Below are 72,089 nucleotides of genomic sequence, written 5' to 3'. Positions count from 1 at the left end.
CGGACTCCAGACCTGGAGAGGGGCCCTCTGCACTGAACTTCTGCAGACTTCACCAGCATGTTCATGGCGAGTGCAAAGAGGATGACTGAGATTGTACAGCCAGTGATGATCCCCCTTTCAAGCCTGTGCCAGTCGGAGGTTGTTTTTCCGGAGGAGACTCTCAGATGGAAGTTGGCATAGTAGTCCAGAATGAGGTCTCTGAACTTCTTTGGGATGTGATGCCGGTTCAGTGCCTCTTCGACCAGCTTGTGGGGTATGGATCCATAGGCATTTGTGAGGTCCAGCCACAGAACAGCCAAGTCCCCCTTGTTCTCCCTGGCTTCCCTGATGAGCTGAGTTACCACGCCTGTATGCTCCAGACATCCAGATACCTCTGGGATCCCTCCTTTCTGGACTGATGTATCAATGTATGAGTTCTTTAGGAGGTAGTCTGTCAGTCGCCTGGCAATGAGGCTGAAGAAGATCTTCCCTTCAACACTCAGCAACGAGATGGTTCGGAACTGGTTGATGTTCTGAGACTTTTCCTCCTTTGGGATCCACACACCCTCTGCCTGTCTCCACTGGTCTGCTACCTTGCCCCTCCTCCAGATCACCTTCAGGATTTTCCAGAGTCTGCAGAGTAGTCTTGGACAGTTCTTATAGACCTTGTAAGGTACTCCACTGGGCCCTGGAGCAGAGCTCGTCCTTGCCCTTCGGACCACCTCCTGGATCTCCTTCCAGACCGGCTCTTTCCCATCGAAGTCTAGTGTTGGTGTTGGTGGATTGATCAAGGACCTGCAGGGGCCTAGGTCTTGCTCTCTACATCCATCGCTGTAGGTTTGCTTGAGGTGGTGGTCGACCTCAGCTTTGGAGCAGGCCAGTTTACCGCTTCGCTTCTGTCCTAGCAGCTGTTTTGTGACTCCAAATGGATTTGCCAGAAAGGCAGCTCTCCTCCTGGACCTTTCCTTCCTCCTCCTCCTCCTATGCCACTCTGCTCTCCTCAAGGTCATCAGCTTCTTGCGGATTATACAACGTAGCTCCGCAAGAGGCCCCCTATCCTCTTCACTTGCAACCTTGAACTGCCGCCTTAAACTCTTCAGTTCCTGCCTGAGCTGCTGGATTTTACTCGCTCTATTGTTCATGATGTAGGGGGGCTTTGCTGCCCGCTTCTCCTCAAGTCCAAACCTCTCTGCAGCGAGGCTGATGATGATTGTGGTCATCGTCTTGAGGCGTCGATCAGCTTCCCCTTTGGCTGTTGTATCCAAGATAGTATCAGCATCTTCATCAAACTGGAGCCACTCTTTCTCCTTGCTAGCTTGGGGCCACTTTACCCGACAATGTTCTGATGTCCTGTGTGCATCTGGTGGTTGCATCACCTGGAGGCTCCGGGCACTGTGGGGTGACTCCGGGCCTGGCTCCTCCTGCGTCTCACCAGGCGTAGTTCCTGTGCGCTGTGATTCTACCACCGTCTGCATACACTTCATCCTGGCCTGGTGGATCCGCAGGCCATGTCGGTTCTTACATACCTTCCCACATATGCATTCCATAGTCGTCGTCGTGTTTCCATTGCCATGTGTCGTTATCCTTTGATCCGTCCAGTGGGATTCTCTTCCGCCCCCCCTCTCGGGAATCCCTGGGGGTATATTTCCTGTAGGTCGATTCGTAGCTTGTTGTGGGTTCCTTCCTCGCAGAAGGTGCAGCTCGGGATGCTAACCCTCACTGCCCCGGTGCCGTCTTTCCGGGCTGTCTACTGTCTCTCCAGCTGTCACCAATCTGTACTTGGTGGTCAACCAGACTGTTCCTGGTAGTCACTGGTTGTCCCAGAAAAGCAACTTTTTAAATACACCAATGGTGCAACTGGACACATCCTCAGTGATGTAACCTAGGATCACAGGGGGTTTCGGGTCTTTCAACAATCAGACCCCCTCCCCTAGGCGACCCAGCTAGGGTTGATCAGGCCCCAGCCTGTGTCCAGGTAGCGCTACTGCCCTACATGCCACGCCTCTCCCCTCCTGATCCACAGCCACCTTGATGCCACTTCTGCTGCATCTGTGGCTAACTTCATGGCCCTTCGCTGGCTGGCCCCTGTGATGCCAAGCATTCTGTAGGCCCTGCAGAGGGATTTGCCCACAAACCCTCGACATCCCACTTACATGCTGCCGCTAGGTGACATCATACGCAAATACGGTGTTAGCTTTCACTGTTATGCGGATGACACCCAACTCCACATGCCCCTAAAGTTGACCAACACGCCGGAGTGTAGTCAGCTGGAGGCGTGTCTTAATGAAATTAAACAATGGAGGTCCGCTAACTTTTTGCAACTCAACGCTAAGAAAACGGAAATGCTGATTATCGGTCCTGCTCAACACCGACATCTATTTAATAATACCACCTTAACATTTGACAACCAAACAATTAAACAAGGCGACTCGGTAAAGAATCTGGGTATTATCTTTGACCCAACTCTCTCGTTTGAGTCACACATTAAGAGTGTTACTAAAACGGCCTTCTTTCATCTCCGTAATATCGCTCAAATTCGCTCCATTTTGTCCACAAGCGATGCTGAGATCATTATCCATGCGTTTGTTACATCTCGTCTCGATTACTGTAACGTTTTATTTTCGGGCCTCCCTATGTCTAGCATTAAAAGATTACAGATGGTACAAAATGCGGCTGCTAGACTTTTGACAAAAACAAGAAAGTTTGATCATATTACGCCTATACTGGCTCACTTGCACTGGCTTCCTGTGCACCTAAGATGCGACTTTAAGGTTTTACTACTTACGTATAAAATACTACACGGTCAAGCTCCTGCCTATCTTGCCGATTGTATTGTACCATATGTCCCGGCAAGAAATCTGCGTTCAAAGAACTCCGGCTTATTAGTGATTCCCAGAGCCCAAAAAAAGTCTGCGGGCTTTAGAGCGTTTTCTATTCGGGCTCCAATATTATGGAATGCCCTCCCGGTAAAAGTTAGAGATGCTACCTCAGTAGAAGCATTTAAGTCTCATCTTAAAACTCATTTGTATACTCTAGCCTTTAAATAGACTCCCTTTTTAGACCAGTTGATCTGCCGTTTCTTTTCTTTTCTTTTCTACTCTGCTCCGGGGTGGACCGCTAGCCTGTTCATCGGATGGGGACATCTCTACGCTGCTGACCCGTCTCCGCTCGGGATGGTTCCTGCTGGCCCCACCATGGACTGGACTTTCGCTGATGTGTTGGACTTTCACAATATTATGTCAGACCCACTCGACATCCATTGCTTTCGGTCTCCCCTAGAGGGTGGATGGGGGGGTTTACCCACATATGCGGTCCTCTCCAAGGTTTCTCATAGTCATTCACATTGACGTCCCACTGGGGTGAGTTTTCCTTGCCCGTATGTGGGCTCTGTACCGAGGATGTCGTTGTGGCTTGTACAGCCCTTTGAGACACTTGTGATTTAGGGCTATATAAATAAACATTGATTGATTGATTGATTGATTGATTGATCCCACTTCAATATATAGTACAGGTAGAGTAGATTCAGTGGAAAATTCTTGTCGCAGGTAAAAAAAAAAAAAAAATCTTATTTTGTAAAGAATACAAAATAGTGACTCAATACCAACATTTTAAATAAATAACACAGAGTAATGACTTAACAGCAACATTCAAAATAAAATCTTGTTTTAGGTAATTTTCCCCTTATAATAGAGTAGTGACTTAAAATAAACAATAAAATAAAATCATATTTGAGGTACTTTTTCCCTTATAACACAGAGTAGTGACTTAATATTAAAAAAAATCTAAATTAAATCCTGTTTCAGGTACCTTTTCTCTAATTTTACAGAAAACACTAAGTTGTGACTGAATACAAAACATCTAAATACAATTCTGTTTAGGGTACCTTTTATCCTAATTCACGCACAATAAAATCCTGTTCCAAGTACTTTTTTTATTATTTTGTATAAAATACAGAATGTTGAATACACTGTCTTTGCAGGCACATGTATTCCCGATTTAAAAACAAAGTAGTGACTCAATAACAAACATTTTACATAAATGTTGCTTAATAATGCTGCTACTGTAATTACATCAATTACATACAGTTTGGTATTGTCACGATCACACATTGCAGTGGTTGTTGTGAACCTGAGATGCAGGAGGCAGCAGGGCGAGGTGCAGGTAAGACAAGTATTTCATTGTTAAACACAAGGAGTTCAGCAACTCACATAGTGACATTGTCCGTAACTAAGGCAATCGTCCAGCCCTGGCTGCAGGGCAGGCTGGCCTGATTGGCAACCACAAATAGATGTGCTCAGAATACCAATCAAGGGCAGGTGTGGGAAACAGCACTCAGGCCTGAGTGGTGAAACCAGAAAGGAAGTGAACAGAAATAAGAAAACCTAAAGCGAAAATTATTTTTACAAGGTCTTATAAGAGATTTGATGAAGAATGTTTTATTGATGAAATATCCTGTTTAAATTGGAACGAGGTGTGCAGTGAGGAAGACCCTGAGGCTGCACTGGACTTATTTATGTTAATGTACATGAGTGTTGTGGACAAGCATGCCCCTTTGAAGAAGTTTTCTGTCAAAACTAAGTCTGCCCCATGGATTGATAATGGACTTAGAAGTTTAATGACAGAAAGAGACATGGCTAAAAAAGCCTCTGTCAACTCAGGTTTAATTGATGACAGGCGTAAGTACTGTTCCTTAAGAAACCAGGTCACAAAGTTAAACAAACTGAAAAAAAGGGAATGTTACAAACAGAGGTTATATGATGTGAGATATGATAGCAAAAACTTATGGAATGTTTTGAATGAAATCATGGGTAGAAAGAACAATGTCTGTACACCTTTTGGGGAATCAAATGGGTTGGTAGTCACTAAGCCATGTGACATTGCCAATCATTTTAATAACTATTATGTTGACAAGGTATCTCAATTAAGGCATGGTATGCATATATCCAATAACAACAAATCAGCTGACCTCATTAGGAATATTATAATGGATAATAAGGACTGTGAATTCAATTTCCATCAGGTTGAAGTCAGTGAGGTTGAGAGGTTACTACACTCTCTTCCGGACAACAAAGTAGCTGGTGTAGACAACCTGGATAGTACATTACTGAAAATGACTGCTGGTATCATATCAGTGCCTGTTTGTCATATTTTTAATAAATGTTTACAAGTGGGCCTGTGTCCAAAGATATGGAAGGTGGCTAAGGTTACTCCTCTACATAAGGATACCAAATTGGCTTTCAATGAGGGCAATTCTAGACCAATAAGCATCCTATCTGGGTTATGTAAAATACTGGAGAAATGTGTGTATGCACAAATTCAAGCTTACTTTCAATCAAATGGGCTAGCAACTGATTCTCAACATGCATATAGAACGGGCCACTCTACGTCCACGGCTCTTGTACAAATGACGGACGATTGGCTTAATGCTATAGATAATTCTATGTTGGTTGGAGCTGTGCTGTTAGATTTTAGTGCTGCATTTGACGTGATTGACCACTCTCTTTTAATTGAGAAACTGAAATGTTATGGTTTTAATACTTCAAGTTTAATGTGGATACAGAGTTATTTGTCCTCAAGATCACAACAGGTGTATCTTAATGGCAGCTTGTCTAATAGCAGAAGTTTGGATTGTGGTGTTCCACAGGGAAGTTGCCTAGGACCTTTACTTTTTTCTATATTCACCAATGATTTACCTTGGGCTACCGGGCGTGCAAGATTGGTTCTTTATGCTGATGATGCAACCTTATATCATGCTGCACCATCATGCAGTGTACTTAATGTAGTATTGAGTGAGGAACTAAAAGCTGTGCATGACTGGACAGTATGTAACAGACTTGTCCTTAACACCTCAAAAACAAAAAGTATTATATTGGGGACTAGGCAAGGGTTATCTTGTGACCCAAAGTTGGATTTGAGGCTAGGTATTTCAACAGTTCAACAGGTCAGAAGTGCCAAGCTCCTTGGAGTGATGCTGGACTGCACTCTATCCTGGTCAAATCATATCAGTGATATAGTTACAAAGATGGGAAGGGCTGTTGGTATTTCCAGGAAATGTGCTGGTTTTGCTGATCCACCTCTTCTTTGTCAAATTGTTAAGAGTTTAGTCTTGTGTCATATTGACTATTGTTCTACAGTCTGGGTGTCTGCTGCAAGTGGTGAGATCAGTAAGCTCCAGATTGTCCAGAATAGGGCAGCAAGGCTGGTTCTTGGTTGTTCACTAAGAACCAATGTGAACCAAATGCATGCTTCTCTTTCCTGGCTAAGAGTGCAGAACAGGTTGTTGGCTAATACTCTTATATTGTTCAAATCAGTAACCGGTAGTAAAACTCCTGCTTTTCTCATGACCCAAATAGTTCACAGTAGCACTATACATAATCACAATACCAGGGCATCCAGTGAGGGGCATTTTGTACTCCCTCGTCCCAGGAAGAATGCTTTGCGGAAATCTTTTATTTATAGATCTTTATCGCTCTGGAATAACCTGCCTCGAATTCTCACCAGCATTGAAAGTAAACAGGTTTTTAAAAAGAGAGTAATATTTTATCTGAGTTTTTAAATTAGTTTGCTCATTGATGATTTGTTTGGTTTTATATTGTGTAGTTATATTTATATGGTAATTATTATTCTGTGACTGTAAATTGTTTGCTTGTTTTTTATTGATGCTTTTATTTTTTTTCTGTATTGTGTAGTTATAATTATATGCTTTTACTTGTAATTGTCTGGAATTGTGGACCCCAGGAAGATTAGTGGGTTGTTGAGGCAACCAGCTAATGGGGATCCTTAATAAAAAATCAAATCAAATCAAGAGCGCTGGACAGGAAACAAATACAGAAAATGAGGAAACCCCAAGAATAGGTCAGTCCTGTAAGAACAGGTCGTTACTGGTATTATCAGCCAATTGAAAGTAGATATGCAGCTGAGTTTGGAATTAAATGGAACTTTATTGTCATAGTTGCAGAGCAATACAAAGCGGTTCAGTAAACACTTTCTTTTTAGGTTTTTGTTTTTAAATAAATAGTATCATGGTTTCACATGGATGTGCAGCTAATTGAATGTCTAGAGTAAAGCTTTCACAGAAAAGCGGTTATGCAGTTAGAGGAAACATTGTATTTTTTTGTCTTTGTTGGGGGTAACTTTTTTTAATATTGTACGGTTTGTGTCAGTGCACTCAGGTACCGTATGCGTCATGTTGAGTCGGATGAGCTCCTTCACAGGCACCTCACTTATAAACCCCATGTCCTTGCCATCCAGTACATGTGCTCTCTCATTTATTCTTCAACACATGCAAATGCATCCACACTTCATCGCTGCGTGTCATTACATCACACATTGATTCATTTTGAATTTACTGGAAGTTAATTATATGCGGGTTGGGAAGGAGGTTAGCATGCTAAAAGTGCGAGTGATTATGATTGAGTAAATATTAACCCTCAAACATCCAGAACCTAGATTAGCTTGTTCATGCCTGCTGTAAATGCGTAGATGTGTGTTTGTATGTGTGTGCATGTGTGTGTGTGTGTGTGTGTGTGTGTTGTGTATGTGTGTGTGTGTGTGTGTCAATTAGAGCTTGATTCCCTTATAGATACAGTATCTCACCAAAGTAAGTACACTTAACATTTTTGCCACTCAGGCAAATCATATAGTTCAGGGGTGTCCAAAGTGCAGCCCGGGGGCCATTTGCGGACCGCAGGTAATTGCTTACCGGCCTGCCGCACATTCTGGAAATGTTATTGCAAAAATAAAAATAAAACATTTAAGAAAGTGGAATGCAGTTGACACAAAGCTGCCATGCAGGATGTTTTTTTTCTTTTGTCTTTCTTCATTTCACTTTTTTTTGCCATTAATCCAAAAAAAAATTACCAAAAAATCAATGTTATAATGAAGTATTTTTAATTCTCCAATTACTTCAAAAATGTCACTTTAAAACGTTTTGTGTGGAAAAAATATTGCGTATATTGTGTGGTTGCCACATAAAAACATCAAACAAAGCATGGGGACGGCGTGGCGAAGTTGGTAGAGTGGCCGTGCCAGCAATCGGAGGGTTGCTGGTTACTGGGGTTCAATCCCCACCTTCTACCATCCTAGTCACGTCCGTTGTGTCCTTGGGCAAGACACTTCACCCTTGCTCCTGATGGGTGCTGGTAGCGCCTTGCATGGCAGCTCCCGCCATCAGTGTGTGAATGTGTGTGTGAATGGGTGAATGTGGAAATACTGTCAAAGCGCTTTGAGTACCTTGAAGGTAGAAAAGCGCTATACAAGTATAACCCGTTTATCATTATTATCATTTATAAAACAAACCAAAATAATAGTTTAAACGTAAAATTAACAGATATATCTGAAGTTGGAGCTCCCTCCATCAGTGTGTGAATGTGTGTGTGAATGGGTGAATGTGGAAATACTGTCAAAGCGCTTTGAGTACCTAGAAAAGCGCTATACAAGTACAACCCATTTATCATTATTTATTTATTTATCTTGTGTTGAAAGTAAAAAATAAATAAATTAACTAATCACTTTATGAGTGGGGCACCTTTTGGATCCCAAAGATATTTAGGGGGATTTTATTTATCTTTACAGGGGACGGCGTGGCGAAGTTGGTAGAGTGGCCGTGCCAGCAATCGGACGGTTGCTGGTTACTGGGGTTCAATCCCCACCTTCTACCATCCTAGTCACGTCCGTTGTGTCCTTGGACAAGACACTTCACCCTTGCTCCTGATGGGTGCTGGTTAGCGCCTTGCATGGCAGCTCCCGCCATCAGTGTGTGAATGTGTGTGTGATTGGGTGAATGTGGAAATAGTGTCAAAGCGCTTTGAGTACCTTGAAGGTAGAAAAGCGCTATACAAGTATTACCCATTTAACATTTATTACTCAAAAATAATAATGAATCGATGGTGTCCTGCATTATTGATTATGGCTCTAATTACTAAATACTGCATATTTCAGCTTTACTATAAAAAACTGAAATGTTGTCTTTGTCTTCATATCAACCTGAAGTTGATATAGAGATTTACTGTAAGCGTTAAAACAAATCAAAAAAATAATAATTTGACTTAATTTTAACATTTTAATGACTGAGACCCTTTATGGTCCCCGGGAACCTTAAAGGTAAAAAAAATCAAAATAAATCCATATATTTTGCCATGGTTCGAAAATGGAAAATATCAAAATGGCCCCCGCATGCTTAAATTTTTCCATGTGCGGCCCTCAGTGGAAAAAGTTTGGACACCCATGATATAGTTGATGTAGACACCCATTTTCTGTTGTACATAATTGCTTTACAAAAGAGAAGTTTGGGATAGTTCTCTTGCTGACTTATTAGTGTTTGACTTTATTAAATTGGTTTATTTAATGTTTGGCGCAGCCCGACCGGAGCAGGAGGGGGATAGAAAGAAGAAAAAAAGAAGACAGAGGGGGAAATTGCAGGGACAAGAGGGGGATAAAACACCCCAGAAATCCAGAAAGCCAAACCCAAAACAGCAGGTGCGCTGCCCAAAGAACAAGGCACTACCGGCCCCACGCAGGCAGGCCAGCCAGCGACAGGACCCCCCCGAACCTGGTGCAACGTGCTGTCGAGCAGGCTGCAGACAGAGGCGCCTGGCCGAAGACAAGGTACGGGAGAAGCAGGAGACAACCAGCCCCAAAGCCAGTGAGAGACCACACCCCACGCGGGCAGAAAGTCCAGAAGCCCCGCCCAGAGGGGCTCAGAGAACACCCCTCCCCACAAGCAACCAGACACGCCGACACACACTACTCCAACAACACAAGGAGCACACCTGTAAATGTTTGGCAATCACTATGTTTACATGCACTAAATTAGTCTGATTTCTCAAATAGCTTATTTAAATGTATTGCTTTTCCGGTTGACCTATGACTTCACACCAAAACAAGGCATCTGCAGCTCCCTACAAGTCAACAGCCCAGTTCTTGTTGCACCTGATGTCCGCTGCAATATTGGCACACATACAAATATTACGTCTCTAATGGCTATGTTGATGTTAAATAGCAGACTGCATCAGGAAATGATCTTAGATTGTGCTATGAACATGACAGCGAGAAGAATGTCTCGGAGCGGATGTGGATCTTTAGACCGGTGGGAGAGAGTTGTTTTGAAGGAATGTTTGGACGGAGAATGGAAAATAAACTTTTGAATGTCTCAATGTTCATTCAGTTAACTCTGTGGATTGATGGAAAGAGTTTTAAGTACGAAGCAAAAGACCGTCCGTGCCCCAATACTGCTCCCGATGAGGATTGGTATTGTTGTGTGGAAGCTTGCCAGTTGTGTGGAATACAGGTTTATTGTTAATCAGTTTGGAGTGCACAAATGCAGCGTGAAGAGTTTTGTGTACGCTTTCTTCTTTGCATACAACATACAGTACCTGCTTCATTTGCTTCTATTTCACTCAAATTTGGTTCTGAAGTGTGAATGAAGCCGGCATTCTCCATTTTCTTGCCTATCTTCTTAAAAAAAAAAGGGTCTTTTTCTCCCATTGAAGCACTTCAAAATGTTATGTTCTTTTAATTCCAGCCATTCTAGTTGTTGCCTATTAAATGGGTTCATTTCCCGCGTGTTGAGACTGGCGCTTGCGTGATACAAAGTGTCCACCCATTTGAGAGATGCGGTTTTCAATCGCATAATCTAGGTGTGTTAGTCCAATTTTGGTATATTTTTATTTATTTATCTTTTGTCATAAAAAAATACAATCATGCGTGCTTACGGACTGTATCCCTGCTGACTGTATTGATCTATATTGATATATAATGTAGGAACCAGAAATATTAATAACAGAAAGAAACATTCCTTTTGTGCGAATGAGTGTAAATGGGGGAGGGAGATTTTCTGGGTTGGTGCACTAATTGTAAGTGTATCTTGTGTTTTTTATGTTGATTTAATAAAAAATTAAAAAATTATTTATCTTAAAAAAATTTTTTTATTTTTTTTATTTCTTGTGCGGCCCGGTACCAATCGATACACGGACCGGTACCGGGCCGCGGCCCTGTGGTGGGGGACCACTGCCTTAAAGGACTCCTCTAATGCTGAAAATGTTGGCACTTATTTCTGGACCTAAAAATGATATTCACAAATAAAATTACCCCCAAAATAGACACAGTCGTGAATTTAGACATGTTTTCTTACGATTTTTAATTCCTAAATTTGGGTAAGCCTGCGTCAGCTTGGTGACGTCACCCACAGAAGATGGTGTATTGCTAGCATCTTTATGCGAAATCATGTTATTTTATTTTCATACAGAATTTGAAGGAATTACCAAATATGTCTGTTAGGTTCAAACTCGGTTTGACATCTATAAACAAGACAAGAAGGCAAGAAATTAAACAGAGACAGAAACAAATTTGGACTCAATTGAGGAGATGCCATGTTGACCCTGCAACCTCTACAGTGTCACCCACCCTCTCCCGAAGGAAGCTCTCGTCTCCTCTTTTATTTTAGACATTCAATGTTCACGCACCAACACGTGTCACAGCAGGTATAGGAAGTATGCAAAACAGTCACTGTTCTTGGTCACATTGAAGACAAAGAAGATGAGGATGTCTCGGGCCTGGGCTCATCCTGGGTCCGGCTGAATAATACCTCCCGTCTCCTGACCACAGCTACTTCAAAAGGGCAGCGGGTCGTAAATAGCGTTGCCCTCGGTTACCAAATAGTTCAAAGACAGTTCCTCAGGAAGTTTGGGAAAATCTTGCCATCTGTCCGCTTTGAAGTCTTCGGGCCAGAACAACCCCCTTCTGTTGATTAACATACATGAGAGAAAACACAGGAACACCATCTTGCTTCTCCCTTACACAGTGGAGTTTTATGAGCCTTACTCTTGGTGGGTTTTAAAAGACAGCCTTTTATCTTCATATTAGGAGTACAAAGTATTTTTGTGATAACTTACAAACAATTATTCCAACAATGTCTGCCAGATGCATGGTTGCAGGTTGCAGCAATACAAATAAAGAAGGGGTCAGCCTGCATACATTTCCAAATGAGGGCAATATGAGGAAAGTATGGACCTCTTCAGTCAAACTGACTGGAGCAAAATGGGAGAAAAACAAAGAAAGAAGAGCAGACCCACTCAAAAACAAAACAGTAAGTAGCTGTTCTATTTTGCGTCCTCTTCTACCGATGTATTCCTCAAGATGCTTGAAGAAATGCTGAAAGCGCGTGATGAAACAAAGGCTATGGTGTCTATGGAAGAGAAAATGGCGATTATTTTATATACCTTTTGTTCATAATGCTAACCATATCAGTTTTGAAGTAATCATGGACCAGGGTGACCAAACATACAATTAAGTGATCAAATACTGTTTTTACATGTCTATATCCACACTGGCTGTGCGGGGAAATGGGCTACAGTTCTGTCGATGACGTCACACCAAGTCTGGCAATGGGAAGGCGGTGTCATGACCCCATGTCCGGCGTCATGACCCCATGTCCGGCGTCATGTCTATTGTTTTGTGTTTTGGTTATTTATTCCCAGGTTAATGTTCTGTTTTACTACTCTGGCTGCCTTTGGCACAGAACGGACACACATGTTTTCAGTTTATGATCAGTGGTTCCACTTGTTTTCTCAGTCCCTTCATATTCTTTGGTCATCTCAACGCTCCACTCCGCGACAGATGCGTTTTGTTTTGCCACCCTCTGATTCCTACATGTAAGTTTATTTTTGTAGCTACTGTCTTCTACCCTCATGCTCGTTCTTCGTTAAGCTTTGCCGTAGCTTCCAGTGCCAGCGGAACGTTTATATTTTGTATTTTTGCCTTTGTCATTGGAAGAAATACTCATCTGACTTGCATGATGCTTCTGCCGCTTCCTGCTTGTCCCGACACATCTGTGAGAACACAACCCTCGCAGCTATGCGACCTCACAATCCAAGTAGGGTTAGTTACCTACCCATTACTGAAAAACTAATTGATACTATGGGAAGTGAGTTCCAGATTCATTTTCAGGAGCAAAAAATACTTGAGGAGAATTTATCATCTGGAGACTAAGGGACAGACTGTGTGACAGCGTAAAAACTAAAAATAAACATCCTTCACTTTATGTTTATACAGTACATCCTATTTTTCAGACAGGAATTGTTGAGTGAGCCCTAACAGGTGGGGCATGTTTGCTCATCATGATGTCACTTCCTGACCTTCAACCAGCGCTGTATCGATCACATCTTCGGCTCAGATCAATCTCATTTTTGATTTTTCTTCCTACGTCAGTAAGGATAAATCAGAGTTGGCGCATCGATTTCCATTAAGCGGCCATTCGCAAGGTTGCCTCGTTCATCACATTTTCATCCCCGTGCGAGCACGGCTTGTTCATTATTATTATCGGGCCTAAAAGGAAGATCATTTCATTAGTCGCTATTGTTCCTTGGATATTTGCCTCGCTGCCTCTCGGCTCATTCATAAAGATGAAAGTGGAGTTGGCGTGTCCCTCTGGAGTCTGCTCCTCTTGCAGCTTCTTAATGTCTTGTGCCATTATTTTGTGTCAGTCTCCATTTTGCTCTGGTTCCGTGATATACCTCTACTTGGCACACGCTCTCTGTCCTTCCTTTCCCTCTCTCTTTCTCCATCTGCTCCTTTCCTCCACCTGACTCGCTGTCACCTTGCCTGTCCTTTCTCACATGGACCTTTTCTTGCTTTACCACCTGAGTAACATTAAAACACCATGACTCCATCCATCAATACATCATGTACACCACTTAGGGTCACAGCAGGTTGGAGACATCCCTTTTGTGTCTCATTTCTCTTTCTTTAAATCCGTCAAACCTTCCATTCGAGTCATACCAAAGACTATAAAAATGGGACCCGTTTCCTCCCTGCTTGGCACTCAGCATCAAGGGTTGGAGTTGGGGGTTGAATCACCAAAATGATTCCCGGGCGCGGCGCCGCTGCTGCCCACTGCTCCCCAAGGGGATGGGTCAAATGCAGAGGACAAATTTCACCACATCTAGTGTGTGTGTGACAATCATTGGTACTTTAATCTTTAATCTTAATTTATTTTCTTATCTGCACACCTTTCTTATGCTTCAGTATTCCATATTCGAAAGCCATGTTTTCATGGTTGCCCCACTAAACCCTAAACATGGTGTGTACTGCAGGTTATATGTGTGTCAGTGTGTCAGTGTGTGTGTGTATGTATGTGTGTGTGTGTATGTATCCACACAGGGTGTGTGTGACGCGTCTAGTGCAGTAGAAGTAGAGAGATGTCTGTAGATAGTGCATGTTGCTTTCTGCTTGCTACTCTCTGCTTACAGCTACCGCCGCCAGCTAGCCCCCTTCGGGGGGTGAAAAGAGGAGCCGAGTGTGTAAGTCTCCTCCTGCTGGTACAAAGCCTCTCCACCACCAAGACTCCTTCAGTGCCTCCTCGTGGCCACACACGGATAAGGGTCTTTGCAGACCCCGAACTAAACTGAAGGGGATCTCGGCGCAGCAGTGGGCCCCAGAGACGTGGCGTATAGGCCCACCTTTGTGTGGAACACGCCCTGACGCCCGTCAACCCTGCCCCAACTATGGGTAAATAGCCCCATTGCCTTGTGGGTCAGCTTATTTAGGCAAAGGCTAAGGGAGCACACCCTGACAGAAAAGCAATGTGCTGAAGGCACCCCACAGCCATGTGGGTAAAACCGGGAGGCAGTATGGCTACGGGAGTAAACCCCAAATGAAAAATCTGTGCTCCGGGGACACACACATGGGCAGGTTTCCAGCAGACCGGATCTCTGGCAGTCCCCTGCAACTGCACTCACCTGAAGGTCGTCTCAAGTTTTTCTCGTACCACTGGAATATGGTGGGTGTGGCCAAGATTGTGGGGGAAGGAACTGCGCGCACCATCCCTCACACAAATACACTCTTTGCGCAGGCTTCAGCTTCTTCCGAAAAGTCCTCTGGCGACAGGATAAAGCGACGGGGGCAGGTCAAGGATGTGACTGGGAGCTCCTAGCTTGAATCCTGCACAGAGGCGGCATGGGTGTGATGGTCGTTGTGAAGATTGGGATCAGGAACATGATCTTCCTTCGGCAGCTGCCCATGTGACTGAGCAGCCCTATTTAGGGTCCGCACTGCTCACCCCAAATTGGGGAAGGGTCTGGAAAAGGTGACCCAAAAATTGTCTGTTCCTCACACCTGGGTGGCAAACCGCAGCCACCAAGGCATCCCCTACTGCGGTCGAAAACATAACAAAGGAAAGCATATGACTATACACCTGGCTACCTGGAATGTCCGCACCCTCCTCGACACGCAGGATGGGACGGAGAGACCTCATAAACGGACGGCGCTCATTGCACATGAGCTCAAGAGATACAATGTCGACATCGCAGCACTCAGCGAAACTCGGTTGTCGGGTGAAGACTCCCTGACAGAAGTCGGTGAAGGCTACACCTTCTTCTGGAAGGGTCTCCCGGAAGGCAAACGTAGGCTCCATGGAGTTGGCTTTGCTGTAAAAAGCAAATTACTCAATAACATCCCAGAGTCCCCCCAAGGCATCAGTGAGCGGCTCATGACCTGGCGTATCCCCCTGGTGAAAGGCCGGTTTGCTACGCTACTCAGTGCGTATGCCCCTACCCTGGATGCTGATAGTAACATCAAAGATGCCTTCTACGAGTCTCTTGCGGCTGCCCTATCCAGAGTCCCTAAGTCCGATAAGCTTGTCCTCATGGGTGACTTCAATGCCCGAGTTGGCACAGATGCCCAGCTCTGGACTAAAATAATCGGGCCTCATGGATCTGGGAAAATAAACAACAACGGCATTCGACTCCTCTCTCTGTGCTCTGAGCACCAACTTCTCATCACTAACACAATTTTTCAGTTAAAAAAGAAATACATAACATCTTGGATGCACCCACGGTCCAAACATTGGCACCTGCTGGACTATATAATTACACGACAACAAGATCGACAAGACGTCTGCGTAACCAGGGCCTTACGTGGGGCTGAATGCTGGACTGACCACCGGCTGATCAGATCCAAGCTGAGGATGAAAATCCGACCCCCGCACAAGAAACAGCAGCCAAGAAAGCGACTGAACTGCAGGGCCCTGGATTCTCCAGAGTGTACATCTCACTACCGCAGCAAGCTAGCTGCGGGGCTTTCCACCTTGGAGGATTACGGTACCACCTGTGACATGGACAGTGAGTGGGCAAAACTGAGGTCAACATTACATCAAGCTGCCTCTGAAACCATCGGCTTTACTCAGAAGCACCATCAAGACTGGTTCGACAACAGCTCGGTAGAAATACAGGAGCTGCTGGACGCCAAGCGCAAAGCCCATGCTGCCCTGCTCTCCAACCCTCACTCTCCATCACTCCTCCACCATTATAAAACAACCAGAGCTGAGACACAGAAACAACTGCGGTTCATGGAAAATGAGTGGTGGCTCAAAAAAGCCCAGGAGATCCAGGGATATGCAGATGCTAATAATACCTACGCATTCTACGCTGCTGCAAAATCCATCTATGGCCCACAAAAGCGAAGCATCGCTCCAGTAAGATCCGCAGACGGACACGTGTTATTCAAGGATAAACAACAAATTCTTGAGCGTTGGGCTGAGCACTTCGACTCACTGCTCAATAAAATAAACCCCTCTGATCCATCAGTGCTCAATGCACTCCCAGATCTCCCGCCTTCTCCCTTCCTTGATGATCCCCCCATGTTCAGTGAGGTCCTTACTGCAATCAGGAGCCTCAAAAACAACAAGAGCCCTGGCCCTGACGGAATTCCGGCTGAGATACTGAAGAAGGGAGGCTATCTACTGAAGCGGAAGCTGTTTCATTTCATACTAGCCATCTGGCACAGGGAGGCCCTGCCTCAAGAATGGAAAGACAGCAACATTGTCACCATCTACAAGAAGAAAGGAGATAAATCATCTTGTGGAAACAGTCGTGGCATCTCCCTTCTCTCAGTGGCTGGCAAGGTACTTGCGAAAATTATGCTTTCTCGCCTTTCATTTCTAACAGAGGGTATCCTCCCAGAGACACAGTGTGGCTTCAGAAAGAACCGAAGTACACTAGACATGATCTTCGCTGCCCGTCAAATCCAGGAGAAATGCAGGGAACAAACAAGGACCTCTACATTACCTTTATTGACCTCACCAAGGCCTTTGACACAGTTGACCGTGATTTGCTCTGGAGCATCCTCAGGAAGTTTGGTGTGCCCCCCAAGTTTCTCAGCATCCTAAAACAGTTTCAAGATGGTATGCAGGCCTGTGTACTTGTAGGCAGTGAACAGTCCCCCTCTTTCCCAGTGAAAGTAGGGGTGAAGCAGGGGTGTGTACTGGCCCCAGCGATCTTCAATGTTTTCCTGGCAGCAGCCACACTCCTATTCCGCCAGTCCATCACAAAGGATAGTGGTGTCTCCATCGAGTTTCGCCTGGATGGGAGCCTATTCAACATCCGGCGCCTACAGGCAAAGACGAAGATGTCAGGCACCAACATCCAGGAGCTGCAATATGCAGACGACTGCGCACTCCTCGCCCACACTCCTGATGCCATGCAGCATGCACTAGACACCATGTCATCAGTCTACCGCTCACTAGGTCTGGTGATCAACATCCAGAAAACAGAGGTTCTCATCCAGGAGAGGTCCCCATCCCCTACACCCCCTGTCTTTACCATCAGCGGCACACCCCTCAAACTCGTTGAGCAATTTTGCTACCTCGGCAGTACTCTGACCCCAATATGCCAGATCGATGATGACATCCAGGCTCGTATCAACTCAGCCTCCTCTGCCTTTGGAAGACTGCGCTCCCGGGTGTTTGAAAACAACCACCTTCAAACCTCAACGAAAGTGTCTGTCTACAGGGCGGTGTGTGTTTCAACTCTGCTGTATGGGTCAGAAGCCTGGACAATACACCGCAGACACATCCGCTGCCTTGATGCATTTAACATCAGATGTCTCCAACGCATTCTTGGCATCACATGGCAGGATCGAGTTCCTCATACGGACATCTTACAGCGCACTGAGTCCATGAGCATAGAGGCCACCCTGGCACAGCGACAACTCCGGTGGGTTGGTCACACCATCCGGATGCCAGGACACCGTTTGCCTCGTCAGATGCTTTATGGTCAGCTCCTTTCAGCCAGCAGAAAGCCCGGAGGACAAAAGCTGCGGTACAAAGACCAACTGAAAGGGATATTGAAGAGGTGCAACATCAAACCCTACGAACTTGAGACAGCTGCAGCCAATCGATCGCTGTGGCGCTCGCTATGCCATGACGGGGTCATGTATCTGGAGGAGTGTCGGAACCAACACCGGAGGGATCAGCGGAGGCGAAGACACCACCATGCAGTTCCATAACCTTCCCAGCCCCCTGATCCAGGCCTGACATGTCCCCGCTGTGGCAGGACGTGTGGTTCCAGGATCGGACTTCATAGTCATATGGAGTGGCATCGTCGTCAGCAACGATAGCCACCGACCAGAGCAACAAAATGGAAGCTACGTCATCTTCGACTACAATGGACCGCCTAAGCAAGCAAGCATGTGTGTCAGCTACATAATAGCACCACGTCCTACCTAGCGAGACAAAGCGTGTAACCTGCCAATGGAGTCATCGATGAAGAGGGATCACATGACAGTGACTACGTTTACACAGCAGGCCAAAGTGTCACGGCGCAAGCGCATGCCGCTGCGCATTCCTCATTGAGCTCCGCGGAGCGCGCCTCGGGAAACGCCAACGGGCACTCATCTCCTGCTGCAACCAGCGGCTGCAATCAATCAGCAATCTGCACACCTGAAGCTGATGATCAGACCTGCCTTCATAAGCCTGCACAACCTGCTATCCCGTGCCAGAACGTAGTGACCTGTCCTGTACAGTAAGCTGAACCTAGCAAGCTCTATGCAAGTCTTTCTCTCTGTGTTTTCTCACCCGTCGTGCTCAGTTGGCTCATGTCCTCCTTGTCACCCCTTCCAGCAGTGTGACCTTCGTTCCCGCGTGATGAGCTGTGTGTCTCGTCTCCCGTTGTTCCCTCTGCTTCCCTGACTGCCGCTTGGATCTCGACCTCCCGCCTGGACCTCGACCTCCCGTCTGGACACAAACCTCTGACGCCCGACTATCTGCTTATCTCACGGACCTTCGAGCTTGTCTTTTCCCCTCTGGGACTTCCGTCTCTCGCTCAACTCTTAGTTAATTTCCACACATAGTCGCGCACCATACACACTCTTGGATTTAGTCACACACCATTTCCCTTGTTTTTTTAATATTACTATTTGTTATTTTTATATAGTATATATATCCAAATATAAATAAAACAAAGAGCCAATACTACGCCCCTGTTATCTGTGCCGTCTCCTTCCACCTGTACATAACACAAAGATCACTTCTTTTTTTTATCTAACTGTTTACGCTGCAAGTAAAATGTGATTTTTTTCAGACTCCATTCCCAATGTGGCCCTAATGTGGCCTCGACGTCACTTGCATGCGCACGTTGATAAAGTGAAAACAGAGGAAGTTGACAGAGAGGAAGTCGCTACTACTACAAAATAAAATTAGAGTCGCAACACCTCAAAAAAATGGTGTTTGATATTGTCATTATTGTCATTACTGTCACAAGTGGTGAAAAAATGTATTACAACTGAATACTGCAGTGGTCCTCTAGGGGGCGCTCAAATTGCTAAACATTTTTCTTTCACATAGGAGATATATTATCATAATACATTTCCGACTTGGGAAAAACAAACACCATTACAAAAACACAAGAAGGCACCAATTCAATTATATTTGTTTTAATAAACCCCTTAAAGGGGAACTTTTATTTTGCCTATCGTTCACAATTATTATGAGGGACAAGAAGAAAGCAAGTTGTTGTTTTTTATGTGCTTTCTAACATATAAAAATCGGCTCGTTCTAGGTGGCTAGCAATGCAGCTAATTTGGGAGCAATCAATTCTACCTCTAAATCACTTTAAAAATGCATTAAAAAACCGTCAGCAATACTTAATTTACGTTCCGTAACCTGTACAATCAAACTGTAATAACATTGTTATTGTAAGAGCGAACACTGAGGAACTCAAAAGAAAGGCTAGCTTCCACGTCAACACAAAACTCGTTTGAGTTTGTAATGCACAACACAATGCGTTAACACACCAATTTGTATTGACTGAAAAACATGAACAATCATATTACAGTAACTGTAAAGTATTAGCCCACATTTCATGTTTTGTTTGTACACACCTGAGCTCGCCAAACAGCATATGTACTGTAGTGCTAACAATGGGCCACAGCCCTATGGTAAAGAAACACGGATGTGAACGATACCCTACCTAACAGGGACATGTGGTCAGGGTAGGTTATGATGAAAAACCAAATAAATATTCACATTTGTCCATTAAACTGTGTTGTAAATGTATCGTCTGTATAATTAAAATCAATTTAAACATTTACTTGGGTAACAATCACTATATTTGAACAATAACCTAACATGAGGTTTATTGTCCTACTGGCTGGTCTGATTGTCACAATGACGTCAAATAAAATGTTTGCAGAGACTATTTTTTTTACACCATGCTATTTCTAGTTTGCACATTGTATAATCTACAGCCTGTTAAATGTTTTTTCAAGTACATTTGTATAGCGGTGGGAATCTTTGTGCACCTCACAATTCAAGGGCTATGACTCCATTATTAATTGATTATTTATCTATAATTATTATATCGTATTTTATTATCATATTGTATATTCATCTATCCATTTTCTACCGCTTGTCCCTCTCGAGGTCGCAGGGGGACTGGAGTCTATCCCAGCTGCACTCGGGCGGAAGGCGGGGTACACCCTGGACAAGTCGCCACCTCATCACAGGGCCAACACAGATAGACAGACAACATTCACACACACATTCACACACTAGGGCCAATTTAGTGTTGCCAATCAGCCTATCCCCAGGTGCATGTCTTTGGAGGTGGGAGGAAGCCGGAGTACGATATTGTTAATATATTTTATGTTATTGTTATTATATAATATTCTAAATGTATTACGTATAATTATTAATACTATCAATAGTATGTCGACAAGGCTCCTCCTTTGGCTACTGACATATGCAGTATTGTGTCACTTCCGATTTTTGGATGTAGTGCGCACAGCATAGATGTATGGAAGAATAGACACGTGAGCACTGTAGGAGTCAGCTCAGTGATTAAAATAAATCAACGTCCCTACTTGGCAAACAGGCAAGCTTGAGTTACTCAAACCACAGAATGTTAAGACACTTTGGCTCCAGTCGCCACAAACCTGCGGCTCACACATGTGTTTAGTCAATCTGCTTCATCATAAGAATTTGAGAAAAGCTATCGCATTCACACACTGATGGCAGGAGCTGCCATGCAAGGCACTAACCACGACCCATCAGGAGCAAGGGTAAAGTGTCTTGCTCAAGGACACAACGGACGTGACTAGGTTTGTAGAAGCTGGGGATAGAACGAGGAACCATGGCCACTCTCCCCTGCCTACAGTATACGCTACATCATATACTGGTACAGCAAAAAAAAGCCCCCCCCCCCCCGAGATGTTTTATATGCTTTTAACATGTCAGACTTGAACACAAGCAGAGCTGTTGTAAAGTCTATTCTCTGAGCAACAGGAAGCAAATGCAGTGACCTAAGCACTGGGCTAAAATGGTCATATTTCCTGGCTCTAGTCAGGACTCGAGTAGCAGCCTTCTGAAAGTACTGCAGCTGTTTTACAGCTTGTATAGAGAGCCTAGTGAGAAAGTAATCGCACATGTCGCAGGCATTGTCAGTATGACTTGATGAATGATCAGCAACAATGAGCGTGTTTACAAACTAAGCCTACAACAATGGCCACTGGAAATGCATTGTGGGAAATGTAGAAAAACCCTATATGCATAAATTGGTTCCCTGACATGATTTTTTTAGATATCAGTGCTGTAATTTTGGTGTAACCCTACTAAAAGTATCTGTTTTATTTGCTGTTTTATCGTGAAAAGATAATGACAAGGACAAAGTTTGCTTTTTTCCACAGTACTGAATGTTTCAAAGGGACACAAAAAAATTATTTTCCTCCCACACAGCAAGAATATCTTTCAGGGCTTAAATAGTGTGTGAACACGGACACATGAGCACACCACTGCACCCACATATCTCCACGGATTGGCTTTAAGAACACCTAATCCTCCAATGGGAGCCCAAATTAGCCACCACGGCAATAAATCCAGTCAGCGTGCTATCTCGCCACTTTGTGCAATTCTCAGCTCGACACGCCTCCGTTAGTTGCTGAATGCTAAAAAGATGTGTGAAGCCGTTTTTTTCTAACGCAAAGGGGAGCTGGCCTCCTGCGTGCTGTTAATGATGTATGTACCCTTCACAAAGACACTGGGCTTCGGTTGCCTGCAGACCTGCTGCAAACACTACTTCAATCTCTCAACACACATCCGCCAACCGTGTGCCTCTTGGATCAATAAGCACAGGCCACAGTAATTAAGTGATTTGTTAAGTTTAATCTTATTTTTCTTTGGAAATTACTGTCTCATAGACATACATGCACATTGGACATGCACAGTGACTTCAACAAGGTGTGTGTAAAGCAGCACACCACATGGCCACCTTGAACATGTCCGTGGTGCAGCTGGTCAGCATCCTATAGCGTTCTTAGAGGTGAGAGATGGAGGGCAGAAGATTTATGGGGACATTTAGGGGTCACAACTTAAAAGTAGATGCAGTGTGGATTGAAACACAGCACCCCCATGAGGACATTATTGGACACTACAGGGTTCCCAGGTAATACTGAACACCATTAAGAGATAAAAAAAAACCCTTCTTAACCGTATGATTGCTTTGCGTTATGAGGAATGAATAAGGAATACCAATGTGTCGCCTGCTGTGGATTGGTCCTGTGGTATCATGCACCTCCTGGACTGCCTGCAGTTTTATTCTATGATTCATTTATTCATGCACATACTGCATCTCATTATCAGCATGCCTCCAACAGTGCAGGGCCACTAATGGTTTAAGGTTGTGCCCATGAAATGTTAACATAAAGTAGCCGCGTCTTCACTTTATCCTACACCGCTCCACCGCAAGACAATAGTGCATTGGAAATGGATAGAAATGTATATGGGCCATTCCAACTAATGGATGCCATTTGCATGCCGTATGAATGCATTAAATTAACTGTAAAACACTTGTCCTTCACATTGATCTAAATGCATATGTAATAAATCATTTTTTTGTATTAAGTTGAACTAAAATAATACATAAAACTTTTTAAAAAAAAGAAATTCCAGTGTTGCAATGATTTTTTTGGTTGAATGTTGTATTTTTTCTTGAATTAGTAATGTACTCAGGGCCTGATCAACTAAAAGCAAGTGCTAAATAGAGTCCACAAACTATAAAAGTGTTTATATTTCTAGTGGGCATATTGCGGGTGATCTACTAAGACTGTGTATACAATTAATAGCAAGTGCAAAAGTGGTGCACACAGCCGTATTATATGCGATCCTTTCACATTTATGGCATCATATGGTCCAACCTGGGGTGTTTTGTCACGTTGTTGACATGCAGCAAACAAATATAATATGTACAACATTTTCTGGGCTATACTGAAGTGCGAACTAGACACGAAAACATATTTTTAGTACGCTGAGGATATACTCTGGGAGGCCCTAGGTGTTGTGATGGTACATCAAGAAGGAATCAGATGCAAGAAAAAATACAAATTGCAAAACTTTTTTTTTTCATATAGGAAATATATTATCGTAATATATTTCCTACTTGGGGAAAAACAAACACCATTACAAAAACACCAGAAGGCACCAAATCAATTGAATTTGCTTTAATAAACCCCTTAAAGGGGAACTGCACTTTTTGGGGGGAATTTTGCCTATCGTTCACAAACATTATGAGAGACAAGAAGAAACAATTTTTTTTAATGTGCTTTCTAACATATACAAATCGGCTTGTTCTAGGTGGCTAGCAATGCAGCTAAAGGGAGCAATCAATTCTACCTCTAAATCACTTTAAAAATGCATACATTTTTGTTTCATCTGACATCACATGGACAAAGATAAGACCTTCTGGAGGAAAGTTCTGTGGTCAGATGAAACAAAAATTGAGCTGTTTGGCCACAATACCCTGCAATATGTTTGAAAGAGAAAAGGTGAGGCCTTTAATCCAAGGAAAACTATGCCTACCGTCAAGCATGGTTGTGGTAGTATTATGCTCTGGGCCTGTTTTGCTGCCAATGGAACTGGTGCTTTACAGAAAGTAAATGGGACAATGAAAAAGGAGGATTACCTCCAAATTCTTCAGAACAACCTAAAATCATCAGCCCGGAGGTTGGGTCTTGGGCACAGTTGGGTGTTCCAACAGGACAATGATCTCAAACACACGTCAAAAGTGGTAAAGGAATGGCTAAATTAGGCTAGAAACAAGTCCATGTCAGAAAACCAACAAATTTAGCTGAACTGCACCAATTGTGTGGAGAGGAGTGGTAAAAATTTCAACCAGAAGCTTGCCAGAAGCTTGTGGATGGCTACCAAAAGCGCCTTATTGCGATTAAACTTTCCAAGGGACGTGTAACCAAATATTAACATTGCTGTATGTTACAATAAGGCAAAGTAAAAAAAAAAAAAAATCATAAAAATAATCACAATTTAAATTTAAATCCTAAAATATAATCATAAAAACAATAAAATCAAAATTAAAATCAAAGAGTATAGTGAACTTACCGTAATTTCCGGACTATAAGCCGCTACTTTTTCCCCTCGTTCTGGTCCATGCGGCTTATACAAGGGTGCGGCTTATTTACGGCCTGTTCTTCTCCGACACCGACGAAGAAGATTTCGGTGGTTTTAGTACGCAGGAGGAAGACGATGACACAATGATTAAAGACTGACTTTTCATACACCGGTAGGCTGGTTATTTTGATAACGTACAGGCGAGCACTTTGTATTACTTTGCACCGTTGTATTATTTGTACTCTGCACGAATGCTGTTCGCCATGTCAAAGATGTGAAAGTTTGATTGAATGATTGAAAGATTTATTGTTAATAAATGGGAGGCTTTGCGTTCCCAAACAGTCATCTCTGTCCCGACAATCCCCTCCGTGGTAGCAGGAACCCCTATATACTACGGTAATTACACATCAAAACCCTGCGGCTTATAGTCGGGTGCGGCTTATATATGGAGCAATCTGTATTATAGTCCGGCTTATAGTCCGGAAATTACGGTACTTTCAGTTGTCACATGCACAATAAAATAAAATTGTTTTCAGCCTGGATTTTAACATTGCCAATGGTGAGGCCCAACTCACACCTTGTGGAAGACTATTCCATATTTTAGGAGCATAAAACTGAAACGCAGCCTCACCATGTGTGGTCCTGACTCTGGGCACCAGCAAGAAACTCAGAGCCCGAGATGGTTTATATGGTTTTAACATGTCAGACTTGAACACAAGCAGAGCTGTTTTAAAATCTATTCTATGAACAACAGGAAGCCAGTGCAGTGACCTAAGCACTGGACTAATATGGTCATATTTCCTGGTTCTAGTCAGGACTCGAGTAGCAGCATTCTGAAAGTACTGCAGCTGTTTTACAGCTTGTTTAGAGAGCCTAGTGAGAAGGCCATTACTGCAGTCTAACCTGCTGGAGACAAAGGCATGGATTAGTCTTTTTATGTTTGCTATGTGGGGCCGGTCTACAATTTAAGTAGTTTCTCAGATTTTGTGTTGAGAAAAAAAGAGGAGTTGAAGTTTATTTTGACAAGCAAAAGGCCATTCTAATGAAAAGTAGATATACAGGGAATTACTTTACCTTTGACTGTAGATGCCATATGCAGATTAAATTAGGTTTCTAATAAGACTGAAGTGGGTTGCTTGTTTCAATTGAATTTCATAATCATATAAATAATAAAATAACCCTAAACTGTTTTGATCAATACAACATGAGAAAATCACAGCTAAAGGGTAAAACAAGTTTCTTAAAGTTGATTTAGACAATATTTTGAAGTAGTCCATTTCTACTCAGTAATAGCTCCTCGTTAACATCAATCTGAGGAACCAGACTTTATTTATCTGACATTGTTTTCCCTTTCTAAAGTGTTCCTCTACACGTGTTAACGTTCTAATTCCGTCAGACACAATATCCTTTTTTGACACCCTGATGACATCACAGTGCGGTGTGTCCTCCGAGCGTCTCTTTTTTCAATTAGCAGCCCCCAGCAGGGTCGTTAACACGCAGCAGAGTGTCACAGGCATCCCCAAACCAAATTAAACCTGCTAAGTCTGTTCACAGGCAGAGGTAAAGTTGGAGCCACCAGATGTTTTGCTTGAAGCCCGAGGAGGCTGAGGGGTGACTCATCCCAACACGTATGTGTGTTGTGTAGAGAAACACAAGACACCTACAAGCTATATAAAGAACGCTTTTAAGACGTATTAGTATGATGCATGTGCAACTTCCAGAGTAATAAACACTGTTTTGTGAATGCCACACCTGGCATTCACAAATGTTATTCTGATTCTGCTAGTCCGTAAAAGTTTCACGCCCTTCTTTTCCCACAGTTTTCGACAAATTGGAACCGTTCAAGTATCAAAACGTTGCCAACATTTTTATTCTCCCTAAGTATCCCAGATTCCCAAGAATTCCAGGTTTTTTCCCATTGAAAATGAATGGGCCATTTTTCAAACGTGCACAACTGTTCCACCATCAACACACTCCACTCACCTTGGTTATTCAACCCAACATCTTTACCGCTTCCAAAAATGACCTGGAATTACCAGGAACTTTCCCCCACTGACAATGTACGGGCAATTACTTTTGTACAAACCTCTTCAAATCCCCACATTCAAACCGTTCCACGATCCACACAAATATATGTAACCTATCATTCCAGACTGGCTGCTTTCAAGTCAAATGAAAATTGCTAAGGTAACTCCGCTCTTCAAAAGTGACAACAAACATGCTTTCACCAATTACACACCAATCTTTCTTTTGCCTCAGTTCTCAAAAATCTTACAGAAACTGTTTAACTGTCGACTTGAATCTTTTCTTGAGAAGCATCCTTCCTCCCACTCCCTTTCAGGCAAAACTGGACAATCATGCATTACATACTATACATTACCTTTTGCACTATATTAATTTATATTATTATGTGTTGTCAACTTTGTACTTTTTTATGTCATTGGCTGAAATAAATAAATAAATAAATGAAAAATGAAATTAGTATATATATACATATATATATATATATATATATATATATATATATATATATATATATATATATATATATATATATATATATATATATATATATATATATATATATATATATATATATATATAGGTTCCTACTGTGGAAATATCAGTCATACTGAATCATTGTGGTATTATTGTGTCAGTCTGACGCTATATGCACTAGTCCTCATGGGAAAAGTGATTTTCTTTCTGACAAAACACTACCGCTTTGGTCCACTGGCGTCGCCAAAATCAACCAAAACTGAAAATGTACAAGTGGGGCTTTAACGGGATGCTTCTCTTTTAGTGGCACGCTGAGGTAATACACACGTCTTCGGCTAGAGGGCAGCAGTGTTCGAATTAATCAACAAGCTGACAAGGATTTGACCAGGGTTTTCCTTTTAAAAGGCATGTTTAAATGCTGAAATGGTGGTGTTTTGGAAGGGGCAAGCACAGATTCAATTTATTTCAATTAATTTTAGTGGGCAGGGCTGATTTGAGATACGTGTGATTTGAGTTACGAGTTCAGTCGTGGAACACAACGTGCTTGTTAGTTGTGGTACTACAGTATTGTGAGATGTATGCAAATGTTGACAGGTATGTTTTACGCAACGCTAATGCTAATGAGCCCACAGAATGTGTGGCTCCAAGAACCGCTATTGTGTACTTCATCCACTTTTAACAAATATACTGTAACTCTGCACATATCCAACATAATAGAACCCATATATCGCATACAACAATGCACTATAAGGAGCAAACGTTAGCGATGCTAGCTTAACTACAGGCGCCACAGTGCTAACTTTACAGTCACATTTTAACAGCAGCATCATGCTAGGTTAGCCCATTAAAAACAAAGCGGTCAAACTTACTCCCTCGTCTGGAGATGAGTGTTCGCTAATCAGGCAAGAGCCAGGATTTATTTAAAGATGTGTAGCGAAGTCATATTTTTTATCCTCAAAAACGCTGTGTTGGCGGATGTATACATGAGGAAGTTAAAAAAGCTGTGTTGGCGGATGTAGTATACATGAGGAAGGAATAGGGAAGTCTTGGAAGTAATGTAGCATCCCGACAGAAGCACACAGAGTCTGATGCTCTTTTTAAATTTTATCTAATGGCACAACAACAACACAGCACTTCCTCATTGTGCACCAATGACGGTTACGGCGAGCAAAATTACATTCAGGAACACTCGGAATGATGGGCATCAAAACATTACAACTCAAATAAGTAGTTTTTTTGTAGGTTCTCTCTGTATTGCTGCATTCATTATGACAATTTATTGTTGGTTTTATTTTCTAAATTTAAATGTCATTTTAATTTATACACCCTATTTTCCAAACGTTAGAGATCACCGGTATCTAAGCTGCACCCACTAAATTTTAGGGATTTTCCCCCATATATTAGCCGCACCGGACAATACACATCCTTACACTTTCCATCATTGTAACTGAGCCACTGTGTTGAACAATTTCCCTTGTGGATCATTAAAGTTTGTCTAAGTCTAAGTCTAAGCCGCAGACATGCTTTGTGAAATGAGTAATACATATTTTGTAAAAAAAAACTTAATTGTTTCAAAACGGTGTTTGTTACATAGCAGTAAAATGGATGATCAAACAAAACAGAAGTAATCGTCTTGGACCCACGAGTTGCGGAAGTTAGCTCTCCAATCAGCTAAACAGAATCAATAACCGTGACGTTTGGTGAATTTACTGAGGAATTTGTAAAACTAAAACAATACTAAAATAACGCTATTGTACAAAACCAGTGAAGTTGGCACGTTGTGTAAATCATAAATACAAACAGAATACAATGATTTGCCAATCCTTTTCAGCTTACATTCAATTGAATATACTGCAAAGACAAGATACTTAACTTTCAAACTGGTAAACTTGTTATTTTTTTGCAAATATTAGCTCATTTGGAATTTGATGCCTGCAACATGTTTAAAAAAAAGCTGGCACAAGTGGCAAAAAAGACTGAGAAAGTTGAGTAATGCTCATCAAACACTTATTTGGAACATTCCACAGGTGAACAGGCTAATTGGGAACAGGTGGGTGCCATGATTGGGTATAAAAGCAGCTTCCATGAAATGCTCAGCCATTCACATACAAGGATGGGGCGAGGTTCACAACTTTGTAAACAAATGCGTGAGCAAATATTTGAACAGTTGAAGAACAACATTTCTCAACAAGCTATTGCAAGGAATTTAGGGATTTCACCATCTACGGTCCGTAATATCATCAAAAGGTTCAGAGAATCTGGAGAAATCACTGCGAGTAAGCGGCAATGCCGAAAACCAACATTGAATGCCTGTGACCTTCGATTTCTGTCAGTAACTACAGTTGGTCGCTACATCTGTAAGTGCAAGTAAAAACTCCACTATGCAAATCAAAAGCCATTCATCAACAACACCCAGAAACGGCACCGGCTTTGCTGGGCCCGAGCTCATCTAGGATGGACTGATGCAAAGTGGAAAGTGTTCTGTGGTCTGACGAGTCCATATTTCAAATTGTTTTTGGAAACTGTGGACATCTTGTCCTCCGGACCAAAGAGGAAAAGAACCACCCGGACTGTTAAAGGCGCAAAGTTCAAAAGCCAGCATGTGTGATGGTATGGGGGTGTATTAGTGCCCGAGGCATGAGTAACTTACACATCTGTGAAGGCGCCATTAATGCTGAAAGGTACATACAGGTTTTGGAGCAACATATGTTGCCATCCAAGCAAGGTCTTTTTTATGGACGCCCCTGCTTATTTCAGCAAGACAATGCCAAGCCACATTCTGCACGTGTTACAACAGCCTGGCTTCGTAGTAAAAGAGTGTGGGTACTAGACTGGCCTGCCTGTAGTCCAGACCTGTCTCCCATTGAAAATGTGTGGCGTATTATGAAGCCTAAAATACGAGACCCCGGACTATTGAACAACTTAAGCTGTACATCAAGCAAGAATGGGAAATAATTCCACCTGAAAAGCTTCAAAAATTGGTCTCCTCAGTTCCCAAAAGTTTACCTAGTGTTGTTAAAAGGAAAGGCCATGTAACACAGTGGTGAACATGCCCCTGTGCCAACTGAGCACCATTTAAGCACCAGACCATTTTTAAAGTATCCAGTTGGTACTACTATCGGTTCAATTGTCAACGATACCTGTTAGGATCCGCTGCTCGGATCAGTTTGTTTACGGTTTAGTGTCACGTTTTTGTTTGTTTCTGTTGCCATGACGGCAGATTATGCTCAGCTGCCTCTGGTTAGTGTTCGAGACGCTCACCTGTTGTCCGGGCACTAATCAGAGGGCTATTTAGTCTTTGCCCGGGCCTCACTCGGCCTGGCTTCCTAATTTGCTTTCACGCAACAGCTAACGACCACTTTGTTTCCTGCTAGCTCTCATGCTATATTATTTTGCTTGCTAGCTCCCACGCTAGTCGTTTTTGTTTTTTCCTGTCTGATTTAGTTCCTGAATAAATCATTTTCCTACCTGCAAGCTGTGTCCGAGCCCGTCTGCATCCTTGGGAGAACACCTCGCACCACGATGCGACCAGGTCGTTACAGTAGGAAGCCAGCAAGAAGAAGTTCTCTCGCAGCGAGCATGTCGGAGGAGATGGACGAAGGTGCGTGGATGGTGTTGCGAGCGATGGAGGCGGAGACTCTCCGCTATTCCCCTTCGGAGCGCCAGCACCTGATATGGGGTCCTAACGGAAGGTTGGTCCCAATCCACTCCGTTTGGCCCGAGGACATCGCCACACCTCCGCACCACCGGACGCGTCAGCAAAGACGGAAGCCACCAAAGAGGTCTTCACTTCGCTGCCAAGACGCGCCACTCCCACAGACTCCTCCACCGGTACACAGCAAGCTACATTCAGCCCAAGATTCCCCTCTTCAAAGGTCTGTTAATCCCATCAACTACCTTACCGAAGATTGTTATGACTGGCCTGTCAATCACTGGGACTGCAGCTATGACGTCATTCCGTCGGCACCCCCTGATGACACGCCGCTTGATGACGTTGTCCCGTCCATTTTGGATGACGTCATAGACAAAGACTTTTTTAGACATTATGTCAATTCTTCCTGCCAGCCATTTTCAAGTGACTTTAATTCTGCAATTAAACATTATCAGGACATTTTTTTAAGGACTAAATCTAGTCAGTCCCAGTCTCAAGTGGGGGGTGACAATAGACATTTTGGACAATTTAGAGGAGAGGATTCGGCCCTCCCCCTGACCTCCCTCCACCCACCCTTGAAGACGGTTCCAATCTGCAAGAAGCGCGTCTGGGATCCGCTTTTTGAGGGGGGGGCTAGTACTGGGAGCTGTGCGAGTGGGGTGGCACAACGGCGTGCTAAGCCGCAACCTCCTGCTCGGCCACCGCCACCTGTCCTTCGGCGGGCTAAGCCACAACCTCCTGCCCGGCCACCACCACCGGTTTTTCGGCCTGCTAAGCCGCAACCGCCAGCTAGGCCACCTGCACCTAAGCTAGCGCCAAGGCTAAGGCTAGCACCAGCTCCACCACAGGTTCCAGTACCTGCACCTCGGCTGGTTCCCACACCAGTACCTGCACCTCGGCTGGTTCCCACACCAGTACCTGCACCACGACTGGTTCTCGCACCAGTACCTGCACCACGACTGGTTCTCGCACCAGTACCTGCACCACAACTGGTTCTCGCACCAGTACCTGCACCACGACTGGTTCTCGCACCAGTACCTGCACCACGACTGGTTCTCGCACCAGTACCTGCACCACGACTGGTTCTCGCACCAGCACCTGTACTACGACTGGTTCTCGCACCAGCTCCGGCTGCCACGACAGCGACTCCGGCTGCCACGACAGCGACTCCTGCTGCCACGACAGCGACTCCTGCTGCCACGACAGCGACTCCGGCTGCCACGACAGCGACTCCGGCTGCCACGACAGCGACTCCGGCTGCCACGACAGCGACTCCGGCTGCCACGACAGCGACTCCGGCTGCCACGACAGCGACTCCTGCTGCCACGACAGCGACTCCTGCTGCCACGACAGCGACTCCGGCTGCCACGACAGCGACTCCGGCTGCCACGACAGCGACTCCGGCTGCCACGACAGCGACTCCGGCTGCCACGACAGCGACTCCGGCTGCCACGACAGCGACCCCTGCTGCCACGACAGCGACCCCTGCTGCCACGACAGCGACTCCTGCTGCCACGACAGCGACGTCGACTCCTCCGGCTGCCACGGCGACGTCGACACCTACCGCTTCCACGGCGACGTCTCAGCGACCTCGAGTGGTCCGGCTGCGCAAGCAGCTCTCTCAGAGGACTCAGAGACTGCTGAACTTCTGGCGCCACTCACGCCCACCTTCTCAGCGGCCACGAATGTGGCCTTTCCGTGGTCGCCCGCCTCGGCGTTCCATTCGCCGCCGCCACCTGACCCTGCCCCGGTGGATTCGGGGACACGTGGCCTGGCGACCCACCACCAAGTCACCCCCCCGCCCACCCTTGACTTGTGAACTATTGCTTGTTTTTTTTGGGTTCCAGTTGTTTTTTTGTTTTCAAGGGACATCTGGAATCTGTCCTTTTAGGGGGGGTACTGTTAGGATCCGCTGCTCGGATCAGTTTGTTTACAGTTTAGTGTCACGTGTTTGTTTGTTTCTGTTGCCATGACGGCAGATTATGCTCAGCTGCCTCTGGTTAGTGTTCGAGACGCTCACCTGTTGTCCGGGCACTAATCAGAGGGCTATTTAGTCTTTGCCCGGGCCTCACTCGGCCTGGCTTCCTAATTTGCTTTCACGCAACAGCTAACGACCACTTTGTTTCCTGCTAGCTCTCATGCTATATTATTTTGCTTGCTAGCTCCCACGCTAGTCGTTTTTGTTTTTTCCTGTCTGATTTAGTTCCTGAATAAATCATTTTCCTACCTGCAAGCTGTGTCCGAGCCCGTCTGCATCCTTGGGAGAACACCTCGCACCACGATGCGACCAGGTCGTTACAGATACCCATCCCTAATGAGGACGTGGGACAGCTTGGAGGACACAAACTTTAACAATATGAGCTGCATCCATCCATCCATCCATTTTCTACCGCTTGTCCCTTACGGGGTTGCGGGGGTTGCTGGAGCCTATTTCAGCTGCATTGGGGCGGAAGTCGCCACCTCATCACAGGGCCAACACAGATAGACTGCAACCGTAATTATTTGAGCTACAGTACGTGCTAACATTACAATCACATTTTAACAGCAGCATCATGCTAGGTAAGCCTATTGACTGAAGAAAAATAAAATAGCTGACTGACGTATAGTTAAAGAGGGCTGGAGGGCGATAACCTTCCAATGTATTTTAAGCGTTATACCCCACCCTCTTACGGCTTCCAGGACATAATGACGTCAATACGTACGCACGTAACGCACGCACGCGCGTTAGCTTTGGGAGTTGTTAGCTAATAATAACAATTTGGATAGTTAGCGTGAGCTGTCATTGAATGCAAACTGTTCATTGCTTCTCTTTGACTGCTTTTGTGTGTGTGCACTAGGGTTGTACGGTATATATTAGTATAGTACCGCGATACTAATGAATCATATTCAGTATTATACTTCCTCTGAAAAGTACAGGTCCGCCACCCACCACCCGCGCCCCCGTCGTCGTCACGTCGTTTCATTGCTGGGTTTACGAGCAGACGAGCATGTTCGGCAGCACACAATCACAGAGTACTTACAGACAGTGTGTAGACAGAAAAGGGAGAACGTACGCAATTCGTCTTAAAAACTAACGATAAAGGTGAAGTTATAACACTGAAACGCCCACCAGAAGAGGTGCTTTGAGACATGGCTAGCTAGCTAGCGGCTAAAGTCCAGCCGCAGTAGGCAGTGTTCTAGCTACTTCTAAATCACTAATCCTGGTCTCCATGGCGACAAAGTACGTTTCTGACAAGTATCATCCCTGCAGGACAAGGAATAGCTAAACATGTTTCACTACACACCGTAGCTCACCAGCGTCAAAATGTAAACAAACGCCATTGCTGGATCTACACCTGACATCCACTGTAATGATACCAAGTACAGTAGCGTATCTAGTCAATACTACTATGATTACGTCGATATTTTTTAGCATCACAACATTTTTTTCGTTTAAAAAAAATGTATATTATGTTTATAAACTCAGGAAATATGACCCTGGACACATGAGGACTTTGAATATGACCAATGTATGATCCTGTAACTACTCGGTATCGGATTGATACCCAAATTTGTGGTATCATCAAAAAGTAATGTAAAAGTATCAAACAACAGAAGAATAAGTGATTATTACATTTTAACAGAAGTGTAGATAGAACATGTTAAAAGAGAAAGTAAGCAGATATTAACAGTAAATGAACAAGTAGATCAATAATTAATTTTCTACCACTTGTCCTTAATAATTTTGACAAAGTAATAGAATGATAAATGACACATTATGTTACTGCATACGTCAGCAGCTAAATTAGGAAACTTTGTTTGTTTACTTACTAATAAAAGACAAGTTGTCTTGTATGTTCACTATTTTAATTAAGGACAAACTTGCAATAATAAACATATGTTTAATGTACCCTAAGATGTTTTGTTAAAATAAAGCCAATAATGCAATTTTTTGTGGACCCCTTTATTTAGAAAGGTACTGAAAAGTATTGATATAATTTTGGTACCAGTACCGGTACCAAAATATTGGTATTGGGACAACACTAGTGTGCACACACAGCCCCTTTAAAGAGAGGCAGCATTTATTTTTAAATGTGTAACGAAGTCAGGTTAATAGTTTTTTATTTTACAAAGCTGTGTTAGTGGACGTATACTTGATAAAGGAGGGTTTTGTTTATGATGTCATAAAAGCCTGGAACTTGGAAAACCGTTTGGGCATCTTTGCTCTCCTGCAATTTCATTGTTACAGCCACCAATTTTACTTCTCAGAAAACGCCCAGAGAACCCCCGGGGGGGATTGTTTGTTTCATGTGCGTGCAAGAGGAACAATTCCACCACACAGCCCTCAGTTCAAGTGTGGTAATGATTAAACCTGCAGTTACTCTTTACAGGAAGTAGTAGTGAATCAGCCATGCCTCAACATTTTTGTGAGCCCTGCTGATGACGCCACACATTTCGAGCTCCTCAACAAGTCTAAGAACATCTGATGTCATTGTTTGCGCTCAAGAATTTTCTCATGTGCTAACTTGCCCTTTGCCTCACAGGGAGTGTCTCTCTTTGTCGGCATGGAGACCTTCAAGCTACAGATCCAATAAACCGGTATAAACATTATGAAGCCTTTTTGCTTCCAAAACCAGAGCAATGTCGTGCTGCGACTTCTTCCTCTCACACGAGAGTATAATGGACGCGAGCAGAGAGGAGTGTGTTGATTTTAGAGAAGACAAACACAAGAGGCGAGAGATGAGCTCCCCCATAAGTCAACCTCCTTCCTGTCCTCCCGAAACCGCCTCAATCTTTCCTCCCACTAATCCACTGCATTGGGGCTCGGGGTGGGGGAGATATTTGGAGAATTATTCCCTGTGACCACACCAAACTCCCCTGTCACATGGCCTCTTTTTCCTTCCCTTCCTTCTCCTAAATAAGGAATTACGATTTGAGTGAAGAAAAGGAACAGGAGCGAAGGGGCGGGCTCTCAGAGTGAAATAAGAGGACGTGAAGGCGTCGCTTTTCCTTTTCGCTCTTGAATGCAGCTGAAGTCATATATTTGAGACGAGGGTGTTCGCAGTATTTACCTTGGCAACCTACATAGTGCACTGTGTACCGTGCAGAAGGGATTAGATAAGAGAGGGAGGACAAGACAAGACTAGTGTACCTGCACCCACCTGAACACAACAACTACAAGTAAGTGACTTTATTTCACTCTTCTGTATAAAAGGCTAACTTTCTCCAGAATGAAACATAAAGCCTGCTTTTTTTCTATCTCTCTCTCTCTCTCACACACACACACACACACACACACACACACACACACACACACACACACACACACACACACACACACACACACACACACACACACACACACACACACACACACACACACGCACGCACGCACGCACACACACAAGTGTTCAGTTAGTGAACTTCTGTTTGGATTAAATTGTTATGAAAACCGGTTTCTTGTTACAAAGGTAGTCCTTAAAAGTGAACAAAAGGTGTACCGAGCAAGTATAAACAGGGCATTACATTCATAGCCTGGGTCAACAGTAGCTGGGTTTTATTTCATGCCTCTGCATCAAATCGGCAAGGGACTTTGGTCTGATCTGATTGTGTGGACTCAGGAGGTAATTTGTTACAGTTTTTACCCGGCCAAACCTTATGCAACTGCATGGATGTTGCAAACCATGTAGAAAGAGGAATAAATCAGCAAGAACTTGGCTCATGCAGCAGAGACGAGCAGTCTAGACCAGGGATATTCAACTAAATGGTTTTGGGGTTCACATTTCCAAAAAGCTAGGGGGGTGGGGGGGGGGGACTTCCCCCTTCACTATTAGTCTTATTTTGTATATTCCAGAGAACCGGCATCCTCTAAAGTAGACATTTGACTTTGGCTTATTTATTTTGTCAGCGTTACGTGGAATAACCCTGGTCATGGAATAACTTACAAAAGGATCTAAGGTTACCTGAGCTGATCACTTTGGGGGAATTTCAGGCCATTTTAAAAGATTGAGAAAGTGTTTCTATTGAGTATTGTACTTTTTTTTAAGTTGTTTTAACTGCAACATTTTATACATTGTTTATATCTTAATTAATGTAAGTAATTTATTTTTAATTGTGGTGTCTGACTGCTGCTTTTTCTGTTGTTTTTATATGTGTTTCTGTAACTTTGTTTTGCAGCCCTCTTGGAAAATCGATTATAAACTCAATGTGTTTTTACCTGGTTAAACAAAGGATAGTGATTGATATTGAGGAGTGCTCTGCTGTTTTCATGCACATTCTGCAAAAAAAGTTAGTCAAAGATCATCTCTATGGCAGCACTGTTTTTAAGAATCTGCTGTAAAAATAAGAGTCTCTCAAAATGAAGTTTTGAAGAACACCAAGTATAACAGAAGTATGAAAATGTGGGCCACATCGCAGCTGTGGCTTCCCCTTAAGAGAGCCGCTTATAACAGTACATAGTACTGTTATAATATTTGTACACAGTACAAATATTAATACATTATCACCTCATGATTTTATCACACCACTGCCTATTCATTTGATTATATTTTTTCACGCACAAATTGATGGATTACTTCATTTGAAAGTAACACATTTTTGGGGAATATTTGCTGATTTTATATTTGTTGTATGATCAGATCATATTAAGGTTAAAATATATGTAATTGCATGCAGTCCATACATTTTTTCTGCCAAAATTTAAAGAACCGATACATTGGCACAGGGGTGTCCAAAGTGAAGCCCAGGGCCCATGCTTTGAAAATGCAATTAATTATTTATTACTATTATTATTATTATTAAATTATTTATTAATGAGCTGGTATATTTGATGTAACACTAACAGCTATTTACTTTGTCACCTTTTACCCAAAAGCTAAGATATCAGTTTATTTTTCCAGAAAGTTTAGGATATTCTGCTGTACATTGAATTGGTTTTTGCATACTTGATGACTTGTCCAGGGTGTACCCCGCCTTCCGCCCAATTGTAGCTGAGATAGGCTCCAGCGCCCCATGCGACCCCGAAGGGAATAAGCGAAAAAAAATGGATGGATGGATGGATGTACAAAATGTATCAAAGTGTCCAAAAGGAGAGGACTTAAAGGGGTGCCTTGAGGATTGTCTCAGTTATGTAAATCACAAGTTTGGACACTAGCGTTCTATTTTTGATAGCAAGGTTAAATTCTGCCCAAGTTCCTCTATGCAACAGCACTCAATTGTTTTAGGAATTTGCTGCAAACATGTTTTTTTCTCCCAAGTTTTGAACTGAACTCGGGGCTTGGTATGGTGTCATTCCCGGGCCGGATTTGGTCCCCGGTTTACAAGTTGAATAGCCCTGGTCTAGACTTGAGACTGAGAGTATGTGAATGCTGACAGAATGCAAACAAAGCGGAAAATTGTCAGTTCATACATCACAGCATATTAAAGCAATCTCATTGCCCCTAGTGGCTGGGAGTACTAAAGCAGTAACCTTCATTATTCCGGAACTATTTGGTGTTAGGGGTCAACAAGTACTATCTCGCCCTCCTAAAAAAGCACCACATTTTTCCCCAGTTGAGTTAACATAATCAGGCATCCCACTTTTCCCCTGAAATCATTTTCCAGGATTTTTCCAAGAGGTTTTATCACGTCATACACTAATATATTCCCCTGCTGCCTTGTTCTTTGGTAGTGTTATTTTCTACAGTTGTAACTTGCGTTTAACTCGATTAGAAACAATGGTTTGCAGAAAGGCTTTAAGCGAAAAGGTCAATGTAATTGGCTGGTAGCTTTGCGCCGGCTACATGCAGAGAAACGCTGTGCAGTCATGTTGCCCAGAAGATAAGGTGACAGATAAGGTAGACATTGGAGATGGGATTTATGACTCTTGGAAGGGAGTAGGATCTTGAGCAGTCTTTCTGTTGAAGGAGCCGTTCAAAAGATTAGCTTGTTAATATAGTTATTTTTGTTTTTAACTGTTTTTGTTCTGTTTTGTTTTTTCCATCAAGGAAACAATCACTGGTAGCAGTTTTAAGTTAAGATGTGGATCAGAATAATTTAAAAGTACACAAATATTACTCTATTTGTGGAAATGATTGTGAAATATTGACTATAATTTCACGTTTTTATTGTGTTTTCATTGTAAACATTCCATGAGGTCATGCTTTGACAGTGACATCAATAGTTTGAATTGTATTGCACAATAATACTGTCAGCATTTGGTTATGCCTTTTTTTACGAACACATTGATCGGTCATTTGCTTTGAAATCATAAGTCAAGATGAAAACAGATATTTAAGTATTTATATTTACAAAAAAAGTAATACAGTATACAATAGTATAATATTTGTTGCATGATCAGATAAGAAAGTAAAAGTTTTATTGACGCACATTATTCCCAGGCTTTAGTTTGCCACATAAAATAAAGTGGGGGGTTAAATCAGGCCCCGGCACTTAACACCTGTGTTATAAATAGGAATGCATATCGATTAGATTTTATCGATTCCGATAGAAATATTGATATTCCTTATCAATACCAGTATTTATCGTACTCTTATCGGTACTGTATGCAATTTGTGTACATAAAGATGTGAAAGAATTTATGTTTTATCAGAATTTTTATTAGCACAAGAGGTTGTACACCACCAACATGTAACATCTCATCACAGCAGGGATGTGTTTTGTCAACACCTGCTTTTTAAGTCTTAAACAAGTCAACTATGTGTGCAGTGCAAGGTGCAATGCCGTTTTTATGCAACCATCTGGTAAAGACCACACACACATCCATCACTGTCTTTCTATTCATTACAATTACACTCAGTGTATGCAGCCATCCATTTTCTACCGCTTGTCCCTATAATAATATTTTAAATAGTAGTCATAAAATAATAAATAATAAAGTCAAATAATATTTATGTATGACGCTAATGTGCATAGCACAGACCTTTTACGTGATACATCAAATATATAAGGCTGTACACGTTATACATCCCTAGTTATAAATGAAGAGTGAAATAGATAATTAACATTTTAACATAATTTTTAAGATTATTGTTGGGCGTACCACTTCAAGGAGTGGAGACAGACTAGGAAAGCGGTGCCTTAGCTATGAGGTATTTCTTATAATCTGTGTTTTTAAAAATCGTAATCAAAGTGCTGGTACTCACAACTTTCTTTGGCCCCATTTTGGCTTATTTCTCTGTCGCACTCAACGAAAAAACAACGAGCCACAGACTCACCAAATGACTTGATTTCGCGGAACAGACAAAAAAATTTTACACACAATGCTTGGCCGTGTGATAACTACGAACTACGAATCATACAAAAAGTAGGCAAGAGCAGAGCAATAAAAGCACATGATCAAACTCATCTTTTCAAATGACGTCATGTGTTTATGAATGTTCAATTTCAGATGACCTTTGGACCTCCAATCAGCTGTTTACTTGCTGAACTAGACATTCTACAGCCTTTACTAAATGTAGAGATAAGTCTGCATGCAGTATCATGGACATGTCAGGACAACACGCAAGATGGGATTGGAAAAAAGATACGCAGCACAAAGCAGCTGGTTTGGAAAGGAACAGGGACGAGCGTTTATCGTCGCATACCCGTATAACCACTGCAACCTCAGACAATAATCAGAGACACAAGACTATTTCACAGCGGTGTGGAGCCGTTAGACAAAACCTTCATTTGTCAGACTGCCAGCTGGTGTTGTGCAAGAGCGTTCAACTTGGGTTTTGCAAGGGATGCAATACCGAAGGTGTGCGTTTCTGCCCTCCAAGAACAAAAGACAAACACAAAAAAAAGACACTCGCCAAGGCTGCTCCTTAATGCCTGCAGAAGGCACACATACCCTAGATTTGTACGCAGGAAATTGAAGTGTGGGAAAATGCTCCTTCCAGGGCTAAACATTTCCATGTGACATGTACTTCAGGGAAAATGCCACAAAATGATTTAAAACCAGTTTTAAAAAGCAATCATGTCTTTATACTCTCCCTACTTTGACATGCTGACTTCTTTGCTCTAGGGGCAGCTCTTGCAGTGAACAGCTGTGTTGTGTGGTATTTTGTTTAGAGTCTTGTATATACACATCTTTGTCAGCCAGGGAGGAAGGAAGTGACAGCCGAATGAGCAAACAGGATGCAGGAAGGAAGACGACTCTGTTGAAGCCAACAGGAAGCCCATACTGCATTAATAGGAGGAATTAGTCAGCTATGATTCAGTGGAGCGCACAAACACTTGGCACGTTTTCATTATAGCCATTGTTATCATCAGGGGTGTCCTGATTCCATTTTGATAATAGATATTGTTCTGATATCAGCAAAAATACTAATATCGGATGATATTGCCTTGCATATAAAACTTCTGATATAATCTTCGATACAAGCAGTCCTGCAGTGTGTTTACTTGTGCAAAGCTGGACAGCCAGTTAACATCTAAATGTCCTCCAATAAGCACATGTTTGGTCTTTTCTTGTATGTTATTGAAATGATTTACAAAAGGTAAACATGGTAGGTTCGGAGCAAGCTGCTACACAACAGCTAAGCGCACAAGGCAGACACACGCAAAAGGTGTCCTTAATTAAACAATATTGCCGTCTAAAACACCACATTTGTCAATATAAACACGTATCAAATATTATACTTGCAAATTACTTACAGATACAAAGTTTCCAAGGCAGAAACTATGAGAAAGTATTCAGTAGTAAACATGTCCGCATTATTTAATGTACTGCATGCATCATGCCCTCAATTTAATGAATTATTGTGACCCATCAGTTTCGCCAAAAAACAAACTAGCACTCTACTTCGAAAGCAAATATCTGTCATAAAGTTAGTGTTTTTATATACCTAGCATGGTTGTCTCTGTTTGAGTCATTTCTAACATTCCACTCTACAAAATATACAAGTATATACTTTTATTTGTTCTCTGAATAATTTCACTTGATCAAGATGTTTCTAACATTTCACATTACAAAATAATAAAAGTATGTACTATGATGTGTGTTGACATTGTACTGGATTATTATTGTATCGGCCAATCTTCTTATTGGAAGTGTGAAAGTTGTATCGGGACACCCCTAATTATTATTATCATGGCATTGTAGGGCATTAGTCAATAAAAATGAAACCTCCAAAGTCCAACACTCACAATTCAGAATTTGATCAAAGTTTATTAAGAGAACTGCACCTCAGGCTTGGTTTGGATTTTAGGAACCTACTGCAAAAGAAGAAGCAGCCTAAACATGGAGTGTTAAAAAACGAACATACAATAAGAATATACGGTATATATATTTAGTAGTACCGATTATATATGTCCATAAGAATAAAGCAAATCCTGTGATTCCGCTGAGACGCCCCAACATATTTCCTCAAAATACATTTTATGGAGATTAATTATAATTGTACATGCTAAACCAATTATGTCAAAAACATTACAATGATGAATGACGTGGATAAATTAACATTTAACATCACTTTAAGACGGTGATGAACAGAGAGGGATGAGGTGAGAGGAGAGACAAACCTTCCTATTTTGTAAAAAGTTATTTCCTGAACTACATTATATTAGAGCAGGGGTCCCCAAACTACGGCCCGCGGGCCGGATCCGGCCCCCCAGCATCCAAAATCCGGCCCACAGGAAGTCCCAAGTAAAAAAAAAAATTTTTTTTTAAGTTTTTTTTTTGTTTTCTTTAATCTTTTCTTTCTAATCCATTTTCTACCACTTGTTGCTCTTGGTGTCTCCTAGTCGCTCAGGCAAATCATATTGTCTAAAAATGAATTTTCCCATCGATAACGTGACAATGTTAAATGTTGATGAACATCAATGTTAATTGATGTTAAATGACAAAACGGATTATAAAGACAATATATATATATATATATATATATATATATATATATATATATATATATATATATATATATATATATATATATATATATATATACACATATACACAGCCTGGCCCCCGGCCACATTTTTTTAACCCAATCCGGCCCCCGAGTCAAAAAGTTTGGGGACCCCTGTATTAGAGGGTCTGATTGATGTATTTTTAGAATATACAGAAAATATGTACATGTATCCTGCATTTTCAAACCATACCCTTAATAAAACGGCTGGCACACGCAACTTTCTCTGGCCCCATGGTGGCTTATTTTTTTTAAAAAAAGCTGAGACTGAGTACCCAACGCATGGCAAGTGTATGTACTGTACATTATTTTGTGATTGTGACACACTATAATGTGTGCTCACATGAAGTAATGTATTTGAAGACATTAATTTGTTTTCTGTCAAAACTGAAATACATTTAGCAAGAAAGATGAAGTGTCTTATTATTTCCAAGCTTTCGTGGGCCACATAAAATGAATGTGTCACCCAGGCCTTGAGTCTGTGTTTCACAGCACCACACATTCTGTCCTTAGGCCTCACTTCTGGGAGCTGTTACACATGTGACCGTGTTACAGACATGATTTTCGGTTTTAAGGCCAGGCAACAGGAAGTGTTACGTCGATGTCACCCGCTTGAACCGTGTAAGAAGATTAATAGCTGTGATTTTTGTTTAAAAATAAAAGGTGGTGAGGAATCGTCATCACACGTCAACATCCCTGTTGATTTAAACGAAGAAATTAACATTTGGGTGGAAGTGCAGCCCATTGTAATCCATCATCATCATCGTTGTCGTAATAGCAAGGACACGTATGATTGGTTACACAAGACCTGGGCAAATTAAGGCCCGAGGGCCACATTCGGCCCATTAAGCTTTTCAATCTGGCCCGCCGCACATTCCCAAATAATTTTTTTAAATCTTAAAGATGGAAACTGTAGCTGCCATTATGATGTGCAGTGATGTTTTCAAATGACCAGAAATCTTGAATTATACAAAGTATTTCAATGGCTGTAATCTGCGCTTTTGCATGATATACTATTGTAATCTAAGTCACAGCAGCTCAGCAGTGTGGGTGGGGAGCGTTTCCACAGAGTGTTTGCAGAGCGGCCAGCCTGAAATGAGTGTGTCAGGGACAAACGCGGGAGGAGATTTTTACAATAAAGTTCTAAAGCTTAGTGATGTATCAGATATATCTGATTGTAGGTGGGGTTTTTTTTTTACCCTTCGCGTTCATACTTCGCTGTGTTTGTTTTTGTTGCGTTCCGCTTGATTGTAAAATATGTTGATCAAGAAAAGGGTGTGACGTTCATATGTTGTCAATATTCAGTGTTTTATCGTTCATAGTTAATGTTGCAAATCCCACATTCTTTATTTTCATGTACATTCTGGGTGTCTCATAGAGTAAAAAAATAAAAAATTCCATTCCGTTTTTTAAGGTGCTCTGTCATTATGTTTTTAGCATTCAATCAGACATTATTGTGAGGTTTTGTATTAGTGTTCCTAAAAATAAGATATACTGGCCCCCAGACACGTTTTTCTCTAAATTTGGCCACCGAGTCAAAATAATTGCTCAGGCCTGGGTTACACAGTTGATGTGCGCGCAAGATGAGAAGATGGTTAGGAGATAGAGCCTCTAGGTCATTAGGATCTGTGGATGCCTTTGTCATTGGTTTGCTATTGAGAATAGCTTTGATTTCGCACAGCACAGTGTGGAGGCCGTCTTCATCCAGAGTTTGTTCTCTCAAAGTGGAGTTAAGGACTTTCCTGATTCTGGCTATGACTCCGATCAATGAACATGTAAGATTGGACAAAGTTGTAATGACACGCATAATTTGCAGGTATTGGTTGAATTTGCATTTATCGCAACATCATGAATTTTATGAGGGTCCGATTATTTCATTTTTAGTATATACAGAAAACAAGTTGCTCAATATAGACAATAAACGATATAAATGAGGTGAATTTGGCCGACGATAGAGCTTTTAATGTTATTTCCATATCACGATAATGCATGTTGATGACACATTCTAGCGGTGTCCCGCAAATTTGACAGGGACAAGCAAACCTCAATGCAATGGAGCATCCTGGCTCACGGTAATGTCCCTCCACAGTTCAGCTTCTGAAACAGTAATCATCGTCCCTATGGTAACAAAAACATTACATTTCTTACAAGTGACATCACTGGAGGACTAGAGGACAAGGAAAAGCTAAAAATGCAACACTACACACCATAGGAGGATATTAAAAAGCATAGCTAACCGCTAAACCAGAGGTCTTGAATGTAAACAGGGGTGGGCGGATCATCACATATATTGACTGTAACGATACCAAGTTTAGTATCAGTATATAGTTGATACTACAGTGATTAGATCCATAACCACATTGGCTGTTGTTCTAGCTTCATGAGGGCCGTGGTGTTTCTCTTTGTGTGTTTGTCTTCTTTTGTTTTGGTTTGTGACGTTTTGGAGTTTCTTTTTGAAGGATGTGGAATGGGTGGTTGTTTGTTTCGCTTCCAGTTTGTGTTGCGTCGCGTTGGTTTGCTTCCTGTTGGGCGAGGTCCGTGTCGATGGCTTGGTGCGGGGGAAGTGCAGCCTTTTTGTTTGATGTGGGTGCTGTGGCTCAGTTGTTAGGGCGGTGGCGTGTTTGTGCGGGTTCAGTTTAGGTAGTGGCGTTCCTTGGTGGGAGGTGGCGTGGATGTCTAAATGCATGTAGGCGTTTGGGCTGGCTAGGGGGTTGGGCGGCCAGACCTGTGGGAGGGAGGATGGATCGGCCGATACACACATACAGACATATATTCATACATACACATACAATACGTACGTGCATTCATACATCTATATGCACATACGTACGCAGCTACCTAGGTACATACACATACACATACCTATATACTTGCACGCGGTATCCGAACGCACATTCACCGTACAAACATACATACATACTGTACATACACAAGCACATATACATACATACACTCATAAATATAATCATGTGTCATCACAATTATTTTAATGTAGTCCACCAACAGTGTTATTTCAATTGGTATTTGTATTGCTCCATTTGTAGTGCAATAATGTTTATTGTCCTTTCTATGTTATTAATATTTACTTAATTAACTGGTTCCTTGCTATAATTTTTGGTATCATATTTGTACATATTGTATTTGCTGATGTTGTTGTTGATGTTTTTATTTGTTGTTGTTGTTGTTTGTTGTTGTCTCTGTCTTATCCCCCTCTTGTTTCTGCAATTTCCCCTCTGTCTACTTTTCTTTCTTCTGTCTATGCCCTCCAACTCCGGTCCGGCTGCGCCAAACATTAAATAAATCCATTTAATAAAATCAAATACAAATAAGGCAACAAGAGAAGTATCCCACACTTCTTTTGTAAAGTACATCTATACAGCAAATATGGGTATCTACATCAACAATATGATTTACCTGAGTGGCATGCTAAAAAAATAAGTTTCTTATTTTTTATTATCCCAAAATATTTTATTTGTCGTTTTTGTCATTCGCCTTCCCCCTACTCCAAACCTAACCCTTTTCATATCATAGCAGTTTTATCCCAGGTCTTTGTTCTCTGTTTGTAACAGAACAGTGAATAAATAAATAAATATACTATAAGTAAGTAAACAAATATTGAATACATGAATAAATATTAGACATATAACATAAACTCGTAAATAAATAGTAAAGTGATTTTTGGTGCACCTAGGACAGGACTATTCAACTACATAATGAAGTGTGCCGTAATTCCAAGAGCCCAAGGGCTCAGGGGCTGGACATCCAAATGTGGATGTTTGGTCAGAAAGTGCATACGCAGGTTATATTCCTTTGAGACTGTGTTTACTTATTTACAGAGTAAACACATCAGCTTTCACACTGCACTGTCAATAAATTCATTATTCTGCTCTCACTACTTGTTTCCAGCATGTGCATCTAAGTTCAAAATATGAAAAAACAGAAGTTTTGTTGGGGATTGATGTTCCTTCTTTTGAATGATTTTCCCTCTTTAGTTTTATTTCTTTACACTTCTTTCTTCATTTAGGTTTGTAAGACTGAAAATACAAACATAAAATAAACATAGCAAAAGTATAACGTCCATTGTGTATTTGACATAAATAAAATATAAGGTTTCTTGTTAATATTTACACAATAACCTACATTTAAAAATTACACAACATTCACACACCAAACATTGTATGTGTCTTATCACTAATAGCGTTGTCGACCTCTACTGGTCAAAATTAGCATCACATGTATTAAACGAGGTTTGATCATTACTCTCAGACAAAAAAAAAAACAATACAACCACGAATACAAAAGACATCACAAAGTCAGCAATTTCAATACAAAACAAATGAAATATATTTATGCACAAATTATATCTACTTACAAATGTTTGACTGAAAAGGGTTAAATTAAATCAATTCTGCTTCTTGTATGCATGTTCGAAATAAACTGACACCAACCAACCAACAAAGATCCGTGATTAAACTTACATGCTGGGATTTCTACCATTGTTGCTGCTTGTCTGGATCAATGTGTCCGTCGCTTAAAAGGTTCGCCTGAAAACAATCACTCGAGCACTTTGCTGTACAGTCGTTGTTAAAAGTCAGATTTTTGCAATTTATTCAGATTTTTTTTTCAGGGTTAAATGAGTGGTCTTCTTCTACTCACCCCATAGCTGCTTCACTGTGACATATATGCCTCGCTGTTGCCCCCTGCAGGGTGGTGGGAGTACTGCAGACATGATCAACCCTAGTTTAAATGGTTTCATCAAGCCTATTTGGGTGATGTTCGGCGGGCCAAATGAAAAGCTTTGTAAGGCCTGATGTGGCCCACGGGCCGTCAGTTACATAGTGATGACCCAGGAGATTAATTAGTTTATCTGTTTTTTGTTTTTTTTTAAGATTCAAGATGTTTGTCATAATTCTTCTTCTTTGTACTTTGTGAACATTTGTAGTTTGAACAGTATTTTAAACTGAATCATATTAGTACTTTGTTTGATTTCCTTGCTTAATCCATTCCATAATTTAATTCCACATACCAATATGCTAAAGGTCTTAAGTGTTGTACGTGCATACAAATGTTTTAAGTTATATTTTCCTCTGAGGTTGTATTTCTTCTCTTTTGTTGAGAATAATTGTTGTACATTATTGGGTTGTAGGTTATAGTTTGCTTTGTGCTTAATTGTAGCTGTTTGCAAATTCACCGAGACGTTGAATTTCAATATTTTGTATTTAATAAATAAAGGGTTTGTATTGTCTCTATATCCAACATTATGTATTATTCTAACTGATTTGTTTTGTAACACCGTTAGTGAATGAAGTTCACATTTGTAGTTGTTTCCCCATATTTTTACACAATAACTCAGATATGGTAACACTAGTGAGCAGTAGAGAATATGGAGTGATTTTTGGGACGGATCCTTTTCATATTTGAACTTATAGGGTACCAATTCCCAGTACCTGGTAATTAATATGGTGCCAATTTTCAGTATGATTGCGTGTAAAGACACGTTAATTGTTTAGTAATAAAATGTAAATTTTTAACGTGACGTTTAAAAATTGCCAAATTTTGATAACTGCTCTCCATTCGTTATATTTTGTTTTCTTATTACATTTCTGAGTCTCATTTGCAAGTATTATATAGTCAACTTTTATTGGGGTTGCAACTCCAAGACATTAAAGAGCACTAGTGTATAAACTATGTTTTTTGTTGACTAGCCAGAAAGTAACCTTTGCAATGAGAGTGTGCTAGTCTAATCCTAAATTGAGCGCTACTAAGTGTTTATATTGTAAGTTTGCACTTATTACACACTTGCAGTTTGATTGTAACGTTAGTTGTAGTTTTAAATTGCCATGTAAAATTGCTAATGGTAATCAATAGCATGTCCAGGGCAAATCCGATGTAAATTAGCATCAAGCTTGTGCATTTTGGAACTGTGAAGCCTTACTTTACGTTTTAGCGTTTTCTATCAGGCTTTGTTGGCATGAAATATTGTAACATCACCTAAAGGCAGTTTGACTGAGTCCGCTGTGATCGCTGCTTGAGTGATTTTTTTATCCTTTCCAAGTGTTTGAGCTGGTGTTTAGTCAGCAACCGGACGTGACGTCACAAGCAACAAGTTATTGAATTATGACAGTTTGATTTTACGTGATTCGATACCCGGTAGTACCGAGACAATTCAGTCGATGCCTATAAAAGTACCCATCCCTAGCTACATAAACTAATAGTGTGTAATAATAATAATAATAATATGTATGCTAATTACTAATTTAAGGACTCTTGGAAATAGCTGCCATTTTATTTAGATTTTTTTGTGCAAGTGTAAAAACACCAGCATCTAAAGTTCTGTGGTACTGATTTGTTTGTAGCTGTAATCCATCCATCCATCCATCCATTTTCTACCGCTGGTCCCGTTCGGGGTCGCGGGGTAATCAATTTTGCCAAATAAAATATTTAACTACGGAACTAATCTGTTCCAGTGTCAAACCACAATGCAAAGCCAAAGAAAAAGCAGAAATTTATCAAACCTCACAATTTTTTTGGAAAGTGTCTTTTTGAGTTTAATTCTGACTTGTTCCTTTTGAAAAGAGATGGTCTTTTCTTCAAAGACATGGCAGAGTTCAATGTAAACACTCACATGAAAGCATTAAGACGCATCATTATGTAACTTTGATGTAAAAGGGGATATTGCTTTTGTCAGTGTTACGCTGCATGACAAATGTAAGTAAAAAGAAAAATCTATGTATCAAAGCGGACCTCTTTGTTGATGATGTTTCTACAGAGTTGTGTCCTGACTTAAAGTGAAAGTGGCATTAAAAAATGTTCCATTAAATCGACGTGTGTACATTCCGGATAAGGACAAAATGACCTGTCAAGCGCAAGGGAATCCTCTTAACTCAACTTTGTCTCCTGACAGAATCAACATGGCAAACAGAGGCCAGGCTTATGGTTTCAGCCGGGAGGTGCAGAGCAAGATTGATAAGAAATACGACCCGGAGTTGGAGGAAAGGCTGGTGATGTGGATAATTGCCCAGTGTGGACCCAAAGTGGGGAACCCTGAGGCAGGGAGAGTCGGCTTCCAGGAATGGCTAAAGAACGGATCTGTGAGTTGAATGCAGCATAATCATCAATATTGTGATTGTACTACAATGTGATTATACTGTATCAATATTAGGGTTGTCACAATACCAAACATCTATTTGCACAGAATTTAAATTGCGGTTTCAGCTGTCAACTATACATTAAAAAAGAACACCCAATGACATCCCAGTATATCAAAACCATTAGACTTAGACATAGACTTCCTTTTATTGTCATTCAAATCTAAACTTTGCAGTACAGATAACAACTAAATGTTGTTGCATTACCTCGTTGTAGTGCAGGATAAAAGACCAATAAGGTGCTCACATAATTGACAACAGTCAACTATTTTACATTCTAAAAATAAAAATTGTGGCGTCCAACCTTTAAGCATATAAAACAAACAATATTGTTCCTAATATTCTTTCAATATGGTAGTAGCATGTGACATCATCCTGTAACTTGCAATGAAATAGGCTAATAAAAGGATTAAAAGATATTTAAAGACAAAACGTACACTTTGTTATTCGTATCATTATTTCAGCCTATTATTATTACATTATGCCTTTTTGCTGTTTTTGTTTATTCTGTTTCTAAAAATGTGCTACGGGTCCATAAAAAAGAGCAGCATTCAGCAAAGACCACACTTTGCCCTCCTGATGAAATAAATAAACCAGTTGTGCTCAAAGTGCTGCCAAACAACATAGGAGTGTCTCTAAACTGTGTTTCCTTTGAAACTTGTAGAAGTGATAATGGTTGGGTTGCACACTTTTGAAGGATTTTTACATGAGATACTACTGCGTGCTCCCTGGGCTTGTGGTGGCGGATCTCTGCTCCTACTTGCGCAGCAAATCATTTCATGTTTTTTAATTATCGAATAAATGCATGACGCAAGATACCGCTGATTATTGTTGTACAGAACTTGGTTTTTAAAATACTGGGGGGAAAAAAAGCAGGTATCCATGTATTTTTTGCGTATTGGTATCGACATGGTATTGAAGTATCAATACTTTTGACAACCCTAATTATACAGAACAGCATAAGTAATTTTATTTTTCTTCAGGTGCTGTGTGAGCTCATCAACAGCTTGAGTGGCGCCAACATGCCAATCAAGAACATTAAGACCTCCGGGATGGCCTTCATACAAATGGAGCAAATCTCCCTCTTCCTAAAAGCAGCGGAAAGCTATGGCGTCACTAAAACGGACACCTTCCAAACGGTTGACCTCTTTGAAAGTAAGGCGGCCGCCAATGTGGGTGTGTGTGTTTGTGACATGCTTTATTGATTTGTTTATTCATCTCCAGACAAGGATTTGGCAGCAGTCCAGAGGACCTTGGCGGCTCTGGGTAACTTGGCTGTCACAAAGAATGATGGGAATTTCAAAGGAGACCCCAGCTGGTTCCATAAGTAAGTGTTGTCTCTAAAAAGATGGCACCACAAAGCAGGTGATTGTATAAGTAATGATTTTTTTTTGGCGTACAGAAAAGCCCAAGAGAACAAGAGAGATTTTTCCGAGGAGCAACTGAGCGAAGGCAAGAACGTCATTGGCCTGCAAATGGGCACAAACAAGATGGCGTCTCAAGCCGGCATGACGGGATACGGGAGACCCAGACAGATCATCAACAACAACAACAACAACAACAACTGAGGCTGCCAAGTCTTTTGACTTTCCTTAGCCCAGCAAAGATGGAGAAACTCTTGACTCATCTTCAGGCCATGAGGACAAAAGTGACCCAAACTGGACCAAAACAGGGACCAACAAGACCATGTGCACATATGACAACGCTCCACGTGTAAATAGGGCTCTTTCATTGCTAGTCAATTTACCTGCTAAAATACATATCCTGCATGTAACAACTTAAAAAACTCACTTGTTTTCTCATTTAGTTTCATGATGAAATCCCTCCCATTCACTTTTACCTAACGGTGGGTTCAAGGACATCTGAGATTTATTGTCTTTTGTTTTTTTTAGTTAGAGCAATGGTACAGCTGCAAACAGTTACATCATGGCTTGGATAAAGCAATGCAAAAGAGTAAATTTAACAATTTGTACGAGACGCTGTAAGCAAACCTATTGCTGTGTTTTTTTTGCTGACAATAATTTACTTGCCTAAGCAAAGTGTTGGGCTCTCTTTTGGTTGAATACATTCTGTTTGAAAATGAGGTCAAAATAAAGTTAATTTGAACTATTAAGAAAGCCTCTGTGACTGTGATGTATTAGTAAGAGTAAAACTGACCCACAGCACAACAATTACATAAATATGTCATTGACTATTGCATTCGTCAAGCTTTAAGGCTCACTAAGTACATTAACATGATAACATGATACACTGCAAAAGTGTTAGAATTTGGAGTTCAATTAAAATTTTCTGGGGAAAAAAATCCTTTAAAAAAGTCCACGATTAAACAAAACTTTATAGCACTTTTATATTTTCACTGACGACAAAAAGACAGCATAGCACTGAGGATTGAGGAAGACAACCTTTTTGAGGCATCCACACTGGAGCATAACTAAAAGGTTAGTGTGTCAGAAACACCATGGGTCCAGTGGAAGACACTAAACTGCCGGAGAACAGGAACAGGGCAATCAAAAGCTGCTATGGCCAGATGGGGCTACAAAACCGGCCCAACCACCTGCGAATGCGGAGAAGAGGACCATACGACGCATCACTGCCTTGTCTGTCCTCTGCTACCCAACCAGTGCAGCTTAAAAGAGCTCGCAGAGTTCAACGACAATGCAAAAGACTGTGTAAAGAAATGTCATATAAGTACATGCTTCAAAGACACTCAAATAAGAATAATAATTATATATTTATATATATATATATATATATATATATATATATATATATATATATATATATATATATATATATATATATATATATATATATATATATATATACTGAGAATAATAGTTGTAATATTAGCAATAAATAAAACAGAAAATAACGGAATAAAAATTAGGAACCTTAGAAGAGTTAAAATGTTTAGTCTATTGCTGTCATTAAAAGACACTTGGACAACATTAGTAGGATAATTTATTTTGGATATGATAAAAACGAAAAAAAAATAAAGTAACATTACAGTAAAGTAAATAAACAAATGAAAACACATACACATTTTAAACAATACATAATGATTAGGTTGGTACTGATTCTCCTTTAGCATTTTATTTGTTTTGTTTGTTTCGAAGACCAAACAGAGGTTCCACTGTTACGAAAGACAAAAAGTGTGATGGCAGCCATAGAAGCAGAAAGGGAACTTACTGCAACATGGTAAAGGATCCGGCTGCTCAAAACAAAATGCATAATGCAATTAAATAGCAGTTAAGTACATGTGAATCCAAGTCCTTGTATTAAGATAAATAAGGGAACACTAGCGTGGTGGAAGGACTGGACCACGAATGAATGACACAAAGGAAGGTAAAGCAAAAGCACACAACAAACACAGCAAATACAAGTACAACACATTACAGCACCATCTGTCTTGACGATGCTGGGCCATAATGCATCTCAATTGGGAATCAGGAACAGGTGAAGGAAACAGCGCTCATGCCATACATTAAGGAAAACAGGAAGTGGAACAAAAATAAGTAATTTTCTTAAAGGGGTCATTTTCATGATCGGCTTGATGTAGGACTCCAACGCAGAACAAAAAATAAATAAATAATACATAAATAATAATACATAATAAATACAAAAGATAAACTCAAAAAGGAGTGAGGAAAAATACAAATATAGGGTGCGGAGAAACAGCAATTGCACACAAAATGGGATCTTAAACCAGACACTGGCCCAGGCCACAGTCCCTAGCTGTCAAAAATCCTCCACTTTAGTTCCTTTGCCAAAGAAACCCCACATTTCCTACTGACCAGTAGCACTCACACCAGTGGTTATGAAGTGCTTTGAGAAACTGGTTCGGAGTCAAATGATATATTTTCTGCCTCTTGGTTTTAATTCTCACCAGTTTGCCTACAGGGGTAAGAGATCCACAGAGGATGCCGTGGCCACAGCTCTTCAAGTCACATTATTCCATTTGGAGCAGTGGGGGAGTTACGCCCGGATGCTCTTTGTGGACTATAGCTCGTCCTCCTCCCTGCAAACTGGTGGACAACCTCCAGAACTTGGGGCTTCCACACACCACCTGCATGTGGATAAGCAGCTTCCCCCAAGGTGGCAGCTCGAGGGTTAGAGTGGGCTGATATACACTTACTGCTTTGAGACTCAGCACAGGCTCGCCGCAGGGCCGTGTGCTGAGCCCTCTGCTCTATAGCCTCTATACCCATGACCGTACCCCCTCTCACCACAACAATACCATGGTGAACTTTGCGGATGACACCACAGTGGTGGGGTTCATCTCTGGGGCGGAAGAGTCACACTATCGGGACGAGATCGAGCAGCTGTGGGCTTAGTGTAAGAAGAATAACCTGCTCCTAAACATTGCAAAGACGAAGAAGATGGTTATTGATCACCAGTGTTGGGTTAGTTACTGAAAACCAGTAACTAGTTACAATTACTAGTTACTTTATTTCAAAAGTAACTCAGTTACTAACTCAGTTACTTACACCAAAAAGTAATGTGTTACTGTGAAAAGTAACTATTTAGTTACTTCTTTTTTTCTTCTTCTTTTTTTTAAAGCTCCCATTAATGCCCTTTTAGCCTTCATTTCAGTACTGTTATTGCACTGGAGAATAATACAATCTGTTGATCAACTCGACATGCATTTTTATTTTCCTTTTAACATAATTAATGAAAATCAGTGCAACATAAAAAGGCATTTCTCCTTTCTTTAAACTTGGACCAATGACCATTAATAAAAAACAACTTAAAGTGCAACATAAGAAGGCACATCATCTTCCTTGAAACATAGGTAGTGAAATACAGCCTGACATCTGGAGTGATCAATCAATCAATGTTTATTTATATAGCCCTAAATCACAAGTGTCTCAAAGGGCTGTACAAGCCACAACGACATCCTCGGTACAGAGCCCACATACGGGCAAGGAAAACTCACCCCAGTGGGACGTCAATGTGAATGACTATGAGAAACCTTGGAGAGGACCGCATATGTGGGTAACCCCGAGTGATGCTGCTGTCTTCCACACTTGGAGCCATGGATTGTAGAATCCTTGTTTTCAGTGGCAGGATCATTGACACAGATGGTGAAGTGTCAGTGCTCAGTAGAGATGTAACACTTTTGAGGGGTTGAAGCACCTGGAGGACCTCCTCTGTCACTCTCACATCATCAGACAGGTTGATGATGTCTTTGACATTTGTCTGCAGGGTGTTGTGGGTCAATGCAGAGTATATAGCTGCCTGCTGCTCCAACATATCATAAGTGGAGTTCCACCTCGTTGGGACATCCTGTATGAGCTTTATGAGTAGGCAGCTTTAGCATTTCTTGCTTTGTCTTAAGCACATGAGCATCTGTTGTGCTTTGGTGGAAGTAGGTAACCTCCTTCCTGATCCTCCCAAGGAGGCGCTCCATCCTATTGACTGAGATGTGATGCCAAATTCACTACATGCACTGTCTGTGGTCCCAGTCCTGCCTACTTCACTGCAATTATTTGATTTTTGGCATTATCACGTGACTTGGATATTTTTATCCTCCATTCCTCCACTGCTTGTGTCAGTACCTGTGCGAGGGGACTCTCGCGTGTCTTCTCATCCGCCAGTCTGCTGTGATAAAGTGAGCGCTTATCGTCACATAGTTCCCCAGGACGTCCACCCTTCTGTCATGAGCGCAACAGATGATGCTCGGGATAGTTCATCATCCACAACTTTTTTCTTCTCCTGCTCATAAAGATCTGGCAAAATCTTATCGCTGAAGTGGTTGTGCGACGGGATGTCGTAACGTGGCTCAAGCACGTTCAGCATGTGTTTAAAACCCTCGTTTTGCACAACCGAGTCTGCACCTATAAACACACCGATTAAATGGTGCGGGGCGTTCAAGCTCCTCCGTTACTCCGCTCGCCATGACCACGCTGTGTGTGGACTGAACGTGCGGACACCTTTTTTTTTTGTTTCATATATCAAACCGCGGATCATGTGTGTGCCGAACCGAAGACACGCCCCACCCTCCTCCCCACACCCACACCCAGACCCAGACACACACACACGCCTCTTTTTTTTTCTCCGGCCTGTGACAGAGGAAGATTCAGAAGAAAGACACCGCAGCGCTTCTGTTTCTAGCCGATACTACATAAAAAATAACGTAAAGTAACGCAGTAACGCATCATGTAGTAACGGTAACTGAGTTACTGAATATAAAAAAATAACGCGTTAGATTACTAGTTACCGGCGAAACTAACGGCGTTACAGTAACGCGTTACTTTGTAACGCGTTAGTCCCAACACTGTTGATCACAGGAGGAATAAAACAGACATGTTGCCATTAAACATCAGAGGGGACTGTGAGGGTAGCAGACTCTCGATACTTGGGTGTGCACTTTGTGAGGGGCCTAACCTGGAACATAAACCCTGCCAAGCTGCAGAAAAGGGCCCAACAGAGACTTTACTTCCTCCGGCAGCTGAGGAAAAATGTCACCCAGAGACTGCTATTGTCCTTCTACCGGTGTACAGTAGAAACATTTAGCGTACTGTATAAGTGTTTGGTTCATCAGCTGCTCAGGGGCTCAGAGGACTGCACTCCAGAGGGTCATACAGATGGCCCAGAAAATCATTGGCTGCCCTCTCCTCACACTGGAAGAGCTACACAGTTCCCGCTTCCTCAAGAAAGCCCAATGCATCCTAAAGAACAAAACACACACCGGACTCTCCCTGTGTCAATTGCTACCGCCAGGAAGAAGCTACAGGTCAATAAAAGTAAGGACTAACAGATTAAAAAACAGCCTTTATCCAACAACTGTAACTCTACTCAATAAGTCGAAAATGCTCTTACACACAAATGCATACTTGCCAACCCTCCCGAATTTTCCGGGAGACTCCCGAATTTCAGTGCCTCTCCTGAAAATCTCCCGGGACAACCATTCTCCCGAATTTCTCCCGATTTCCAGCCGGATTTAAGGCACGCCCCCTCCAGGTCCGTGTGGACCTGAGTGAGGACAGCCTGTCGTCACGTCCGCTTGGCCAACCAAAAAGTAACCACAGAACACTAGTGTTCTGTGGTTACTTTTTGGTTGGCCAACGGTTTACGTTGTATTGCGCACCCGGACGGCAGGGACGTGCACATGATTATAGAGGGGCAGGGGCTCAAAGTCAGAAAAGGGCAGGACATTTTTTTTTGGTCCTTTACACAATATGGAAATAAATGTAAAATTAAATTTGCTAATAGGAAGCTAACTACTTAGCTGTGTGTCCTTTGTAGGTAAAAGTGATTACCATTTCTTTTGTGTCAACAAATTATTGTCATAATTTTTTTTAAATTAGTTTGCTCGTTGATGATTTGTTTGGTTTTATATTGTGTAGTTATATGTATATGGTAATTATTATTCTGTGACTGTAAATTATTTACTTGTTTTCTTATTGATGCTTTTATTTTGATTTTTTTTCTGTATTGTGTAGTTATAATTATATGCTTTTACTTGTAATTGTAATGAATTGTGGACCCCAGGAAGACTAGTGGGCTGTTGAGGCAACCAGCTAATGGAGATCCTTAATAAAAATCTAAAAATCCCCCCAAATCTCCCGAATTTGGAGGTCTCAAGGTTGGCAAGTATGCACAAATGTGAAATAGACGTGGAGTTTTTTAGTCTGTTTGAATGTATTTTAGTAATTTTTATGTTTGGATTTTAGCTATGTTTTAAATCTATTCTTGAATGTATGTTTTTACTGCAGTGCACATATGCACTTTGACTGCTTGACACTTTTAATCTTGTTGTACATCTATCTGTCTGTCTGTCTGTCTGTCTGTCTGTCTGTCTGTCTGTCTCTGTCTGTCTGTCTATCCCCACACAGCAGAAGACTGCTATACGGATCCGCCTTCAAGTCGCCCAACCCGCGTTACTGTCACATTCGTTTTGGCTCCGCCTAGAGGATACTGCTCCGCCTCTGAAAATTGTACGGTCAGACAGCTGATCCTGAGCGGACTCGTGTCTGATTCGCATACGCGGACGCGACAAACCAAACCGGCGCGCGCCGCCTAGAGTTATAGGCTCCGCCTACGCGCGCTGAGCCGACCAATGTCTGCACCCGCAGACGTGGACGCGCCTGCTAGCGTGTACGCGCATGAGCCAAGATCTCTGGACTTTCTTTGCTGGAACACGAACGTAAGTATAGATTTATTGATTTATTGCTACATTCGCAGTAAAGATCAGCTTTTGTGTTTCCATCATCGTTTATGTATGATTGTAATGACGTTGTTTGATATTAAGACTAGCAGTAAAACTTTATATTCTGTAAAAAAAGGCTTTATTTCCAGCGCCGCCTCCCAGAATGCTTTGCATGGGGACGTGCGTCTGACGTCACGTATACAGAAAATTCGAAATGGCTGCACGCGGTAGGTGAGGCCCGAGCGAAGAAAAGTGGAAAAGAGTGTTATTCGTCAAAAAACCCACACAACGACGGTCATTTTTTCGCCGTGCTATTGTAAAATTGTCTTTTATCTGTGTTTTGTGTTCCGGGGGACCCCGACTCCAGAAAGTGAAAGTTTCCCGCGTGAAGCCGGTGAGTAAAAAGTTCAATACAGTTAACTTAGGCCATCTTTTGTTAGACGCTGTGAATGTGTGTAGGTTACATGCTACGATATTCCACATAATTCCAACTGCTTGAAACGAAAGCGTATTACTTTATTGTCAGTGTTGTTTAGGCCCAGGTCGCTAACGTTACTGCGTTAGTCAACAACGTAACGCTAGTGGAAACAGCCGTTCTTTGCCATTAATATGAGTGTGTATTATTTCTTTCTTTGTTCTTTAGTGGAGCTCGAGATCCTGTTTACTGTGGACTAGCTGTGTGTGACGCCATGTTGTTTTTGTTTCCATTACAAAAAAAAGGTATGTCTATGTGTTTTTTGGCATAGTTAATTGTACAAAAAAATATAAAATGAGGTGATGTAAGTGTGAAAAATTGCTGCACATATTAAGGATCCTTTTTCTTGATCTATATTTTTGTTATTTGCTGATGTACATATTTTATATGCTGTTTTTTATTTAATTAATTTATTAGAGACTATTTTATGCTTTATTTACCTTTTTTTATTATTATTTTATTTACTATTATTATTATTATTATTACCACATGTAAGCATAAATAATTGATCATATTAGTACATTGTTTGATTGCTTTGCTTAATGCATTCCATAATTTAATTCCACATACTGATATACTGAAGGTCTTAAGTGTTGTACGTGCGTACAAATGTTTTAAATTACATTTCTCTCTAAGATTATTTTTCTCCTCTTTTTTTGAGAAGAATTGTTGTATATTCTTGGGTAGCAGGTTATAGTTTGCTTTGTTTATAATTTTAGCTGTTTGCAAATTCACTCTGTCGTGGAATTTCAGTATCTTTGATTCAATAAATAAAGGATTTGTGTGTTCTCTATATCCAACATTATATATTATTCTAACTGATCTTTTTTGTAACACCGTTAATGAATGAAGTGTACTTTTGTAATTATTTCCCCATATTTCTACACAATAACTCAGATATGTAACACTAGTGAACAGTAGAGAATATGAAGTGATTTTTTGTCTAGAACATGTTTCATTATTGACGTGTTTCTTGCTATTTTATGTTGTATATTTTTTACTTGAGATTTCCAGTTCAATTTATCATCAATCATTATACCTACAAATTTGGTTTCATTTACTCTTTCAATTTCTGTTCCGTCTATTTGTATTTGTGTTTGACTTTCTTTTCTACTGTTACCAAATAGCATTATTTTAGTTTTACTGAGATTCAAAGATAGTCTGTTTTTGTCAAACCATCTTTTTAATTTGTTAATTTCTTCTGTTATTATTTGTATTATCTTCTGTGTGTTCTCTCCTGAACAAAACGCTGTTGTATCATCCGCAAATAATACTAACTTTAAATATTTTGTAACTTTACAAATGTCATTTATCTAGACATTGAATAATTTAGGTCCTATATTGATCCCTGAGGTACACCACAGGATATATTTAGCGTTGTAGACGAAACCACCAGATTAATATTAAAGATATGGTTAACATTCTTAGTGCTAAAGATATTCCCCTCTCCTTGTATCCCTTCTCCCAGCTCCACCGTCTCGCCGAGTGCCAGCAAGAGTCATGAGTACTTGTCAACTCGACTCCTCAACTGGAGATAACTTTCTAGGTAAAGACTGATCTCCAAAATAATATCTCAGCATCCAGTAACCATGGTTAACAGATCACAACCATTTAATACCAATTTATCTCCCTTAGCACCTCACCATGGGGAAGGATGTATTCATATGCCTTCACCAGCACATGCATTAAACATGCAGAGAGTTACACAAGGTAGGGACTGATCTCTGTATACACTACACCCATAATTTCAAACCCTACTTTACGATTGAGCTGAAGTTCTGACTATTATGACCTGTACTTTTACCTTTCTTATAGTTCTTACCACCTTGGGGCACCATTCAGGTAAAATCTCAGCTCATCTTACTTGCTTATTTGTATACACTAACACCTGTGCATGCTTTTGTTCACGTTGTTCCTTTGACGATGAATAAATACCCCTTTTCTTTCTTTCTACATTAAGGGTGCCTTTTCATCTGATTAAATTTATAATGAACAGGGACATTGCGGTTGTCCCAAGTGGATGGTATGATGATAGGATGGTTTTCTGGCCCAGCTATAAAAACACCGACAGAATTGAAAGGGCCGCTTTAAATGAGGAGCAGCATGAGCCAAACTGGCCAAGATTTGACGTTTCTGTTGTCCGAACTTGTGGTATGCAAATTCATAATCTTCTTGTTTAAAAATAACGTCATAGTTGCTTCTCTTTATGCTTGGAATAACCTATTGTGTCTATGTTCAATCAGGTCTCTTGTAAGAGAGAGACCTGATTTATCATCATCAATAATAATAATATTCTGTTCAGCTCTACAGCTAATTTGAAACTCATGTTCATTTTAACATATTCAATTTTAGACAACTACAAAGACGCATTAAAAATAATGCAGCAATATGGAAAGGGCTGCAACACCTCAGACCTGCAATCTGAGGCAGAGAACGAGGAGCTGCCAGAAAAAAGGAACAGGAAGCCAGTGTAAGTGTGTTCCGTCTTGTTTTTGTCATGTTTCTACAGTAATAGGAAGGTTATTTCCGGTAGCATTCAAAAATAGACCAGAGATGCTTGTACTATATGTATATTTGGCAATTTTGGTATTGCAATAATCCTAATGATATGGTTACCCAACAGCCATCGTCTCGGGGACTCAGATGATAGCGAAGAAGATCCGGGAAATAGTGACCTCACATCTCTGGGGTTGGCAAGCCAATTGCACAGGCAGAGTAAGGAATAATCTCTTAACATCGAAAACAACAAAACCACCACATTAATATTAAAGATATGGTTAACATTCTTAGTGCTAAAGATATTCCCCTCTCCTTGTATCCCTTCTCCCAGCTCCACCGTCTCGCCGAGTGCCAGCAAGAGTCATGAGTACTTGTCAACTCGACTCCTCAACTGGAGATAACTTTCTAGGTAAAGACTGATCTCTGAAATAATATCTCAGCATCCAGTAACCTTGGTTAACAGATCACAACCATTTAATACCAATTTATCTCCCTTAGCACCTCACCATGGGGAACGACGCATTAATATGCCTTCACCAGCACCTGCATTAAACATGCAGAGAGTTACACAAGGTAGGGACTGAACTCTGAAATATTAGTGTATAGATAGGCCCCTTGGGTATTACCAGTCATGGTTAACTGATGGCTCTCTCACAATGCCCACCTCACTAGGAACGGCAGTCCCTCCTCGACTCCCTCCACCCCCCTCACCAGCAGCCCTCAACATGTGGCAGACAGAGGAGCCTGGATGCAGCCTGGCCTACAGGCCAACATGGCGAGGGGAAAGAATGGCCGACAACATTTCCTGCTCTGGTGAGCAATAACTGACAAATACCGGATGGTCATTCTGTGCCACAAATTTTGGAAAACAATTCAAATTCACAAGCAATCACATATTTTCTTCAAACTTTGTCAATAACTTTTGTCATGAACTAAGGTCAATAGCTAATGTCAGGATTACGAGTAATGAGGATAAACACTGAAACATGTTAATTTTATACTGCTGTTTGTCAACAGCGCCTGAGGTAATCCAGATCCTTAGCCTGCTGGAAACTATTAAGCACAACCAAGACCAGCTGATTGCGAAGGTAAACTTCTTAAGCCTTGAATAGGTCAATAATTCATAATGACATTGATTTTGATTCATTATTATTTTTTAAAGAAAGAAACAGCCTACATGGCAGCTTTGTGTGATTAGAGTAAACGTTGCTACATTTTCTTGTTACATTTCACCTGTTTGCTCTTTAAATACCACTTTTAATGTTTTTTATTTATTTCGATCGTATTTTTTAAAAATGTGCCCTGGGGCCGTTAAAAAATGACCTGCAGGCCGCAAATGGCCCCCGGGCCGCACTTTGGACACCCCTGGCCTACACGAATACAAACATAGAATGATAGTACAAATATAATAAGAAAACAATGTCAACCTCCCAAAGTTGGGTTATGGATATTTATTTATGCCCCCACCTCCAACCCCCAGCCGCCGTCATCCAACAGAGCCAAACAAGTACTCTGATCAAGAAACCAAATAATGATATTGTTTAAACATTTTGGATGTCTTGCACACCTATACCCTGATCACAAATTCATAGTTTACGCACCTTATTTTAACCACCTCCAGTAACTTTAAGTCTTTTTTTTTTTTTTTAAATGTAATCTCCTTAATACCTATCACATATTTTGTATTGTGTAAGCATACTTGGCTTTGGATGCTTCCTACCATAAACATAAACGTATCTGTCTTGTAATCTTGTTTGATTACAGGTGCTGTGAGTAAAAATGTGTTGACAAGGTCAGCCACGGACGCTGAGGTCACCAAACACGCCATCAGGTGGTTCAACTTGGCGGGGGATCGGGCAACGAGGAGACGAGTCCCGCTTCCACCTCCTCAGGAGGAATAGAGATGTATATGTATAAATAAACAACCTTTTATTGGACTTCTTGTCATTCACCAGTTATTCATTTTCTGATATGTTAGCTGTGCATGGAGCAGCGTTTCCTTGAAGTTGTAGCCTAATAGATTAAATATGTATATTTACTTTTTAAATATATATTATATATATTTACTTTATAGAGTGAATTGACCATTTTCTGTTTCTGCCTATTGACAATATTGTTGGTTTAAAAATACAAGGCAGTGCATATGTAAGCATATATTGCTGTAGTAGGGTTTAGTGAATTTTTTAGTTTCCTATTTTATCCTACAGCAAGAACAGAAGGGATTTTGAAAATAAGATAAAGGGGTCCAAAACGGCCAGATGAGCCAGGGTTTTTATGAGTCCGTTGCTGGTCCGCGGCGGGAGGTTAGGCTTTGATCTTGGGTGCGGAGTGGATGCAGCGCGCCGTCACGGCACACCCGCCGCGGAAATAAGGCTTTGATCATGGGTGCGATGCGGATGCAACGCACCGCCACGGCGGATCAGCTACCCGCCGCCGTGGCGGATACGTTCCTGAGTGCAAATGGACGCCGATGCGGGTCCGTTTCGCGGTTCCGTTCCGGAAAGCGCGATACCTGCGCGGGGGATCCGCCGCGGAGTGTTTTTGCTGTGTGGGTCTATTTATTTTTAGTATCTATCTATCTATGTATCTATCTATCTATCCATCTATCTTTTCATGATCAACTTAGCCAGAGTAGGACCCCAACACAGACCAAAAAATGTATACGAATTATAACAAAAGACACACTCAAAAAGGAGTGAGGGAAAATAACTGAGGATGCACACATGTGGAGAGACAGGAATTATACACAAAATGTGTGGAGAGGTAACAGTTAATACTACACAGCAACGGGGCTAAGGCACAGGAAACAAGAAGTGTGAGTGGAGCCAAAGCAGAGAAGATTACCACTACTGGAAGGGTGGATCTTTAGTAATCTACTTGCGCCAAGTGAAAGAACTGGAGAGCTTAAGTAGTCAGGAGGAAATGACTATCAGGTGTGCGCAAAGATGGCTTCGCCCCCTGACCCAGAAACCAGGCAGATTAAATGTGATCGCTACTTTGTATTAGAAATGACAGCAGTTGAGGATGCATGTGCATGTACGAGCCAGTCTGCCCCACAACAGGAGAATAATGACAAATAAGGAACTTCTTTATTACATCGTCCGACTACAATGGCGGAAGCTCGCAAAGTACTTTAGGTAAATCTATAACATATATGGATAATCCACTGACGTCACATGGCTGAATGTCACCAATGGGGCGAATTCCTGGAAGTAAGAAAGAAGGGAAAATTGTTTGATAAATATCTATGCCATGCCTCCATGGTTTGATTTTAAAGTTTTGGGACTTATGCAGATCCCAAATACACAAAAACAGTTGGTTGTAATAGGGCCCCTTTACCGCATCTCAACCAGGGATCAATCCCAAAAAACGGTTCCATAATGGCCCCTGTGGCAATGTAAACAGTAGTAAACACACCGAAAAAAGAAGTAACTATCAGTGCCAAATAAATGCAGTTTTAACAACTTGCAAAAGTTGCTTGATGGTGATATTGTACAGGTATTGTGTTGTAAGTAATGTAACATCCTGAAAGAAGCACACACGCTCTTTGTAAGTATTCTTGCTGGCCTTAACACAACAATAGCATCCCTCATAAAACCGCTAGCGCTGCAGCACTTTCTCATTAGCACCAAAGATGATTACAGTGAGCAATGTTGCATTCATGACCCACCAAAATTATGAGCATTAACATTGCAACACAAACATGTCATTCCTTGCACGTTCTTTATGTCCTGTATTGCTGCAATAATTATGACAGTTTGTTGTGGATTTTATTTGTTATCTTTCAATGTATTACTGAGTTATGATTACATTTATATAATTGAAGTATTTCAATTACTAGTCTATTCAACATGAATTTTACACAATTCCATAAATATGAAAAGGCATTGTTTTTGGGTTTTTTTTACAAAATGTGCATCTTTTCCATTTATCGGTTTGGGCACTGTTCAAGCACTGGCACTGATATTAAAGTACAGATTTGTTACTAGTATAGATTAAATTGTAAATTATACCCATCCCTACTCTTAACACAACATGAGCAAGGAACACATAGTTAGGCTAGCCTATTGTATTTATGTGATGCTAATATTTGAGTTTATGTGACAACTAACCCCAACTGGATTTATTTTGCTAGCATCTACAACAACTTAACTAGCTGATAATTAACTATAGCTTTTCCCTCACACTTTTATTGGGTAAGAAATATTTGTGCAATGTAAAAGCATTGATTATAATATAAATAATGAGGAGCTGAATGGTTACAGTACAATTTTACATAAAAACATAGAAAAATCCTCTCGACTTAAGTTCAACCATCTTACTCTAGAGAAGACTATGTAGATGAGCTAAAATTTCTGTATACAGTGAAACCTCAATTTAAAAACCTCTCATTGTATGGACTTTCGGATTTATGAACCACACACCGAATAAAAATATGCTGTGTTGTAAGAGCCTTGTCTCAAGGTACAAACATGTCATCCTCATTTTGTGCCTGCAGGGCAGCCATTTTGTGCCGGGCAGCACATCCACTGTGGGCGGGCTGATCGATCATTCAGTAGAGCAATGCTGATGTTAGCTCCTGTGCTACTTTGTGTGCTTTTTAAGTGTGTTTTCTTAGCCTTATTAAAATATTTTTTTAGTTCTGCAATGGACAAGCGATGTGTGTTTTGAAACATTCAGGGAGGATCCACAGCATTGTTGCCCCCCCACATTATTTCTTATGGAGAAATATGCTTCAATATATGAACTTTTCTATTAACAAACCCTGTTTGAGAACCAATTAAATTTGTGAATCAAGACTTCACTGTATCACAATTTTAGAGACAGCATCAGGGGTGTAGCACCAAATTCTAGACCCTCATAAACAAGACTCCCCCATCCCACCCTAAACCCAATGTCATACACACACACTTGGTATGTTTGCATGCACTAATAAACAAATTATTGCATGGCATTGGTTGAAACCAAACAAGCACAAGTAAAAACCGTTTTTATATTGTTAAAGGTGGGATTGACAAACTATCTATTACATATCAATATAAACCTCCCTAAAAAATGTTTTGTTTTTGTTTTTACAAACAAGAGCCAACAAATTCAATATAAAGTGGGCATAATTTGAATTTAAATAATCATATAACCTGTCGTTATTCACTTAAAAATGATTATAAATCTGTCAAGTTTTCTTTTCCAGAGTGTAGAGATTTGCTGATTCACGCATGACTATCATCAGTGGTTCATAGTCTTTATCCGAGGGTTACTTGAACGCACCACAGTTAGGTGCAATGAGATGAAAAAGTGAAACTTACCGTAAACATAACGTTCTCCTTTGCTGCCCCAGATAATAGAATTGTTATATTTTTACATTTCTTATATCACCTCTTAATTGTCCCCAAAATGCTGGTGCTGTGTGTGAATGCTTAAAGGTGAGCTTTGACGACATTATGACGTCTGTGTTGCAGATTAGGTGCGCCACTGTCCAGGAGGAACAAACCATTTGCATTGTTGATAGGGAGTGTAGTTAAATAGTTAGACATTCTTAATTTGATTCAAGAAACCTTATTATTGAACTTCCACGACTATATTAATTAGATTTGAACATTTATGACATCTATTTTTGGTAACTAAATAATGGGGGAAAAGCATGTAAATACCAACATTAGAGAAGTTCATCAAAATAAAGACCAGAATGTTCTGCTGTTTTGAACGAACTATCTAGACGGAGTCAAACGCAGGAGATTATGTCAATTGGGGTCGGAGAGAAGGTGAAGCCAGACTGTAGCGGGGTGATGAAATCGTGAGCATTTCCAAAGAAGGAATAATCATTGAGCGAGAGCAAACTAAGACATTTCCTTATTCCTGTTCTTCCTCATTTTTGCTCCAAATGTGGCACACAGAGGATATTGGGCACTTAGGGGAAACACTGGAAACAATCCACCCCTTTTATGTCTACTCTGGGACGGTCCACTGTTTTACTCGCAAACACGAGTGCATCGAAGCCGATTAGACATACAAACTATTATCAGTTTTATTTTAATAAAAGGGAGAAAATGCAGCACACCACAGCCTCACTCCAGTGGAATGTACTTTGAAGCCGTAGTGGGCCAAAACTGGGGCAATATGTTAAAGATGTGACCTTTTGATTGTAAATATGTCAATTTTAATGCACAGGCTATAAAAAAAATGTATTCAGGAGGCCGCTAACTCCTTCTAAAGTTCTGCTTCACAAAACTGTTGCGTCATCACACCCCGCACACATTTGAACAGTTGCAAGAATCAGACTTGATGGATTCAAGTCAATTCATGCTACTGTTAGTATTTGAGTGACGCAAAGGAAAAAGCAAGTGAAGGCCTAATTGGCTTCAATCCCAAGTGGAGCACCATGACGAGCCAAGTTCATAGGTTGGGAAGCAGGAAAGTAAGGAACATCCAATTGACTCCTACGGCTTGTGCCAACTGTTCATACTCCCACAGTCCGCACTAATTCAAGTGTACTACAAGGAGGCAGTCAAGGGTTCTTTTAAAAAATGCTTAAAGGCCTACTGAAACCCACTACTACCGACCACGCAGTCTGATAGTTTATATATCAATGATGAAATCTTAACATTGCAACACATGCCAATACGGCCGGGTTAACTTATAAAGTGACATTTTAAATTTCCCGGCAAACTTCCGGCTGAAAACGTTTCCATATGATGACGTTTGCGCGTGACGTCAACGGTTGAAGCGGAAGCCCATTGAATCCAATACAAAAAGCTCTGTTTTCATCTCAAAATTCCACAGTATTCTGGACATCTGTGTTGGTGAATCTTTTGCAATTTGTTTAATGAACAATGGAGACTGCAAAGAAGAAAGTTGTAGGGGTGTTCGGTGTATTAGCGGCGGACTACAGCAACACAACCAGGAGGACTTTGAGAAGGATAGCAGACGCGCTAGCCGCCGACCTCACCTTGACTTCCTCCATCTCCGGGCCGCCGACGCATCGGTGATCGGGTGAAGTCCTTCGTCGTACTGTCGATCGCTGGAACGCAGGTGAGCACGGGTCGTGATGAGCAGATGAGAGCTGGCGTAGGTACAGAGCTAATGTTTTTAGCATAGCTCTGTCGAGCTTCCGTAGCTAAGTTAGCTTCAATGGCGTTGTTAGCAACAGCATTGCTAAGCTTCGCCAAGCTGGAAAGCATTAACCGTGTAGTTACATGTCCAGAGTTTGGTAGTATTGTTGATCTTCTGTCTATCCTTCCAGTCAGGGACTTATTTGTTTTGTTTCTATATGCAGTTAAGCCCGATGCTATCACGTTAGCTCAGTAGCTAAAGAGCTTCGCCGATGTATTGTCTAGGAGATAAAAGTCACTGTGAATGTCCATTTCGCGTTCTCGACTCATTTTCAAGAGGATATAGTATCCGAGGTGGTTTAAAATACAAATCCGTGATCCACAATAGAAAAAGGAGAGAGTGTGGAATCCAATGAGCCCTTGTACCTAAGTTACGGTCAGAGCGAAAAAAGATACGTTCTGCACTGCACGCTAGTCCTTCATTTTCACGTTCCTCATCCACGAATCTTTCATCCTCGCTCAAATTAATGGGGTAATCGTCGCTTTATCGGTCCGAATCTCTCTCACTGCTGGTGTAAACAATAGGAAAATGTGAGCAGCCCTTCCTCCTGTGACGTCACGCTACTTCCGGTAGGGGCAAGGCTTTTTTTTATCAGAGACCAAAAGTTGCAAACTTTATCGTCGTTGTTCTATACTTAATCCTTTCAGCAAAAATATGGCAATATCGCAAAATGTTAAAGTATGACACACAGAATGGATCTGCTATCCCTGTTTAAATAAAAAAAATCATTTCAGTAGGCCTTTAATGGCGTCATATTGGGATTTATTTTCTACATTTAAAATACTTTATTGTGGTCCACATAACATGTAATCTTGGGTTGTTTGTTAAAAAAAATTGCATGGATTATGTTTTACGGACCATCTTCAAGGCACTTTCTGACTGTAGCTTCATCAGGATGTGCCGTTTTGTGGGCAGTCTGATTTACATGCCTCCACTTTGACTATGTCAAAAAGGAATGGGAAGAAAAAGAATATATTTAATGAAATAACCATTGCTAGTTAGCGTGGTTGAGTAGCCTCATGCAAAATTAGAAGCTGAATAGAGGCTTAAAGGTACAAATGACAAAAATGTCACTAACAAAGTCATTCATAACAAAGTCACATTTTTTGCACCTGAAAATGAATCTGGCATATAAATTAGTTTTAGAGTAATCTCTAGATAACTAATTGTACTTGGAACACCACCCTTTCCATCGCCACCCCCTCTTGGTGTGACATCATCTACAGAACTGGAGCCCGTTTCCCCGCATAGACAGTGTGAATAAAGACATTTTAAACTACTTTTTTTTATCACATTATTGCACATTTTTGTCACCTCGGTCCATGATTAATTCAAAACTGATATAGTTAACCAGGGGTGTCACTAGCTTTTAAGGACAGGGGGGGGCTTAGCCCCCAGAAGATGCACAGAATGGGAGCGAATGTAGCTGTCATGTCTGTGTGATCATGTTTTGTTTTAGTCATGTTTTGTTTTGTTTAGTCATGTTTTGTTTTGTTTAGTCATGTTTTGTTTTGTTTAGTTATTGGACTCTTTAGTTTCTGTTTACGCTCCATTGTGTGTGTTTCCATGACGACCCATTAGTTTCACCTGTACTCATTTGGACTCACGCACCTGTCTCATTTGTTTGAATCACACCTGTCGCTAATCAAGACATCACTATTTAAGCTTGTAGTTTCCAGGCAGTCAGCCTGGCGACATCACTCTTGACTCACCCTCTACGCACTCTCATGCTGATGATCCATGCTGCTCTTTTGTCATGCTTTTTCTTGTTCCAAGTAAGTTTTATTTATTCAGGCCATAGTTGTGCAAGTTTTGTTTCATGTCCATAGTTCTGCCTTTGTGCTAGTGTTTTATTTTCATAGCCACGTTTTGTACCAGGCTAGCACCTACGCCACGGCTAGCTCCACACCCTGCTCCAAGGCTAGCAACATGTCTAGCCGCACCACGCCAAGCTCCACCACACCAAGTTCCTCCAGTCGCAGCTCCACCACGCCAAGTTCCTCCTGTCGCAGCTCCACCACGCCAAGTTCCTCCAGTCGCAGCTCCACCACGCCAAGTTCCTCCAGTCGCAGCTCCACGCCAAGTTCCGCCAGTCCCAGCTCCACCACGCCAAGTTCCGCCAGTCGCAGCTCCACGACGCCAAGTGCCGCCAGTCGCAGCTCCACGACGCCAAGTGCCGCCAGTCGCAGCTCCACGACGCCAAGTGCCGCCAGTCGCAACTCCACGACGCCAAGTGCCGCCAGTCGCAGCTCCACGACGCCAAGTGTCGCCAGTCGCAGCTCCACGCCGCCAAGTGCCGCCAGTCACAGCCCCACGACGCCAAGTGCCGCCAGTCGCAGCTCCACGACGCCAAGACCCAAGCCAAGACCCTCCATGTAAAGACCCTCCACGCCAAGCTTCGTCATGCCAAGACCCGCCACGCCAAGCTTCGTCATGCCAAGACCCGCCACGCCAAGCTTCGCCGCCTGACGCGCCACGCCAAGCTTCGCCGCCTGCCGCGATGACGACGCATCCACCTCCTCGTCGGCCACGGATGTGGCCATTCTATGGGCGTCCGCCACGCCAGGTACGCCGACCTCCTCGTCGGCCACAGATGTGGCCATTCCCAGGTCGCCCACCTCGTCAGGAGCAGTGGCGTTCTACGCGTCGTCGCCACCTAACCCTGCCCCGGTGGATTCGGGGACACGTGGTCTGGCGACCCACCGCCATGTCCCCCTCCCGCCCTCCGATGACTCTTGTTCATTTTTTTTTTTTTTTTTTTGGACATCTTGTATCTGTCCTTAAGGGAGGGGCTCTGTCATGTCTGTGTGATCATGTTTTGTTTTATATAGATTCTACAAGAAACACAAAACTTAAAAACTAAATTATTTACAATTGCAGACACAATGTTTCGTGCAGCTTCACTCATTGTAAAGGAAGACGGAAGTCCACGCAGGAGAAAAATGACTACAAAGATGGTGTCTAGGTTTTTCTTATATATATATATATATATATATATATATATATATATATATATATATATATATATATATATATATATATATATATATATATATATATATATATATATATATATATATATATGAAAGACTTAAAGGTATACTAGAGGATGTTGTGGATCATGTTGACTATTGGTCCTCTGTCAATCATTCTGGTGCCGTTACGTAAGGACACATATATATATATATATATATATGTATATATATATACACGTATATATGTATATATATATATAATTTATTTATATAATAGTTTTTATTTGTAATCTACTTTACATTTGATTCCAAATCTCAAAGTGCTACAGAATTACAACCATTGGCGTTGGTAGGCCTATTTTGGCGTTGTAATAAATAAATAAATAAAAAAATAAAAAATATATATATATATATATATATATATATATATATATATATATATATATATATATATATATGTATGTGTGGGGAAAAAATCACAAGACTATTTCATCTCTGAGATGAAATAGTCTTGTGATTTTTTCCCCACACATACATATTACGCTCTACCACGGTATCGAGCACTATTTTTTGGATAATCTAATTAAGACATATATATATATATATATATATATATATATATATATATATATATATATATATATATATATATATATATATATATATATATATATATCAAATAAAACAAATGGCTATATATATATATATATATATATATATATATATATATATATATATATATATATATATATATATATATATATATATATATATATATATATATATATATATATATATATATATATATATATATATATATATATGATGTGTTGGATCCACTGTGGACTGGACTTTCACAATATTATGTCAGACCCACTCGACATCCGTTGCTTTCGGTCTCCCCTAGAGGGGGGGGGGGGGGGGGGGGGGGGGGGGTTACCCACATATGCGGTCCTCTCCAAGGTTTAAGGTTTCTCAGTCATTCACATTGACATCCCACTGGGGTGAGTTTTTCCTTGCCCGTATGTGGGCTCTGTACCGAGGATGTCGTTGTGGCTTGTGC

At 41.4% G+C, this 72,089-nt stretch overlaps 2 protein-coding genes and 1 pseudogene across 5 annotated transcripts; 2 read left to right on the top strand and 1 right to left on the bottom strand.

Annotated features, from left to right (window-relative positions):
- The window catches only part of LOC133649936 (uncharacterized), a 3,193-nt pseudogene extending 1,715 nt beyond the window's left edge, over positions 1 to 1,478 (bottom strand).
- Positions 1,479 to 35,768: 34,290 nt separating this feature from the next.
- On the top strand, positions 35,769 to 51,932 carry LOC133650578 (transgelin-like). 2 transcript variants are annotated; one of them, XM_062047977.1, is made up of 5 exons: positions 35,769 to 35,957; positions 49,572 to 49,758; positions 50,799 to 50,970; positions 51,040 to 51,142; positions 51,218 to 51,932. In XM_062047977.1, the coding sequence occupies exons 2-5, from the start codon at positions 49,579 to 49,581 to the stop codon at positions 51,381 to 51,383; spliced, it is 621 nt and encodes a 206-aa protein (XP_061903961.1). In that variant the 5' UTR covers positions 35,769 to 35,957; positions 49,572 to 49,578; the 3' UTR covers positions 51,384 to 51,932. The 2 variants fall into 2 exon arrangements, with proteins under 2 accessions (XP_061903961.1, XP_061903959.1); XM_062047975.1 differs by lacking the exon at positions 35,769 to 35,957 and having other exon boundaries at positions 49,499 to 49,758.
- A 5,979-nt stretch (positions 51,933 to 57,911) lies between these two features.
- LOC133650571 (mucin-2-like) lies at positions 57,912 to 70,876 on the top strand. Of its 3 annotated transcripts, none has more exons than XM_062047963.1 (15): positions 57,912 to 57,964; positions 58,117 to 58,194; positions 58,335 to 58,361; positions 58,611 to 58,687; positions 59,911 to 59,988; positions 60,078 to 60,152; positions 60,258 to 60,284; positions 60,403 to 60,593; positions 60,795 to 60,912; positions 61,066 to 61,157; positions 61,273 to 61,350; positions 61,440 to 61,514; positions 61,614 to 61,754; positions 61,959 to 62,029; positions 69,930 to 70,876. In XM_062047963.1, the coding sequence occupies exons 6-15, from the start codon at positions 60,097 to 60,099 to the stop codon at positions 70,428 to 70,430; spliced, it is 1,350 nt and encodes a 449-aa protein (XP_061903947.1). In that variant the 5' UTR covers positions 57,912 to 57,964; positions 58,117 to 58,194; positions 58,335 to 58,361; positions 58,611 to 58,687; positions 59,911 to 59,988; positions 60,078 to 60,096; the 3' UTR covers positions 70,431 to 70,876. The 3 variants fall into 3 exon arrangements, with proteins under 3 accessions (XP_061903947.1, XP_061903946.1, XP_061903948.1); XM_062047962.1 differs by having other exon boundaries at positions 57,920 to 57,964; positions 58,104 to 58,194; XM_062047964.1 differs by lacking the exons at positions 57,912 to 57,964; positions 58,611 to 58,687 and having other exon boundaries at positions 57,986 to 58,361.
- Positions 70,877 to 72,089: the final 1,213 nt, after the last annotated feature.

The sequence above is a fragment of the Entelurus aequoreus genome, linkage group LG05 (assembly GCF_033978785.1).
Source record: "Entelurus aequoreus isolate RoL-2023_Sb linkage group LG05, RoL_Eaeq_v1.1, whole genome shotgun sequence".
NCBI classification, from domain to species: Eukaryota; Metazoa; Chordata; class Actinopteri; order Syngnathiformes; family Syngnathidae; genus Entelurus; species Entelurus aequoreus.
The sequence above is the reverse complement of the archived record's forward strand: the minus strand, read 5'-3'. Positions and strand labels throughout refer to the sequence as shown.

Excerpts from the sequence above, each read along its gene's own strand:
- LOC133650578 (XM_062047975.1), top strand. The coding sequence starts at position 49,519 with ATGACCTGTCAAGCGCAAGGGAATCCTCTTAACTCAACTTTGTCTCCT. Across the intron at positions 49,759-50,798 it reads AATGGCTAAAGAACGGATCT|GTGCTGTGTGAGCTCATCAA; the intron begins GTGAGTTGAATG and ends ATTTTTCTTCAG. Across the intron at positions 50,971-51,039 it reads AACGGTTGACCTCTTTGAAA|ACAAGGATTTGGCAGCAGTC; the intron begins GTAAGGCGGCCG and ends ATTCATCTCCAG.
- LOC133650571 (XM_062047963.1), top strand. The coding sequence starts at position 60,097 with ATGTATTCATATGCCTTCACCAGCACATGCATTAAACATGCAGAGAGT. Across the intron at positions 61,351-61,439 it reads AACTGGAGATAACTTTCTAG|CACCTCACCATGGGGAACGA; the intron begins GTAAAGACTGAT and ends TATCTCCCTTAG. Across the intron at positions 61,515-61,613 it reads CATGCAGAGAGTTACACAAG|GAACGGCAGTCCCTCCTCGA; the intron begins GTAGGGACTGAA and ends CCACCTCACTAG.